This window comes from Prionailurus bengalensis, chromosome B4 (genome assembly GCF_016509475.1).
Source record: "Prionailurus bengalensis isolate Pbe53 chromosome B4, Fcat_Pben_1.1_paternal_pri, whole genome shotgun sequence".
Lineage (NCBI taxonomy): Eukaryota > Metazoa > Chordata > Mammalia > Carnivora > Felidae > Prionailurus > Prionailurus bengalensis.
The window spans coordinates 92,898,403-92,970,491 of NC_057358.1; positions in this window are offsets into that span (position 1 = coordinate 92,898,403).

The following is a 72,089-nucleotide window of genomic DNA, read 5'->3' on the forward strand; positions in this document are numbered from 1 at the left end:
AGTCAGAATAAGCCCTCAGGAATAGACATGCAGGAACTGGTGGCTGGAAGTCCAGCTTGCATGCAAGCATGCAAGGCGTAGGAGATATGGATGGGGCACCAATGGCATTTGCTATAAATAATGAGCTGCTCTTCCAGGCATAAAGGTATTGAGTTAATGGTTAAATTCCCTGCATTGGTCTCTGTAAGGAATATTTTAGAAGTACTTGAGAGACCAATTGTCTCCTTGCTAACACCAAGTCTAGGTCAAGCGAAATTTTTCCTTCTCTGATAAAAGCTCATAGATGTGCCTCAGCTAAAAGTCATTGGCTATTGCCTTCCTTTACTTAGGCTGATGATAAAATGGAAAAGGCATGTATTCAACACGACCTTTGGTTATCAGCTTGACTTACCTTGATAAAGGTAGGAAAGAAGATTGAGATTTGAGTGACAGGTGAAGAGACAATTTCATCCTTCATCTATATCCACTCTCATGTTCCCTACATACCCTTCCCATTCTGGTTTCAAGAAGGATGACCCTACTCTGTTTCTAAAGCTTAGTCATTTCTGTCTCTCCACCTCTCCCCAATACATTCATAAAACGTGATTGTCCTGTCTTATAATTGTTAGTACATACTAAAAATGAAAACATTAGGACATGCTCTACTTCACTTATGTTTTGTTGGATTTACATATTTTTGGATGTGGCATGACATATATGGTTGATAAAAACAGCACTGGACTAGAAATTTTCTGAATTCTAGTACCAAGTTTACTAACACAGGATTTGAATGATAATATGCAATTCACAAACCTTCCCTAAGGCTCAATTTTATGATGAGGAAAATTCAGGCTTTTAACTCAAAGGACCCTTCCAATTCTGAAAGACTAGTTCTTCCATTGACTTGGAGCCTGACTGCCTCTGTCAATATGAAGTCTATTTTACTGTTTGTCTTAGAGTTTTTTCCTCCTAAAAGGCTCTCTCTAGAATTAGGCTCACTAGAGAGTAAAGCAAGAAGTTAATCTCATGGTTCCATTAAGAGGAAACTAAGGGAATCTTTTCTTCAAGTTCAAATCCTACTGCCTGTCATTCCACTAAAGTTTAATTTTTCACATTGTAAAGGCTTAGCCAATTTTACTAAGTACCACATTGGAGAATTAGGCTTACTCTTTAATAAACAAATACCTTAACAGCTGACACTATAGCAGAACACAGTTGGGTGGGGACAGTGATGACAGGTAGGGGAGTAGAGGAGTATGAACACCAGGAGAAAGAAAGAAATAATGAAGCTAATAGGGAAGACAGAAGATGTGGGAAGACAAACTGCTTAATTTACTGTTATTGTTGTTGGTGGTGGTGTTGTTCTTGACATCTCTTTTATACAATGCCCAGCATAGCTCCAAGTCCTGTTTGAGTGAGTGATTTTGATGGAATAATGACATGGCACTTTAGACAATGGTGTTTATGAAGGCCAGAATTTATTTGGAAAGAACTACGAAGTTGAAGAAAAATAATGTTTTAGGCTTATTTATCTTGAGAGAGAGAAAGAGACAGAGACAGAGAGAGACAGAGACAGAGATGGGGAGCAGGAGACAAAGAATTCCAAGCAGGCTCCGTGCTGTCAGTGCAGAGCCCGACACAGGGCTTGATCCCACGAAACATGGAAGCATGACCTGAACCAAAACATCCATATTTTGGATATCTACCACCAAAAATTTAATGGTAAACAAATGAAATTATTTAAAAAATATAGCTTTCAGCAAAATTTATATATGTTTATTAGTTTTAAAGTTATTAACAAGTTGTCTCATTTCCTTATGTAACTCCTCTCCTTTGCTTCTATAACTCTGGTCATTTTATGTCTAAACCAGCTATATGTGCTTCAAAGGAGAATAGCTTGCTATTTAGAGCCTCCTAGCTATCATCACACAATCAGACTGCCACTCAGCACATTGTCAACCAGACAGAAAAGAAATGCCATCTTATCTCTGCAATTTGTCACCCAAATAGCTCTCTGAAACTCCCTTTGCTGCAGAGTGAGGGTGGAAGCTAATCCACCCAACAAGCCAGACATCATTTTCCTAAAAAGGTTAACTTGACGTGCTCCTAACAGAGGCCACAAGCATGTATGCAGCAAGCTACCAACAGTTATCTTAATATCCTTCCAGTACTGTTGCATTTGCACGTGATATAAGAAATTAGCTCAAGCATTGGTGGTATATCTGTGGGCTGACAGATTCTCCTATCTGCATTGAAAGAAACCACGAAACGTCTCTTGCATCCAAGTTCTATTTGTGCAGTTGGTATGAATTTTTAGTTGGCCTTCTGTTCCCCAACCATAGCCTGAAATCGTAGAAACATTTGCTTCAGCAGGACGGCTAACTCTTCAATGAGCACACTATTGAGGTTTATGATAATAAACATGACATTTGTTTGTCTCTACAGTATTACCCATCTGGATTCTTTACACTAATGCGGAAGGCAGGTGGAAAGAAAGGAAAGGCCCCCCAGGAGAGAAAGCCCCCCCTTTCCAATCTACCTGGGCAGGGATGGATTTACCAGGAAGCTGAAGCTTCAGCGACCCCTTACTTTTTGGAGCTTCTTATAAATATTCAGTTACATATGGTTATGTTTGTGATCTATATTTTTAATTTTTTCCAATAGAAATGATAAAAACTTGACGACCCACAAACTTGGTTTCATGTCTTTTACACTCAGCACTCTGAATGGCCTTTGTCACTACCTGATTCCTGAATTCTAATTTCCGCATTGCTGTGTAGAAACAAGAACCCATAGAGAGAAGCTGAATTGTACAATTATCTGGTGCACTTTATTAACAGTGGGAATTAATGTGGATAATTAACGATCTAGGCAATGTTTAATATTTAACAAAAAGTTCTTTGTGTGTGTATATATATATATTTCCACTTGACTTTGTCTATATAGAGGAAGCTTTCAAAGAGTAGTACCTGTGAAATTTTTAGATTATTTTATTCTATGTTATGTCCATGAAAACTTGAGAACTCAAGTTATAGAGTTTGGCAATATTTTAAAGAGATATTCATCTCCTAAGCCATTGCAAATGGGATGGGCAGTAATGATAAATTTATCACAAAACAGAGATAGTATATTAAGAAGCATTTCAAAATTACAAAATTCTAATCTATCTCTCTCACAGATTGACTGTCAAATATATCCCAACGGGGAAACTATTAGTAAAAAAAAAAAGACATAATATGCTGATTTGGGATATATTTTATATTGAGCAAGACTATTTAAAATTCTTCACATAGCATGTTCAGGCTGCATTTTAATTAAATGTCATGCAGAAGTGTTCAGCTTTTGAACCATGTGATATTCCCAGGACAATGGTAAATTTCCAGGGAAAAATTGAGCTGCTCAAAAGTCATTTCTGAAATTGTCCTTTGTTCCTTATTCTTTCAATGTAGTGACCTTGCTACTAAAAAAATATCCATTTAAAATATTTCTCCAATAAATGACCACCTTGCTTGATATCAAATGTCTTTACAGCATAACTAATATTTGCATCACATGTTATTTAAAATGATTGTTAAGTACTTTATCTCATTTAAACATCACATCAAACCTATGTTTCATTGCCCTTGGTTTTCAGATAAGAACACTGAGACTCAGTGGTTAACTATTTCTGAGTCTCAAGTCAGCATATCACAGGGCCAGAATTTTAACCCCCTTTCTAAAATTTTCTATTAAATCCTCAACTACCCTTTAATTGTATTATGATCATTTAGCATGAACCAAATTTTTAAAGTTTGCTGCCATAAGCACTGTTGACGGTTCTACAATACTTGTGTTACTTTCTTTTCATCACCTCAAAAAGCAAGGCTCAAAACAACTTTGATTTCCAACATTGATAGAGAGATACCAAATGAAAAGAATCAAAAAGTACAAACCAAGATAAATAGTATACGGCTATTAAAAATCATGTTTTCAGAGGGAAGAAGAGAGTGAAGAGTTACTGCTTAGTTGACAGAGTTTGGGTTCTACAAGATGAAGAGTTCTGGAGACGGATGCTGGAGATGATTGCACAACAGTGTGAATGTACTTAGTGCCGCTGACCTGTACACTTAAAAATGGCTAAGATGGTAAATGTTAAAAGTAATTTTTAAAAGATGAACGGATGCTCATCCTTGGAAAATTCTGAACTCTAGGAGAAATAGGACTAACTGCTAAGAGTCCTGATCCATAAAGGTATTTATGTTTGGCTTGTATAATTACAACGGAACCAATCTTTAAATGATTAGTGACATGGAAAAATGCTCATGATGCTATACTAAAGTGAGGGGAAAAAGCAAAATACAAATCTATGTAGAATAATAGCACAGTTTTTAAGAATCTGTACAGATATTCAATAGAGATAGAAAAAAAAAAGTACCAAAATGATGGTGATTACTTCTGGATCAAGGGTCAGCAAATTTTTTTCTGTAAAGAGCTAGACAGTAAATATTTTAGGCTTTGTGGGCCACATAAGGCCTCTGTTTCATGTTCCTCTATGTGAGATGGTGGTGGTTATTTATGACTCTTTAAATATGTAAAAATAATTCTTAGCTTAAGGGCAAATAGAAACAGGCCTTGATCAGGACTCAACTCTCTGGGGATTCCTCTTAAATGATGGAGTTATGCGTAATTTTTATTTACTTCTATGCTTTTCTACATTTTCAAAATATTACACTATGGGCATGTGGTAGGTTTCTATAATCGAAAAATAAAGCAGCATTATCTTATGATCTTAAAGATCTCCTCATATTCTGTATGCAGTGTTTTTCTTCTTTCTCCTGAGAAGCTCATAAAAATAGTAAGGTGTGGCTATCATCTGTTATTCTTAAGGAAATTATCCAAGGGGCGCTTGAGTGGTTCAGTCGGTAGGGCGTCCGACTTCGGCCCAGGTCATGATCTCACGGCTGTGAGTTCGAGCCCCACATTTGGCTGTGCTGACAGCTCAGAGCCTGGAACCTGCTTTGGATTCTGTGTCTCCCTCTCTCTCTGCTCCTCGCCTGCTCATGCTCTGTCTCTCTCAAAAATAAATAAACATAAAAAAAATTATCCAAGACCTGAGTGCCTCTTCTGAGAAGATGAGCCATACTGAGGGAGGAGAAAATGACAAATTCAGACAAACTCTAGTGCAAAGTCTTTTTGGAGACTGTGTTACCTTGCCTCTTGTGATTCTATTAGGAAAAGGGGGAGAGAGTGGCTAGATGTCACTTTTGAACTAGGATGGAAGCAGGAGGCATAACATCTGGCTTTAGCTTAGCATTGCTTTTATAGTAAATAAATGGTCAAGGAAATAAGCCAGAAAAACAAACAAGCAAACCCTTTGGTTGCTTTGGTCTCATGGTGTCATGGAACTCCCCTTTCATTGTGATTAGAATATGGAAAGTCAGTTTTACTTCAGACGGTGGGGGGGGCCTTCTCATTTGGGCAGTATCTTGCCAGTTAAATTTCATGCTCTCTCCGTCCTCACTTCTTTGAGGACTTCTGTACTAGACTATGGACAACTCAGGCCTAGTTTATGTTTCCTTGTCTTCCTGAATCTCTCCCATAAAATTCTGATACTCCCCCAAAACTTTGTTTCTCTATTATTTTCTATTCTCAATCTTTATGTTCTACTTTTCCTAAGTATCGCAACACAAGAGATCAGAAATTCTTGTATCCTGGAACCTTAACTATTGTGCTTGCTAATCAATTTTTCAAAGGGATGTCCCTGACGACTCAGGTTCCATGGAAAGAACATTAGACAGGAGTGAAATACTGTATCTTAGGCCCCCTGAGATCATGGAAGCACCCATCATGGCTTTGTGGTGACGCTAACCACATGGTGTCCGGACCTTCCCATGTTTCCTCTGCAGAAGCACAAGGTTTACTTACAGCAAAGAGTAAGTGAGGAGCCATCTGACTTGGAAGGTAACTCAGCATTTTACTTACAGGGTCACAGATTTTTTTTTTTTTTTGGTAATATTAATCACAAATAATAGAGAAGGTACTTACTTGGCAGAACAGCTTGTGGGGTCATGGCTTGTTAATGATTTCTCATTTTTCAAGGGAGACAGGGAGAACTGCTTGACATAGGCCCTGTGTCACCATCTCTACTATGGGCTAAATGTTTGTCCCCCTCCCCCAAATTGATATGTTGAAATCCTAGCCTCCAACACAATGATATTAGGAAGTAGGGACGTTTGGAAGATATTTAGGTCATGAGGATGGAGCCCTCATTAATGAGTTTGGTGCCTTAGGAAAGAAGCTCCAGAGAGATCTCTCACCCTTTTTCACCACATGAGATATTTGTGGCCTATTTCCACACAATGAGAGGGTACCAGCTATGAGCCAGGTCACCAGAACTTGACCATGCTGGCACCTGATCTTAGACTTCAGCCTCCAGCACTGTGAGAAATAAATTTCTGGTTTATAAGCCAACCAGTCTATGGCTTTTCATTAGAGCAGCCCAAATGGACTAAGACGACGCCCTTGTGTGCTTTGGTTGTGCAGGATCTGGATTTTTGGAAATGCAACTGTGATCAGAGATTCTGAAGAAGACTGCATTAACACAGACTGAATTAAAGCCGCTGCCAACCAAAGAGGTTCTCATATGTCTTCCTCCTTGACCATTCCTTGCCATTCTTTTAAAATCAACTCCTAATGCTTTCAAAACAGCCTGTTCCTGGACCGTTCTAAGAGAACATTCCCGCTGTCGTTGTACTTAAGAAAAGAAGGAGGTGGTATTGGAGGCTAACTTCAGCAGATGAATCAGATGTGGGCTCCAGCAGGCATGGGGGCAGGAAGGCTCCAAAGCGCACTGCCAACAGACTGAGTGTAGTCGGATGGACTGTGCTCAGGGTTTTACAGGCTCACTCACAATTTGGAAGTCACTATCTCAAGCGCAGCTCTGCTGTTGTCTCATTAAGAAGCAACCTCTTCCTCTGTATTTCTTTTTTTTTTTTTTTTTAACTGTGCTTTAAAGCTTGAAAGGGAAATCAGTTTTGTCACAGATACACCTACAGAATACCCAGTGCTTTATTGCCTCTATTTTCACTTAATCTTTGCTGCTGTGCTGGCCTAGTGGGACTGTGTTCTCTGGCCATGTTCCAGAGGACTCCAAGACTGACCCCATCTACCTGCAGTCGTTTCCTTGGTGGTTTATTTCCCTCCGTTTTCCCCTGGTGGCAGCAGCTCTATTAATTGAAGCCACCTGTTTGGTGGCACATCCCCTATTCCCCAAGAGGAGCTGCAGCTGTCTGTGTTGCTCCATTGTTAGCTCACCACTGTCTGCGTATGAATTCGATTGCACAAGAGGAGCACAGGGTCAGCCTGAATCCAAATTGATTCTGCTGGGGGTTTGCAAAACTTGCCATTGGAACAAGCGCATAGATATTGCTCTGTAATCACTAGCAGGTCTTGATTTAAACAAATTGAAGTGTGGAAAAGCATAATTTAGAAAACTGAGAAATCTGAGGTGACAATTCTTAGAAGCATAACCTCGGAGATAAAAGGAACGGAAGCCACTTAATTCGACCCTTTATTTAATGATCCCTTCTTACAAAATCTCTTATGAGTGGCTCTCAATATTTGGAGCATCCAGGGATGAGAAGCATATTCTCTCAAGTAGCAGCTCGTGCCATTTTGGGAGACAGAATGAAATTTCTCCCATATATTAAGCCAAAATCAATTCCCCTATTTATTCAGCCCATTTACTTGAATACTCACACTTGCTACTACAGATGGTCCCTGACTTATGATGGTTCCACTTACAATTTTTCAATTTTACGACGGTGCAAAAGCAATACACATTCAATAGAAACCGTACTTTGAATTTTTGAATTTTGAATTTTCTCAGGCTAGCAATATGTGTTATAATATTCTCTCATGATGCTGGGCAGTGGCAGCAATGTGGCTCCCAGTCAGCCATGTGATCGTGATGGTAAACAACCAACATTCTGTCCCCATACAACCATTCTGTTCTTCACTGTCTGTATTCAATACATTGATATATTCAACACTTCATTATATAATAGGCTTTATGTTAGATTATTTTGCCCAAATATAGGCTAATGTAAGCATGCCGAGTATGTGTGAGGGAGGCTAGGCTAAACTGTGACATTTGGTAGGTTAGGTGTATTTTTCTTTGGTAGGTTAAGTGTATTAAATGCATTTTTGACTTACAATATGTTGAACTTACAGTGGGTTTATTGGGAAGTAACCTCATCATAAGTCAGGGAAGACCTGTATAGAGGAAAATTAAAATTCTACTCCAAATTTCAAATATTTAAAGACAACTAGAATACTCCGCAAACTTTTTTTTTCTCCAGGAAAAATATTATCAGTGTTTTCAACCTTTCTTTATAATATAATGATTTGCAGATCTTTCTTTTATCATATTGGGGTATTTTTCTTCACTGACAAAATTGCCTCTCCTAAGGTGTGGGTCCCAGAACTAGACTGGTGATCTGAATGTTAGGTGTAGAAGGGAGCGTATCACGTTCCTTAACCAGAAACTATAAGACAGATAGAAAAAAATTTTTTAAATGTCAGTAATAAGTTCTTATCAACAATTACTTGAAATATAAGTTAGTTAAACTTCCCAATCAAAAGACAAAGTGTGGGGTGCCTGGGTGGCTCAGTTGATTAAAAATTCAATTCTTGGTTTCAGTTCAGGTCATGATCTCATAGTTTGTGAGATCGAGCGCCACATTGGGCTCTGTGCTGAGAGCACAGCACAATGTGTTTGGGATGCTCAAAAACAAATGTTATATGTATATTTAAAAATTATATATATATATATGACAGAGTGGCTGAATGGATGGTTTTTAAGAAGGCAAAATTATAGGTTATCCACAAGAGGCTCACTTTAGATTGAAAGACACACATAGGCTGACAGTAAAGAGTAGAAAAAGATATCCCATGCAAATACTAATCAGAAGAGAGATGAGATGGTTAGACAAAATATATTTTAAATTAAAAACTTCCACAAAAGACAAATATATAACAAAAAAGGGTCAAATCACCAGGAATATGTAACAATTATAAATATAAATACACCCAAGATCAAATATATATATATGATAAACATATATATGATAAATTTATATATATATATATATTGACAGAACTAAATATTGACAGAACTAAAGGGAGAAATAGCAGCACAATAACAGGAGATTTCAATACTCCACTTTCAATAATGGATAGAAATCCAGACAGAAGGCCAATAAGGAAACAGAGTACGTGAACAATGTAGACCAAATGGACCTAATAAACATATACAGAATGCTTCACTCAAAAGCAGCAAAATACATGTTCCAAGCATATGCAACATATTCCAGGATAGCTCACATGTCAGTTCACCAAACCAGTCTAAAAAAACTTAAAAAGGTTGAAATTATCCAAAGTATCTTTTCCAACCACAGTGGAATAAAATGGAATCAATAACAGTAGGAACACTGGAAAAAAGTCATAAATATGTGAAAATTAAACAACCTACTCTTGAACAATCGATGGGTCATAGAAGAAATCAAAAAGGAACTTGGAAAATTTCTTGAGATAAATGAAAAAGAAAACACAACATACCAAAACTTTTGGGATGCATCAAAAGAAGCACTAAAAGGAAATTGTATAGTGATACTTAAATTAGCAAAAAGGCTTTCAAATAGAACAACCCAACTCTACAGTTCAAGGAACTAGAAAAAGAATAACAAAATAAGCCTAAAGTTAGCAGAATAATAAAGATTCATTTATTTCTGCATTAAATAGAAAATAGAAAGAAACAATAAAACTAAGAGTTGTCTTTTTGAAAAGATCAACAAAATTTACAAGCCTTTAGCTAAACTAACTACAAATAAAAGAGAGAAGACAAACAAATCAAACATGAAAGAGGAGACATTACAACTGATGCCACCAAAATAAAAAAAGGATTATAAGAGACTACTATGAATAATTATATGCCAAAAAAATGGATAATTGAGAAGAAATGGATAAATACCTAGATGTATAACCTATCAAGACTTCATCATAAATTAAAAATCTGAACATATCTGCAACTAGTAAATAGATTAAATCAGTAATCAAAAACCTTCCAAAAAAGAAAAACCCCAGGACCAGATGGGTTCACTGGTGAACTGTACCAAACATTTACAGAATTAATATCAATCCTTCTTAAAGTCTTCCAAAAAAATTGAAGAGGGGGGAATGTTTCCAACTTAATTTTACAAGGCCAGCATTACTCTGATATCAAAGCCAGAAGACACTATAAACTACAGACCAATGTCCCTAATGAATATAGATGCAAAAGTCTTCAGCAAAATACAAGCAAATCAAATTCAACAGCACTTAAGAAGGATCATATACCATGACCAAGTGCGGTTTGTTCCTGGGATGCAGGTATGGTTCAACATACAAAAACTAATCAATGTGATACACCACATTAACAGAACAAAGGTTAAAAAACAGAACATAACTCAAAAGATGCAAAAATCATTTGAAATATTCAACACCTCTTCATGAAAAAAACATTAAAAAAAACTGTAAATAGCATGAAATTACCTCAGCATAAAAGTACCATGTTTAAAACAGCCCATCGCTAACATCATACCCACAAGTAAAAAATTAAAAGCTTTTTTCCAAGATTGGGTTAAAGGCAAGGATGCCCACTTCTGCCATTTCTATTCAACACAGTATTGAAAGGCCTAGGCAAAATAATTAGGCTAGAAAAAGAAATGAAACACATTTAAATTAGAAAGAAAGTAAAATTATCTCTGCATAAGACAGGATCTTATATGTAGAAAACTCTAAAAGTTGCACCAAAAAAAAAAAAAAACTATTAGAACTAATAATTTCAGCAAAGTTTCAGGATAAAAAAATTAACATACAAAAATCCATTGCATTTTGATATACTAATAAGCAATCCAGAAAAGAAATTAAGAAAATAATCCCATTTACAAGAGTATCAAAAATAAATAAATAAAATACATAGGAACAAATTTAACCAAAGAAATTAAAGACTTGTACACTGAAAACTATAAAATACTGCTAAAAAAATTAAGAGACACAAATTAATGGCAAAACATCATGTGTTCATGAATTGGAAGACTTATTGGTAAAATGGCCATGCTATTCAAAGCAATCTATAGATTGAATGCAATCTCTATTAAAATCCCAGTGGCATATTTTACAGATACAGAAAAAACACTCCTGAAATTGATATGGGACCACAAATGAACCTAAATAGTCAAAACAATCTTGAAAAGGAACAGACATAGCATCACACTTTCTGATTTCAAAACTTATTATAAAGCCATGGTAGTCAAAACAGTGTGGTTTTGGCATAAAGACAGACATATAGAACAATAAAACAGAAGAGAGAACCCCAAATAAACCCATGCGGATGATCAACTGATCCTCAACAAGAATGCCCAAGAATACACGATGGAGAATGATAGTCTCCTCAACAAACGATGCTGAGAAAATTGGACAGTCACATGCAAGAGAGTGAAACTGGACCACTATCTTACACCATACACAAAAATAAACTCAAAATGAATTAAAGACATAAACATTACACCTGAAACTGAAACTTCTAGAAGAAAATATAGGGGGAAATCTTCATGACCTTGGTCTTGGCAACGATTTCTTGGATATGACATGAAAAACAATGAAAGCAAAAATAGATAAGTGGGATTACATCAAATTGAAAATCTTTTGCACAGCAAAATAGTCAATAGAGTGAAAAGGCAATCTATAAAATGGGAGAAAATATTTGCCAACCATGTATCTGATAAGTGGTTAATCTCCAACATCTATAAGGAACTCCTACAACTGAATAGCAAAACAAAAACAAAAACACCAATAACCTGATTAAAAACTAAGCAAAGTACTTGAACTTCTCAAAAAAAAAAAAAAAAAAGGAATATAAATGGCCAACAAGTATATGAAAAGATGCCCAACATCACTAATCATCAAGGAGATGCAAACCACAATAAAATATCACCACAGCTATTAAGATGGCCACTGCTAGTAACTAAATGTTTGTGTGCTCCCCTCCCCCCCCCCCCCCCCCCCCGATTCATATGTTGAAGCCTAATCTTTGTTGTGATGCTATTTGAAGGCAGGGGTTCTGGGAAGTAATTAGGTTTGGATGAAGTCATGGAAGTAGAGCCCCCATGATAGGATTGGTGCTCTTAGGAGATGAAGAGCCCAGAGCTCTCTTTCTCTGACCTGTGGGGACACAGTGACCAGACAACTTTCTATGAATCAAGAAGTGGACTCTCACCAGACAACAAATCTGCCAGTGTCTTTGTCTTTGACATCTAAGCCTCCAAAACTGTGAGAAATAAATGTTTGTTGTTTAAGCCACCTAGTTTGTGGTATTTTTGTTAGAGCAGCCTAAAATTATCAAAACGACAACACACTAGAAAGTAACAAGTGTTGGTGAGGATATGGAGGAATTGGAACACTTGTGCACTGTTGGTGGGATGCAAAATGGTGCAGTTGCTATGGAAAACAACATGGAGGGCCCTTGTAAAATTTAAAATAGAACTACCATAATGATCCAGCAATTCCACTTCTGAGTACATAACTACAAGAATTGAAATCAGTATCTTGAAGAGATATTTGCGCTCCCATGTTTATTGCAGCATTATTCACAATAGCCAAGAGGTGGAAACAACCCAATGAACATTTATCTGCTCATTGACAGATAAATGGGTAAAGAAAACATAGTATATATGCATAATGGAATATTAGCCATAAAAAAGAAAGAAATCTTGTCATATGCTACTATATGGAGGAACATTGAAGACATTATACTAAGTGAAATAAGCCAGTCACAGAAGGACAAATATTTCATGATTCCACTTAAATGAGTTATCTAAAACAGTCAAACTCATTGAAGCAAAAAGTAGAATGCTGGTTGCCGGGGGGCTGGTGAGGGGAAACTGGGAGTTGCTATTAAATGGGCCTAAAGTTTCAGTCACGCAAAATGAAACAGTTCTAGAGATCTACTATTCTCCATCCAGTCTATGATTAACAATACTATATACTACATTTAAAAATGTATTAAGAGGGCAGATATCATATTATGTTTTTACCACAGTAACAATAATTTTTAAAAGCCTACTTGAATTTACATGCACATCAATATCCCCAGCAAAAGGAGAAAGCTGCGTGGGAAAAAAAATTAAAAAGCTATGGATTTCCACCATGCCCAGGGATACACCAGACTTTGTAAATAATCTTGCCATTTGGAAGCCCATTCTTGGTCTTTAAAGTACTTAAAGGCTTTGAAAAAGTGCTCAGAGGTGAAACAGCAGGAAGCATCTACAACCATTTCAGAGGGAGCCTTCTGCTTCCAGGAATAAAGTCACACGTTTACAGGTGCTTCCTGTTTTTTCAAACACCTTGCCCACCTTCTGCACACCAGGCTTGCATTCTGAAAAACGTCAGCCCCACAGGAAGCTGCCGGCAAATTCAGGGAGCCCTTCTGAGTCTTAACGAGGGCTTGAATATACTTTCAGAGAAATGTCAGCAAAAACTGTAGTCATTTGGGGAAGAATAAGTCTGGAAGAAAAATACACAGAGGACTAGCACCGAGAGGGTGAGAATATTTTTTTTCTGTGAAAATGCCGTCTGCAAGTTACGTATTTAAACAGATACATGTGTTTTCTTTATGTTTTGGACTGCTGTGGGTGGAATTAGGAGAACTGACTGAAAGTGGGTGGCGGTTGTCATTTCTCTGTTGTAAAGGGAGGAAGGGGAAGGAGGAAGGTGAAGTGGAGAGTGGGAAAGATGGCTGCATGTCTGGAATGCCCCAACTAAGCTCAGGGGAAGAATTACTAGAAGAGCTTTTCTAGTTCGGGATGCTCACAAGCTTGTCCTGAAATTTCAGAGCTACCATCTTGAAATGATCATGTGGAATGTTGATTAAATTGTGATAGTGTTCACAGTGAGCTTTGATTAAACCATGTTGTGACCGCGCTTAACATGGTCACAGGTAGACTTGGAATGAAAATGGCAGGCTCCGTACTCAGTTTTCAAATGGGTTCAGAGAATAAGTTGTTCAAGGTAATGAATGACAAGTCACATATTAACAGGCAAGGAATAATCTTGGGTAATAGATTGATTTTTTTTTTTGGAATTAAAATTCAAAACTGAAGAAATTAGTAATTTCTGGCAACAATATTGGTTTAGCTCCCAAGTTTTATATTTACTTTTGTTTTTTCCACTTTTTTCCCCAATCCATACTATCAAATTAAGTTGAACTGCATAAAGATTTTTGTTTATTGACTCTGATGCTCTTTTTTCCACAATGAAATTAAAATCAGTAACCCCAAAGGTAAGCTTCTTCCAGTTAATTGGCAAAAGGGTTGGAGGGGAGAAGTTTCCTCTGCTGGGATTCAAACAAGTATCTGTAACCTACACTGGACTGAATTGGTCCACATACATCCTAAAGACGGTAGCAGTAAATTAAAGGAACAAAACTAAGGCTGATTAACTTCCTTTTGCTTGCAATAACAAAGACGGAAGAACTAGAATGTATTATGCTAAGTGAAATATCAGTCAGAGAAAGATTAAATACATAATTTCACTTATGTGGGATATAAGAAACAAAACAGATGAATATAGGGAAAAGGAAGGAAAAATAAGATAAAAACAGAGAAAGGCAAACCATAAGAGATTCTTAAAATACAGAGAACAGACTAAGGGTTGCTGGGGGGTGTTGGGTGGGGGGATGGGCTAAATGGATGATGGGCATTCAGGAGGGCACTTGGGATGAGAACTGGGTGTTATATGTAACTGATGATTCACTAGGTTCTACTCCTGAAATCATTATTATACTATATGCTAACTAACTTGGATTTAAATTAATTTTTTTTAACGATGGAAACACCTGAATATCTTATATAACAAACAAAACCTTTCAAATACCTTTTGTTTGGAAAATTTCATACATCTAAGAGTTTGAAAAACAATGATTTTTTAAATTGTAAAATCTGTTCACAAGAATTTATTCCTCTTCCTGCTGTCTCATGTAGTTTGGGAAAGCATCTTGTTACTGGCGAGAGTATTTACTGAGAATTCCAACATGTAAATGCTACAGATTCAAAGAAGTCCTTGTCCTGAGGAACCTGACTTCCTCTCTGGACATACATGTGACACAGGAAAAAACAAACAAGCAAACAAACAAATGACAAAGGCAGACAGGATCCTAGTCACTCGGTTCTGTCACTAAATGTCTCTGGGTTTCAATTTTCTCATCAGCAAAATGAGAAAATTGGATGAGGTATTCTCTGAAACCTTTCCTAGCTTTAAAATGTATTGACTCTAGGGTGCCTGGGTGGCTCAGTTAAGCGTCTGACTCTTGGTTTCAGCTCAGGTCATGATCTTGCGGTTCACAGGTTCGAGCCCCGAGTCAGGCCCTGCACTCACAGTGCCACCCCAGACACCCCTGCAGCTTCCAGCTTTCAAGTAGGTCTGTATGACTCCTACTCCTTGCCCTTTGACCCCATTCTGTTCTCTCAGTCAGTTCCTTTATGATCTCTCTTGCTTCCAGGTCAACTTAGGCTATATGGCCAACTATCTCTAGTATTAGCTCCCATGATCCCATTTCTTTGCTTATCTGCCACCCAACGATCCCATTACTTGTTCTCACTAATTCTGCCCCTGAGCTACCGAGCACGGTTGTAGAAAATCAGAACTGTACCGAGTGTTTTCGATGTATTTGTTCTTTTTAACTCCAATTAGACTATCGCTGACACTCAACCATTTTTTGAAATTCTTCCATAATTACCTTCTTAAAATTTTCACCACTATTCATTTTCTTTATCCTCAGATTCTTACTGTTCTTTTACTTCTGAAGGTATCTTACATCCCGTATTCCTAAAAATGTTGATGTCACCTGATACATATTTTCTCAACCTTTCCTATCATTTCACCTCAAATTTATGCTATATCTTCACTCAGGTACCTACTTAGCTAACACTTAAAACACTTATTATGATCATTTATTGTGATCCACATGGTAATATGATACATCACTTAATCTTTTCAACAACTTTGTGAAGCAAATACCATCATCTCTATTTTACAGGTGAATAAGATGTGTGCCCAACACCACCCAGCCAACAAGGAACAAAGCCAGGATTTAAATTTAGACAGTTGCAGCTCAGAGCCTACATTCTTTCTCCTCACCCTGAAGGGAAGTGGGAGAAGGAGTGTTTGTGTTTGGGTGGGGGGTGGGATTTGAACATAGATATATATTATCTTATATCCAAGATCAATCTGTCTCTTCTTCCTCTGCCTTCTACGACATCCTTACTCATCTACTCAAGGACTTTATAACTGCTGTGTCACAAATCACCTCAAAACTTGGTGGCTTAAGACAACAATCATACAGCATTGCTCGCAACTCTAAAGGTAAGCTGGATGTTTCTGCTCGCGTGGGCCAGTGTGGCTAATTATAGCTGTATTCACTCACATGACCAGCTGGAGGCTTGCCTGGGACAGAATGGTCTAGAATAGACTTACATGTCTGGAAATCAGCCTAATGTCAGCTGGGTAACAAAAGTGGCTAGTCCATGTGTCACTCATCATCTAGAACATCCATTAGTGATTACAGGGTCCCCCAAGGGCCAAAAGGGAGCGAGCCTCTGTGTGCAAGCACTTTACATGTCTCTGTTTGCCTCACATGTGTTATTGTCCCATTCTTCAAGCACAGTCACAGTCAGGCCCAGAGTCACCAAAGGGAACCACAACTACAAAAGCCTACAGACTTTGATGAATTATATATCACCCCTTCTCTTTGATCTCTCCCATTCTACTGACGCCTTCCCTTTATCTACCAGCTTGGTATAATATACCATTTTAGAAAATTTCCCTCCAATCCCGTTATCCCCTGAGGTACTACGTAGCTGAGTCCATGAGTATTAGTGATTGAATCACTGAAAGTTCTCTGAACTGACTTCCATAGAAAACAATGATAATGAAAGGATGAGGTAGTTCAAAAATATACAATTACTACAATAATTGTAAAGAAATTAGACAAACAAAAGACTGATTCAGGGAGGAATATTGTTTAGAAATGTTAGCGTAGGGTGATAATAAGGAAGCAGAATGACTTTTAGTTGGTTACCTTTCTGTTTTTAAAGTCTCTATAGACAATGCACCCCGCGTTACCTGTGCCTGAGAAAGATGCTCCCACTGCTTGGTCCTTGCACACCAGCATACCACGTTCTTTCTCCTGAGCCTTAGTGAGGGTGCAAGACATTTAACCCTGAAGTTTCATCACCTTTTATATCTCAGTATGTTTTTCAAAATGACAAAAAACACCCTAATTTTTCTCTGGCTTTCCCTAAGCTCCATTTAAAGGCATATATACTTTCAGCTTTATGAGAGAGTACATAACTGCCCCAGCACCGTGTGAGAGTTTCCATTGCTCCACATCCTTGGCCACATTCATTTTAAACCTTTCAGTTTAACAGGTATAAAATAGTATATATTTTAATTTGCACTTCTGTGCTATAAAAGCCTTGCATGCTTCGTTGTACACAATACTGAAGTGAAGTTTTTTGTTTTTTGTGCTACATCCCTCAGCCTAATTTCTTTTAGGACTAATCTCGTTCCTTTCAGTCTGTGATCTTTCAGCTGACAAATTAGTCACCAGTTTTTTTCCGGGTAAATATACCTCAAAGCAGGTGTTTACTTCACACAGTAACAGACAAGGTAGATTGTCTGCGTAAGTAGAGGTAATATGGCTGTGCCTATTCTAAGGTTCAGAGAACGTCCCTTGATTTTGTCTACAATTTTTGTTCCCTAATGTCCTCCCACAAGCTGGTAACCACCAGGAGCAGCCAAAGCCGTGTGTAAGGTTGTATTTGTGACATATGCCACTTAGCTTAAGAAAATGAAATTGCTGTAAATCTGATAAAGATGCGTTTTTGTCACTTTCCTACCCTTGCACAGCAGTGAGAGATTTAGACATGAACAGAGCTCCACTGGACTTGAATTGCTTTGATAAATCTCAGGTAAGCATCTGAGTTCTAGGGCCTCTTTCAAAACAAGAACTTCTTTTTCTTTATGTTTTAGTTCCAGGATTTTATTGGGCAGATGAAGGCTGCTTTGTTCCTTTAGAAAACCTCCCTCTCTGTTTATGTAGCTCCTCATTGACTTTCCTCTCTTTATCAAGATTTGGAAGCACAAACTGGTGTTCAATTCAGTGAAAGCATCAAAGTATCCAGCAATGTCAGATTGAATAGAACATTATATAGTTATCAATAGACATTTTGAAGCCTTTTTAAAAAGGTCATTGAGGAAAAATGTCCATGAAATAAGGAAAGGAGTCAGTGGAAATTTGTATCTATATAGATATTTGTCAGTTATGTTTCTATCTTACAAATCTATTTATCCACCTATCTAGAGAAAGGAAATATACCAAAATATTAACAGTGAGTATCTTTGAGTGAAGAGATTATGAATTAGTAAACATTTAAACATACATTTCTGATTTCCAATAGTTCGACCATGAACATGTATTTTTGTAATCCAAAATGATTAGAACAAGAAGCACTTATATGGCAAAAGTTCTGGCAAGACATTCTTATACTATGGAAGCTTTGAGGCAGTAATTTAATATATACAATATTTTATTCTTTTGCTTTCTTTAGTTTTACATTGGTTTGAGAGAATACTAATGGAATTGTAACTTACCAGATATGTTTTGTAAACATACATTCAGTAAATTCAGACATGTACAGGCAAGTCTGGTAGCCTGCTGGGTCTTTCTGCATGAAGGAAAGAGGGTCTTGGTAATGAAAAGTTATTATTTCCTTGGAGTTGACCATTGGTTCCACAATGCCCTCCCCAAACCCCATTCACTGTGGCATCCGGGAATAGTTTAATCTCTCAGGCATTGGGTGGCATTCCAGGTGACAAAGACACACATCATTACTAGAGTTAGAGTACACAAGCTTAGTTGGGGGTGACCTTGGGAATGAAAAAGAATTCAGTTACACCCTCATACAATAACAACAAGCTTCCTACTCCTTCAGAGAACAGCCATTGCCCTCAGGAGAGGAAGCTATGAAAGATAATGAGTTAAATTAATGCTTATTAATCAGCTGATACAAAGAAAATAAGTCAAAAGTCACTCAGTTTCATTAATATCATCAAAACACCATTACATCCATCTAGAGGCCCGATAGAGAAGAGAGACAGTAGATAGGTGATGTCATGAGGCTCTCCTCCCCTTCTTGAGTTCTTATTGCATTATAAAAAATATCATAAATTCATTTCTTAGATCAACAAATTTAGAGATTTTTAAAATATGGTACTTTATTTTAACTTATTAAAACCCTATATACAGTTTCCTAAGACTAGGGGAGAATTTAAATTTTGCAAAGCAACTGAGCATGTATTTACAAAATGTGTCTAGCACTATACTACATATTGTGGAGGCTAAAGAGATAAGACATTCCCTCTAAAGAAAGATCTTAAGACCTTATTGGGAAGATAACAATACACATGTATATGGCATACAAACAATATTACATAGTCCAGGAGGTATGGTAGGGTGAATTATTGATGAAGAAAGTGGTCTATTGCAATTTTAGAATATAAACTCTGGATTTGGCTCCCCTGAAAATATAAGTTCCATTCCTTTTATTACTATTGGGCAAGATACTTAGTCTCTGTATTCCTCAGCTTCTTCATCTGTAAAATGGCAAAAAATTAAATCTGCTGCGTAAAGTAATCCATATGCCATGTATTCAGAAGAATTTCTGACACATAGATGGTACTCAATAAAAACTGGCTCTTACCACTGGCAAAGGTAAAGAAAAACAGTTCAGAGAATACATCTGATACTTGTAAAATATCAATTGCCAGGATTGGACCAGGGTTTTGACAGAAAGTGATGCCTTTTAGAAATGGCATGATCAGGGGTGCCTGGGTGGCGCAGTTGGTTAAGCGTCTGACTTCAGCCAGGTCATGATCTCGCGGTCCATGAGTTCGAGCCCCGTGTCAGGCTCTGGGCTGATGGCTCGGAGCCTGGAGCCTGTTTCCGATTCTGTGTCTCCCTCTCTCTCTGCCCCTCCCCCGTTCATGCTCTGTCTCTCTCTGTCCCCCCAAAAATAAATAAACGTTGAAAAAAAAATTAAAAAAAAAAAAAAAGAAATGGCATGATCAGATTTCAAAGAACATTTTTGGGTTTGCATTTTATAAAAGGCCAGGGATTATTCATCCCAATGACAGCTACAAATCATTCCCATACAGAAAAGTGGAAAAAATAGGTCAGGTGATTATTTTCTTAAAAAATATCTCAGATCACTTATTTGAGGTTTCTCTTGAAAGTTTGAAAAGTTTATGACCATCCACAGCTCATGATGGTGACAATCCTGAGGATATAGGAAAGTCATTTCCCCTGCAGGAAGAAAAAAAAATATCCTATAGGAGAGAGGAGTATGCCAAGAAGCCAAAAAAGGTAAGAAAATAATATCTATTCATTCACTCAGTCAACAAACATATGAAGTACCTACTATGTAAAACATGGCACTAGGATCGAGAATCTAACATTAGCCTGTACCCTCAAGAGTTTAATGACAATCCAGGGATAAAATGGAATGTAATGAAGGTTAGAACAAGTCCCTCCAGAAGGCACGCAAGGGGTATATATGGCAGGGATTCGGACAGACCTCCTGGAGAAGATGCTGTCTGGATGGGATGCAGGGGGACGAAATACTGCAGGTATTCATTATGGCTAGAGTGTCAGTGTGGGAAAGCATGGCATGGAACTGCACCTGGAGACTGAAGGAGGGGCCGTGTGAAGTTCTGCCTTTATTCAGAGACCCAGGGGAACCCACTGGAAGATTTAAAGAAGGGGGATGACATTTAACTATTTTTATTTCTGTAAGATCACACGGGTTGCACCATGGAAGCAAATTGGAAGGTGGACCAGAACTGAGCGTTTATGAATTTTATAGCCAAAAATCTTGTGTAGTTTTCTGTGCGTATGAAGTCTGTAAAATGCAGTGAAACTCACTCTCTTTTAAATCTATGTGGCTTGCTGGTCCAGTCCAGTGCTATCACCCATCAGTCAGTCCTTGTCAGACTCCCACTCAGTTCCCTATAATTAGTGATACAGCTGCCACAGTAGACAAAGAGGAGGAGAATGAGGTATGAACTTTTCTGTTTGTTTTCCTTCTCTCATCTAGTCAGTGTAAGGAATTTCACTAGTAATTTTTTTTTCTTTTGACAAAAGCATTAATATAATTTATTAACGTATCGGCTTCCCCCCTCCCAAGATCTTAACGTGGCATTATGGTCTATTTAAATATTGCATTCCTGATGTTGATCTATGTAAGAACGATCCTGCATTGTTCTTAGTTGCAATAAAACAAAAGAGACAAAAGCAACCCAAATATCAAGAGAAAATAGAGAAGTCAGCTTTTGTCAAATCACACCATAGAATTTATATATGAGCACAAGTGAAGGAAATATAGCTGCATACTTTATGAGAGATGCATCGTAGGTGTAGAATGTTAAATGAAAACCACAGGTCTCTGAGGGCCACGCACAGTATAATATCATTTTTATAACACCCAAGAACAAACAAATCTGAGTTACTTATTACTTAGCAATATATGGATATGTAGTAAAAGCAAAAATAAATAGCCAGAAAATTATAAAATAATCAAGTTAGTATATTCCTCAAAGAGGAGGAAGGTAGGAGCACTGGTAAGGAGCACACAGACAACTTCAAGACATTGACATTGGTAAAGTTGCAGTTCTTGCCTTTCGGAATGGCGTTGATTTCTTAATTTTGAAAACTGTGCTGTATTTAAGTAGAATGTTATATTTAGGGAAGCCGAATAAAAGGCTATGGAACTTTTACACTATATTTTATACAATCGTAATTTTTTGTTAATCTGAAAGGAAAAATTGAAAAAATGTATATTAAAAAGAAAGAAAAACCATTCCAACCCCCTACCATCTCTGGTTATAAGATTTTGTTTCTATTTTTTTATCTTTTAATTTTTTTAAATGTTTATTTATTTTTGAGAGCCAGAGAGACAGAGTGCGAGCAGGGGAGGGGTAGAGAGGCAGACACAGAATGGGAAGCAGGCTTCAGCCTCCCAGCTGTCAGCACAGAGCCTGAAGAGGCAGGCCTCAAACTCATGAACTGTGAGATCATGACGTGAGCCAAAGTCAGATGCTTAAACATCTGAGCCACCCAGGTGCCCCCAAAGTTTTGTTTTAAAGGGACAACTTAACACCCTCTCAAAATAAAAGGATATTTTTTTCTCAAAATAAAAATGTTAAGAACATTTTTCTTTATGAAAAGGTAAAAAATATACATAGAAAAATATTGTATATATATATATATATATATATATATATATATATATATATATATAGAAGAATTCAAGTGAAAACACAGCAAGTCCCCAGATTTTACCACCAGAGGGCATAAGACATTAAGAAATAGGGCAAACAAAGCACACTGGCTTCTGAGATTCTCCGATTTTGTGGTTTGAAATCTCTCTTTAGCTACTTCCAGAAATAAACTTATTGGGAAAACAGTAAGTCCTGAGGCCAGGACGAGATTAGGAGGAAAAATTTATTTTTTTGTTAAGGATGAAATTCTCAACCTTGTTCTCAAAAGTGCTCACCTACATCCATTTATTAATTACATTATTGATTTAGATTAAGCACTCCATTCAACACTGAAATAGGTTGGAAGTAATAAATTGTGATGTTTTCTCTCCTGGTGAGGTTTAAGAAAAACATTGGCTGGCTAATGCAATCCAATCTAGAAAATGAGGGATGAACTAGTCCAGAATCAATGAGGCCAAGGTCTTTGAGTTCAGTTTGTATGTGGACCAATGGACATGTCTCTAAATCACTCTGACCAGTAGATGCACACTGTGGGGTGCAGAGGGAATGGAGAGAGAGTCCATATACACAGGCACCAGCCCAGCCCTGAACTGGAGAACTGAATCAAAATGAGTGTTCATCTTACTGATGTTAGGCTGATGAAATCTCCTTACGTATGTATGGTATTTTAATCTTGAAGTTAGAAATTACTTGGAGTAAAAATTTAAATTTTCCTATTCCTCTTACCATCATTCCCCCAACTCTCTTATTTCTACTTCCTTTCTCGCCTAAGCCCCACCCCTTTTTTTCTTTGACTGATAAATACATGGAAAAGGTGAATGGTTTTAATTTTAATGGTTTAAAAGTTATTTCAATTCTGCCAATAGTTTTTGCTGAAACAGTCTGAATGGGCAGGTGATAGGAGGCTTGGACTTGGACCCAACTGGTCTATCTCTAACCTCTGCATGACAAGGCACCTTACTTGGGTCTTTGTACTCAGGTCATTTCCTCCACGGTGCATAAAAATATTTAGTGTTCATTTCATAGGTAAGAAATTTTGAGAGAAACTGTTTATGTTAGTTGGAATCAATAGGGTATTTCTATATCCCAAACCATCCATGTTGGTCTGAGGACGATCGTGACTAATACTGCACTTGTATAGCTGGAAATACCAGTGTACCACGTCTTCCTCCCTTGATGCTTTCAAATCGCTCTAAAAAGGTAGAAGTAAACTACAGAGCTGAGACAATTACCTTGACAATTTAGCCAAAACCTGTGTAAGTATTCTCGATATAAGGGCTCAGGGTCAGGAAGGATGGTGTGCGTTATTTGGAATACTTATTTATACCGTTCTCACATATTTGAGATCATTGCACTGTTGCTTTTTTACTTTTTCAGAGTAGTCCCAAAATGCATTGTCTAAAAAATACTAAAGTCTTTTTGTATTGTTGTTAATAGAGCTCATTATTTCATTTCTACTTTATTACCTTCAGTCATAAGGTTAAGTTTTCTTCTGTAGATATGAGAGCTGTTGAGCCCTGGCTCTAACTGATACATGAAAATCATCTTTTGAATCTGCCAATTCTGACCGTTCTTACTGCTATGATACCTTTAAGAGCCAAATTCTTCTTTAATGCAGTTGAGTGGAGTTTTCAAAAACAAAACTTGCCTTCATCACATTTTGGTTGACCCAGGACCTCAGTGTGAGCCCACGGAAATTGATCCTATTCTTTTGCTTTAAGCATCTAACTTCTGTGAGTCCATATTGGAAATGACACTGAGAAAAAGAAAACCACACCATGAGCTTAACAGAGTTCACTTTCCCAACTCCCATTACTCCTTTGTCTGCCCATGTGCCCCTCAGGATCCCAGATCACATTCCTCCTTTCCTGAACTCAGGTCAGATGGATTTCTTCCTTTCTCCAGCTTGAATGCCACCTTTGCTCCAATGCTTACAGAATTCTATTGTTTTGGGGACTTTCCAAGGCTGAGTTAGTTTTTATGTAGCAACTGTTATGTAGCAACAAGGTTTTGCTGACATCCAAGAACAAAATGTTAAATGCTGGATCTAACTGGATAGAATCTTGTCCTAAGGATCCAGACTGAGACTGAAGTTACACCCCTCACACCTGGGTAGGCTTCAATATGTCCCTCAGGTAGCAGGGCTGGAAACTCCAAATACTACCTAGACATATGAAGAATATGCAGCTCCTTTATTTTCTATCATAGATCTACACATCTTCATTAACATCACCTCACTGGGTACCAGGGGATGGAAAGCACCCCTTTAGGGTTGCCAATATTAGGTATTAGTGTCTCTTCTCTTTTAAATGGGTTCTTCTCTTTCCAACTTCCCCTTTCTTCCTCTGCTCTTTCCAAAATGGGGAGGAGGGGGCTGATATGATCACATGGCAGCAAGGTCAAGGCATGACAAAGCCCTCTAGATCCTCAGCGAACAGTTTGGTGCCCTCCCAGCTGATGGGTCACTGGGTCTAGATGGGGCTTTTGAATGTTTTCCTGGCACATACTCTGGTCCTGACCATTTGCCTCTGGGGTATCTTCTCCCACTACAGCTCTTTGTGCATCCTCGGGCCTCTGCCAATTCTCTGGTCTTCTAAGCACCAACACATCCACTCATGGAGGCCTAAAGGACCTTTTAGAACCCCAGGAGTCAAAGTTCTGCCTCATCCATCTAGCTACTTGCCAACACCACGGTTATTCTATCACTTCGTATGTTGGCAAAGAGCCTTTGCCAGAATTTCAAGCAGTGATAGGGGAAAAATTGGAGTCTTCTTTGAACCTTCTGAGCAGGATGCATATACTGAAAACCTGAGTCCCTGACTTTTCCTTTCTTGCTTAGCAGCTACAGATTGGAAGAGAAAACATCCCATTACCTATAAGGAACTTCTTTTTATATCTTCTTTGCATACCATCTTTTTATATATTTTCTGAGGTGGTATTTTGTAAGTCTCTTTTTCTAAAGGCATAGCAGTAGACAGGTTGCAGAGAGAGAAGCTAATTCATCGACAAAGAAAGATGCATCTGGAGAGATTCCAAAAATATTCTCCCTGTCACACCTAACTTGTATATAAGTTTCAGTTTCCTCAGCCAAAAAAAAAAGAAAGAAAGAAAAAAAAGGAGAAAATAATACCTGGACCCACCCTCCAAGGGTAAAGAGCTTTGTCTCCCTCTTGAAATCCATCTGGATTAAAAACTCCAGAAAATGGAATTTTATAGACATCCATTTCATAGAGGGCTTGCCCTCTCAGAAAGTCTATGCTAGCACATAATCCTACCTGCCAGATTAGCCATAAAACAGCATGTGACACAGATACACATGCACACGGAACCACTCTCCACTTATACCCTCCCTCTCTTTGGAAATGTCCTTCAACCTGCAAACAGCAAGATGCTGGTTAAAATTTCAATGTAGTTACAAGTCTAATGAGTTGACTTTTCTTAAATGATTCAAAAACCTTAAACATACAACTTACAAAGACAAGAACCTTTGAGAGACAATTACTCAATATTTTGTGAGCATCTACTATGTGACAAGTATTGTCTTGGGTTCTCGGATACATCAGTGATCAAAATAGACCCCAAACCCACAACAAAACAGAGGAGGCAGGGGGAAACTTTTGGAGATCATGTGTAAGTTTATAGCATTGATTGGGGCAATGGTTCCACAGGTGTATACTTACCTCCAAACACATCAATTTGTATACATTAAATATCTACATTTTTGGACAGTCATACATTAATATAGCAGTTTAAAAATAGGCTATGACCCTTACGCTTATATCTGACAAGAATGGAAAAAGGGTGAGAAAAAGGTAGGCAGATGATAAGCAATATATTAAAAGTATACATACATACACACACAATATTGTACATTAGGAGCAGACAAGTAGATTAACAGGAAAAGTAGAATACAGATTGTTACAATGATAGTTACTGTTGTATACTCATTTAGCATATTAAAAATTACTGGCTCACCTATTCATATTTCTCAGTTAGTCCAGACCTTCTAGTGTCAAGGTACCTTTAACCAACAGGGGAAGAAATATTGTCCCAGACGACAAATGTTACAGTTTCCAGGCTATTATCAATTAATTAATCCTGGGCCCTGGTTGAAATTTCCAGAGTGATTTAAACTTAATCCAGTAGCCATTTTTTTTTTTTTTTTTTTTGCCTTCCCTGCCTGCCTCTCTCCTTTCTAGAGTCACAGGGTACTTGTCAGTGGGTCTTTCCAAGACCACATCTTTCACACAGTTTTGGTTTCTGGCAATCTGTCATGTTTTCCTGAAATGATACGTTCTTAAAGGTTTACTTGGCCCACAAGACATACTGTTTTCCTTTCGTTATTATAAACAATTCTGGCATGATTTGTTAGCATTATAATCAACGTATGCTTGTTAGTATCTCTTGATAATTAGTCCAATCATCCAAGAGGCTTTGTTTCCTAGAAGATGAAAGACTGAGTTTACTCTAGGTATGTGACGAATCTATCTCCTTTCAACCCTCGATTTCTACACGTTTTCCTACACTTCTGTTCACAACCTTTCTTATTCTTGGTATGCTTCTTACTTTTTCATAACTCCTAGTATTACCCGTAATTCTCTTTACCTTGCCTACATACAGAAAAAGTAGAGATCTAAATTTAATAAAGGACCATATATCCAATAAAAGAAACCAAACACTCACCTATGTCAATACCACAATTCTCTTAAAATCAATAAAAATTAAGCATATCTAATTATGTTCAACCTTCTTTCACATCACGATATCTTTTGTGAACTTCACCTGTTCCCATTTTGACTATCATTATGGATTCATGGAATCATGAACTAACCTTGTTTATGACTAATTATTTTTTAATGCTCAAATGGTTTTGAGTTAGATAATGGAACTACCTCAAAATGGACTCCATTGTCCTTTCAACACTATTCTAGGTATGTTCAAAGCATCCCTGCATTCACACAAGAGTTAAACGTTTACCTAGTCTTTAAAGAGCTCTGGCTCCTTTTAGTCGAGTGTTAGAAAAGAACAAAGTCCCAGACATTAGAGAACACATTTGACATTTATTTCTCAACCTCTTTAGTGATAGAATATGTTAAGAGTCCACATGTATATTTTTAGTTTAGCTTTGATTTCCTAAGTCCATTCTATTTTCTTCTAAAGTATTTTTTCTATAACATACTTAAATCCAGAATGAGATAGGACCCTTCAGAAGGGGTTCAGATCAGTATTATCACTCATTCTACCCTCCAGCTAAACCTAGAACCCAAATCCTTTTTCTGCAACTTTTATATTTCTACTTGGAAACTGGGGAGAGCTTCACAAAAGAAATAATAACAGAGTCAGGTCTTGAAGAACCAGAGAAGATACCAGCAGATTGGTGGGGGGTGGGGGGTGGAGGGTGAGATATAAAAGGTACTCCAGATAAAACTGGCCATATATATAGGTACATCATATGCAGAGATCTGAGGCATGAGGGAAATGGAGTAAAATGATGGGATGAGAAGGCAGTGAGACGAGATCAGGGCAACACGGTAGGTTTGGTTAGTGCAGGGGGGATCTTAGTTTGCCACAGTAAGTAGTTTGATTTTTATCCAATGGGTGGCCATAGAACAAAAGTAACTAGGTTATTTTAAGGAATGTCCTGGAAAACTAGTCAAAGTAAATTTATAATAAACTCAAAGAAAGTTATTTGTTTATACCATCCACCTTCCTTCAGCGTGCAAAAAATTCTTCTGGAAAGGAGTTAAAGAGGGAAAGTTTTATGTATAAAACTTTTAACAAATGATATTTTTGTAAGCTGAGGTTGATGAATTGATTCTAATGGAGATATCATCTTGTAAGACAGTACTTATCCATCTCCTTCACCCAAAGAGGAAGGGATCAGACATTGTGCCTTTGTGGTAGGCAGAATTCTAAAATGGCCCCCCGTGATCTATGCCTTTGGTGTTACATGCACGATTCAGTTACATCTTTGATTAGGTTACATTTTACGGCAAGAGTGAAAGGATATTACAGATGTAATTAAGATCCTAAATTAGGGGCACCTAGGTGGCTCAATCCATTACATGTCTGACTCTTGATTTGGGCCCAGGTCATGATACCACAGTCATGAGATCAAGCCCTGCATGGAGCTTCATGATAAACGTGGAGCCTGCTTGGGATTCTCTCTTTCTCGCTTTCTGCCCCTCCCCCACTTGCACCCACACATGAGCCCACACACTTGTTAACTCTTTCTCTCAAAATAAACATTTTTTGGAAAAGATCCCAAATTAGTTGGCAAATTCATCAGAAAGGAGATTACCCTGAGTGAACCTGACTTAATCAGTTGGAAGCCCTTTAAAAGGATTTTGGACTTCAATGAGGTCACAAAGTGATCCTCTTCCTGGCCTTGAAGAAGCAAGCTGCCAAAATAAGTCCCACAGCTATAAAGAAATGAATCATGCCAACAATTTTGTGAGCTCAGAAGAGTAACCTGAAATTCAGATGAAACCCATGACCTGGCCAATACCTCGACTATAGGTATTGTGATACCCTAAGCAAAGACCCAGCTAAACCAAGTCTGGATGCCTGACCCGTGGAAACAGTAAGATAATAAGTGTACACTGTTTTAAGCACTAAAATTTCTGGTAATTTGTTATGAGGCAATAGGAAGCTAACATACCTGTAGAATGGAAGGAAAGGAAAATCACATAGAATCGATATTTACCTATTAAAATAGGCTGTGTGGATATAGTTAAAGGCTACATGGATTCATATCCCAACACTATCACCTACTTGCCATGTAATTTGGGCATCTTTCTTCATGCTTACATGCCTTGATGCCCTCATTACGAAAGGAGGATAAACATAGGGTTTAACCTCATAGGCTCATTTTGAGGATTAAAGGACTTAATTTATGCAAAGTCCCTACAAGGGCACCTGACATGCAGTAAGCACACTATGAAACATTAGTTATCTTTATATGATGCTTTCTACTAATTATCAATGAATCTAGATATAGCAAAGGCTTTCTTCATGCACACCACCTCTTAAGTATCATCCTATTACAAATATTCAAGGCATCTGATAAAAAGATCAAACATACCACTGCATTGAGTTTCCATAGTCAATTTCAGACAGAAAAAAAGGTTAAATAAAAGATAAAATAATATAAGGATAAACTTAACCGAAGAGGTAAAAGATCTGCACTCTGAAAACTACAGAAAGCTTATGAAAGAAATTGAAGATACAAAGAAATGGAAAAACATTCCATGCTCATGGATTAGAATAAATATTAAAATGTCAATACTACCCAAAGCAATCTACACATTCAATGCAATCCTTATCAAAATAACATCAGCATTCTTCACAGATAGAACAAACAATCCTAAAATTTTTATGTAACCACAGAGACCCCGAATAGCCACAGTAATATTGAAGAGAAAACCAAAGCTGAAGGCATCACAATTCTGGACTTTAAGCTGTATTACAAAGCTGTAATCATCGAGACAGGATGATATTGGCACAAAAACATACACATAGATCAGTGGAATAGAGAACCCAGAAATGGATCTACAAATATATGGCCAACTAATCTTCAACAAAGCAGGAAAGAGTATCCAATGGAAAAAAGAGTCTCCAGCAAATAGCGCTGGAAGAACTGGACAGCAACATGTGTTAGAATGAAACTGGGCTACTTTCTTAAACCATACACAAAAACAAATTCAAAATTGACCAAAGGCCTATATGTGAGATGGACTAAAGACCTAAATGTGAGACAGGAAACCATCAAAATCCTACTGAAGGAAACAGGCAGCAACCTCTTTGACATTGGCCACAGAAAATTTTTACTTGACAGGTCTCTGGAGTCAAGGGAAATGAAAGCAAAGAAACTATTAGGACCTCATCAAGATAAAAAGCTTCTGCACAGTGAAGGAAACAAGAAGAAAAAAAAAAAAACTAAAAGGCAACTGATGGAATGGGAGAAGATATTTGAAAATGACATGTCTGATAAAGAGTATCCAAAACCTATAAAGAACTTACCAAACTCAACACCCAAAAAACAAATAATCCAGTGAGGAAATGTGCAGAAGACATGAATAGACATTTTTCCAAAGAAGACATCGAGATGGCTAACAGACACATGAAAAGATGCTCAACATCACTTATCAGGGAAATACAAATCAAAACCACAATGAGATACCACCTCACACCCATCAGAATGGCTAAAATTAATAACTCAGGAAACCACAGATGTTGGTGAGGATGCAGAGAAAGGGGAAGCTTTTTGCACTGCTGGTGGGAATGAAAACTGGTGCAGCCACTCTGGAAAACAGTATGGAGTTTCCTCAAAAAATTAAAAATAGAACTACCCTATCACTCAGCAATTGCACTACTAGGAATTTATCTAAAGGATGCAAAAGTACTGATTCGAAGGGGCAAATGCACCTCAATGTTTATAGTAGTACTATCAACAATAGCCAAATTATGTAAAGAGCCCAAATGTCCATCAACTTCTGAATAGACAAAGATACAGCGCGTGCGCGCGCGTGCACACACACACACACACACACACTGGAATACTACTTAGTAATGAAAAAGAATGACATCTTGCCATTTACAACATGGATGAAACTAGAAGGTATTATGCTAAGCAAAATAAGTCGGAGAAAGACAGATACCATATGATTCACTCATATGTGGAATTTGAGAAACAACAGATGAACATAGGGGAAGGCAAGGAAAAATAAGATAAAAACAGGAAGGGAGACAAACCTTAAGAGACTCTTGGATACAGAGAGCAAATTGAGGGTTGCTGGAGGAGAGGTTGCTGGAGTGATGGGTTGAATGGGTGATGGGAATTTAAGAGGGCACTTTCCAGGATGAGCACTGGGTGTCATATAGTACAGATGAATCACTGGCTTCTACTCCTGAGGCCAAGACTATACTCTGTTAACTTGAATTTTAATTAAAAAAATAAAAAATAATGATAATAATATAAGCAAATGTGATCTCAATTTTAAACTACAAAAATAGCTGGGGGAGGCCTTACTATATCTTACTGATCTCCAAATTTTAAGGGAGCATTTACAGTTTCAAAGTAATCACCAAAACACATAAATAGGTACTGAGTTCTTGTGTTGTAATTGCTGTATGTTATTTGCAAGGAATTGTACAGTGCAAATAGTCTATATCTATACAATAAAATTGAAGGAAAATACTTTGAGGAAAGCTATTTAGCTATGGTAGGTAGAAAGAAACATAGGTAGGTAGGTGGATGGATGGATGGATGGATGGATGGATGGACAGAGATGGAAGGACTGAAGGAAACAGATGACCTGAAATATTGATCATGAGAAGAAACATCTTAAATTCTCTGGCTCAAATGGATTGAATTTTAAAGAAAATATCAAAAAATAAGTGAAGCTGTTTCTGAATCCGTAAAAATTGTTGGCCTATAACTTCTTTTAAAATTCAGACAAAACTGAAATTGGAAAAACCTTTCCCTAAGATATACAACTAAAAGGATTTAGCAAGGTAAGGGGGGAAAAAGGTCAGTTGTGGAATGAAGTACATAACTGTCAAAGACCAGATACATCAGAATCACTCAGGAGAATGAATTTTAAGAATTATAGATACTTAAGCTTTATCACAAAGATTCTAACCCAGGAGGTCTGGAGACCAGAAAACAGACCAGGAAACTGTATTTTTCTCTATATCTGTTGAGGTGAGGTAGGCTGTAGCAACAAACAGATTCCAAAATGTCAGCAGATTAAACACATAGAAATTCATTTCTTGCTCACAAAATGGTTTAAAGGGAGGTTGCTAGGGAGGTTCCTCTCCATACACTCATTCAGTAACCAAGACCCTTTCCATCTTGCAGGCTCCTCCACACCTTAAGGTTTCATTGTTTTTTGCTTCCATCTAACAGAGGGAGAACTAGCATGGAGGAACACACATGGGAAGTTTTAAATGGACCAGACTGAAAGGGGCATGAATTTTCCCTTTGCTCTCATTCTGTTGAGGACAAGTCAGTCACATGGCCACACCTAAGTGCAAAGGAGGAAGGAAATTACAGTGTGGCTTTTGTGCCAGTAGGAAGAAGTGGATTTCAGTGAGCAGGAAGCAGTCTCTGCCATAAGCACACCTGTGATTTGGATGTGCAACTGGTACATGGTTGAAAATTTACAGGAGAAAATATAACTTGAGTCAAAATAATCTAGTTTCTAAACTTAGCCACTTGACGGTTGTCTGATCGTAGGCAAAATATTTCCCTTCTCTGTGCCTTAATCTTACCAGTTTTGCATCTTTTAAATGAGGATTTGAAAATCCTATAATTTAAGATTCTTATGAGATTGAGACGAGGTATGTCCAAACTCATTAGAACAATTGGCATTTATTCAATAGTTATGAATATGTCATTCTTACTGTATTGTTGGTTTGGGAAGACAAGAAGCAAGATGTTCTATTATTTGAGCTAAGAAATCAAATGTATCAGCATCAGAATAATTATTCCAATTGAGTTACTGGATTGAGGAGGTTTTAAAGGTAGAATCTTCACACAATAGAAGTTTGCTTCTTGCTATTATAAAAGTTCCTGGGCAAGTGTTCACATTAGCAAGCATCTTCCTCCCATGCGATAATTCAGAGATCCAGTCTTTGTCCATCTGGTGGTTTTCCTAGTCCCTAGGTCTTTATCATCATTTTATCCAATGTGTAGAGATTAACCATGGAAGCAATAGGTGATGTGATTTGAGATAACAATTAGGTGTTTCAACAGAATATTTGAAGCTCACAGAGAGAAAAACTACTATAATTTTAAAATAAAATGAAAGCAACCTTAAAATATTAAGGAATTGAAAGTGTTGATAGTATGGCTCTAAAGCAGGAGATTCACAATAATCTAATTATCACATATTTTGATTCAGGTTTGGATATTTTTAGATTTAACTTTTGCCACATATAAATGTGTACCATCAGGGGCACCTGGGTGGCTCAGTCAGTTGGGCGTCTCACTTCGGCTCAGGTCATGGTATCACAGTTCGTGAGTTTGAGCCCCATATGGGGCTCTGTGCTGACAGTGTGGAACCTGCATGGGATTCTCTCTCCCTCTCTTTCTGCCAACGCCCCCCCCCCCAATCACTCTATCTCTCAAAAATAAACTTGAAAATTTTTTAGAAGATAAAATAAATGTATCCACATACCTAAGAAACCCCATGAACACTCAGGTCCACCATTGGACCTGAGCCAAGCACTGCTTATCCTCTGACACAAGTGACACTATCATTGATAAGCTGAATTCTGTATAATTGAAAGGAGTAATTTACAGAGTGGTTCTGAAGTCTGGATTACTGTGAAGATGCTGTCTAATCAATGCAGTTATCTATCAAGGGGCAGAGAACAGCCCTTGTTCAGCATTTCCCAAAGTTGAATTATGTACATACTTCTTTCACAGAAAACTAATTTTCACTAAGCCACAAGAATATATCCATGGTTTTCTGGTCTTCAGATTCCAATTTGAGGAATATATCTTTAATCAAAGGATGTATTGTGCTCAAAAGAGAAAAATATGGCCCTGCATGCCTCATCTTCTTGGTTTCTTCATTGTATTCCAATCTCCCTGATTTCAAATACCACTTCCTGTACCCTGTTGGCTCACTCACAGACCTTTTGTGCTGTCCTCTCCAATAAGCATCTCAGAATGCATCCCTGTCCATCCAATTGCCTTGATTCTACCCAAGTTTACCTCTTAGGTTTTGTTCTAGTTTGATGAACTTTCGCTGACCTGATAAACCTATCAGAACTTGTGCCCTGCACCCCACATACTTTATTCACTATATGGAGTCCATGTTGTCACTTCAGTACGTTTCCCTGACTCTGAGTTCTTACCTTGGCTGGACCACATATTAGGGAAGAGGGAGGAAGGTCACTCCGGATACCATCCATGTGCCAAGCCTCATGGCATCATTTATTGTCTGGTGTCCTTGGGAAATTACTGGACCCTTTCAGCTTCCTTTCCCACCTCCGAAAAATAGGGATGGTAACAATTTTCTAGGCTCAGATAATAGCCACTTGTTATTTAGGTTTTTACTATGTGCCTGGTTTTCTAGCAGGTGTTAAATGTATTATCTCATTTAATCCTTATGCCTGGCCCCATTCTTAGTATCATGCCCACATTTCTAGCTGAACAAATTGAGGCAAATAAAGGGTAAGCAGCTCAATCAATCTGGGAATAGCCCTCGGAGCCTTAGAGTTTCCAGTTGATATCAACCCAGTTCACTTACTTGCTTCTGAAAGTACAGTAACAACAGAAGCTGCTATGACTAGAAGCACACTTACAATAAATGCCATAGTCTCACTGTGTGTACTCACTGGAGCAGCACTGCTGTGGTGGTTCTTTGCCACACCAGCCCACTTTACCAAAAGTCAGGCAATGCAAACTTAAATTTGACCTAGTTTAATCAAAATGTGGGCTGTGGTTCAATTATTTGACAATTGGTTACTAAGAATTTAAAGTGTCTAACCACCACTATAAATGCAGTTTTTCTCTTGTGGTCTCTCTCAGAAACTAACATTGCCATTTCTCACTGCCATGTATACCCTGTAACTCCTCCCAAATAACCTTCAAATGCAGAGGGAGCTGCATCCTCATAGATCGCATATTTCAAGGGGTGGATTTAAAGAGGTATCATGGGATGGGTCTTGAGACGACATTCCAGCTCATCTCCAAGTCCCAAATGTTAGCATTTATGTGTATTGTCTGCAGTATACTGGCAGTAGCTTTGGATCCTTGATCTTCGTGAATAATAGTCTCTATTATTTCCTTCCTATTTAATGAGCAGTCAACCCCACGTGGAGAGGAAAGCAGACTGAACTCAGCAGTGCTAATGTCAAAAGGACAGTCAGACCACAGCAAGCTGACACCCACTGGCTGTTCCCTCCCCTACCAGTACCATGGGGCTGAAGTACGAGGATCAGAGGTGGCCTGACCTTGTGCAAGCCAAGACTCACCCCTGCCCTGTTGGCCACACCCTAGCTCAATCTACAAGGCAAGAGGAGTTTTGTTTTGAATGATAGGCAAAGATTATACACCAGATTCCAATGCAAGAGCGAGCTGTTGCTTTCCTGGTTCCTGTTTAGGTCACAGATCTCCTTCAGCTACTCTGGAAGGTTAGAACAAGCAATGAGTTTGGAGTTTGGAAAGGTCTGATGTTCCTTTATGTGGGGGTGTTCACTTTATCAGAAAAAAAAAAAAAGCCAGCCTTCTGCTGTCAGTACCGTAGTGTGGAAATGTAGCACATCCTACTCTGACATTTCTTTTTTGCCTCCTGAGCCCCACTCGTTAGATTGTGGTTTCCATGTTGTTTTGCTTTTTATTTCTTTCTAATTGGTTTTACTCTTCATGCCAAGTGTCTCAAGTCACATTAACTAAAGATGCAGTGTTTTTGAAGTAACAGGGAAAGTTGGGATCAGCCTCCTGCTGGGACTGGACAGATGGGTTTATAGATGTTTTGCCTCGTGGGAGGCCCTCTAGCTGATACTCCTGGAATGGTGGGCATTGCTAGCGTTGCCCCCTACCTCCATGGCACCCTAATCTCAGAGGGCTAAATCCATTGCCTCCTACTGATCTTTCAGGGAAAGCTGGAAACTTATCCAGACTTCCTAGACTTATCTTTTCCAACCCTTGCAGCAATGACTGTCCTGGGAGTGCCTAACATATGAGGCTTTGAAGCTTCAACAATGGTCATGTCTACTTGGCAATTACCTCTACTTGGGACCCTAAGCAGTTTGCATGACCATAAAAGGTGGGAGAGAAATTGATATTTTTTAAAATGTTAGATGTTCCATGTCAACGCTTGTTTAAAAAAAAAAAAAAAAAAAAAAGGACTTTTCTGTGTCTGTATCAGTGTTCTCAACCAAATAGCATTGCTTGACTCATTCAGCAAGTATTCATCATTTGCCTGCTCTGGATGCTTCACCACCATAAGAAAATAAGAATGCAGATCAACAGTGGCCAAGGCACTTGGATATATCTTAATGCTTCCCAACCTATTACTATTTGTATTCCCATTTTACAAGGGAGGAAACTGAGGCCAGGAGAGGTAAAGACCTTTGCCCAACATCACACAAGACTGTCTGGCTCCAGAGTCCACACCATAACCACCATACTAGGTTCGCTCCATAATCTCCCAGAGTTAGCACACTCTTGATTTTTTAACCTTTATTTTGAGTGTGTGTGTGTGTGTGTGTGTGTGTGTGTGTGTGTGTGTAAGGGGGGGGAGGTGCAGAGAGAGAGAGAGAGAGAGAGAGAGAGAGAGAGAGAGGGAGAGAGAGAATCCCAAAGCAGGCTTCGTACTGCCAGCACAGAGTCCAATGTAGGGCTCAACCTCATAAACCGGGAGATCATGACCTGAGCCAAAATACAGAGTTGGACGCTGAACCAACTGAGCCACCCAGGTGCCCCAGCACACCCTTGATTCTAAGGCAGGGCATCAATCTTGAATTGTTGCCTTTTGTTCTACACTAATGAACTATCTGGAATGACCCAGAAGGAAACATACTTTGCTTCTTGCTCCTCCTGAAAGGCCTGATCCAAAAAACTAACAAGCCACAAGACTCCTGATTCCTCCATTCAGTGCCATACTCCCAGCCTCTGGTATCAGAGAAGCCTGCTCTGTGTTGACCCTGGCACCAGCCAGCACCAGCCCTAGATCAGGGCCAAACCAGATCCCCACAGGATCTCTTCGTCTCAAAGCCTCAGGAGACTTTACCCCCCCTTCTATTATTCACAACTCTCAGCTCTCTAAACAGCATGCATCTGCACCACTGCCTTCCTAGCCTGGAGACAGAAGAGAAGGCAGTGGAAGCCAGGAGCCTGGTCTTTCTAGCCTGCTATCAAGGATGGTTTCCACCACACAGGATTTGGGTTCCAATGTCTCTACTAAAAGTCTTCTATGGCCCTTTCTTCACCTATCCTGGAGGTGGTTAGGATTAGGGAATGAAAGGCCCGTAGTGATCCTCTGAAAACAGATAGCAGTTTTAAGCCATTTAGGGTACCTACATTTTTAAAAGAAAAATAAATACCGGAGAAACAGTCTCTAATGAGAGAGGTTTTTGATTTCTGAGATGGAAGAGTTCCAAGTTGTTTGCAATGCAGTGTCTTATCACAGGAATGGGCTGCTATGGGATAGACATGGGAGCCATCAGGAACCACAGGGCTGGGTGACTCATCCTCATGATTAATGAGGCATCCAGGTCAAGAGACAGACCTGGGATGGAAGACCCTCTGCATTCAGAGGAGTCACCTAGAGTTTGATACATGACAGCCATGGGACAAGTAGAGGAAAGGCGTGTATGTGGATTGGTCCGTCTCAACAGGGAAGTTACTATTGGGGGGTGCAAGAGGCGATGCTAAACTCAAGGAAATGCTGCCTCTACTTCTCCCGAAAATAAAGGGAAGGGAAGGAATGAGAAGAGCATGTACAACTAGCTTCCTCCAGAAAGCATTTCAAAGGAAGTCATGTCAAAGCCACGGACCTAACCTGGGCCAGTGGTTAGAGGAGGTGGAAAGTCTGGATTCCCCAAGTTGGTTTAACTTTTACTAATTCAATAAAACTCAACAAGCATATGTTTATACACTACTAAAAATATCTACTGTTATCACTTCATGTACACAATGTAATTCCAGCCTGTGGGTAGTTTAATTAGGGAAGGACAACTAATGGCACATAGCACAGGGTGAGAAAGACTTTGCCATCAAGTAAAGAAGGAGGAAAGCATATATAAAGAAAACAATGAAAGCTTTGCTCTTTCTGTGGCATAACTCCGTTGCGTTCCCTGAGGTATTAAGAAACACGATGTGGCCAAAGAGGGAGGTTAAATGGTGTGGCACAGAGAAGTGAAAACAAAATGGAAAGGACTCTCAAGGGAGAAGAGGACGCTAGAACTGGAACCACCAAGCACTGTTCGGGAAAGCTCCGCCTCATCGCAACACGGACAAGTTAACGCCTTTGCCTGGGATGCATTTGAAAGCCTGTGGACAGCCGGTTGTCCTATTTTATCGGATTAGTTGGTAGCACACATCTTTCACACTTAGACAAACATTTCATTGCAATTTAGATCTTGAGAACCAAGGTTCGGGGCTTGGAATTCCAGAGAAACAGCTTCCTCCCACTGTGTTGGTAGAGGAGGCAGCTGTCAAGCGAAGCACCATGGAGTTAGGGGTGCCCTGCCTTCATTGGGCAGCAGTTACATAAAGTAAGCAATTTTCTTGACCTCAGGAATTCTCAAAGTCTTTAAAAGATGAATTCACAATATGATACTCCAAGAAGGAGACAGAGTAGGTGACACATCACATAGAATTTTAACCATCGAACTCCTTCCCTTTATTTTTCATGCCAGTCTATTAACATCTACAATAATGTTCTGTTGAATCCAGTTTGAAAAACAGTAAGCGTGGACAATTAACTTTATGTGTTAACTTGACTGGCCACAGCATCCAAATATTTAGTCAAACATTACTCTGGAAGTTTTTGTAAGGATGCGTGGAAGAGATATACATTTAAATGAGTAAACTCTGGGGTGCCTGGGTGGCTCAGTTGGTTAAGTGTCCAACTTGGGACTTCATGGTTCCTGAGGTTCAAGCCCTGCATTGGGCTCTGTGCTGACAGCTCAGAGCCTAGAGCCTGCTTCAGATTCTGTCTCTCCCTCGCTCTCTGCCTCCCTGCTCTCTCTCTCTCTATCTATCTCAAAAATAAACATTAAAAAAATAAATCAGTAGACTCTAAGTAAAACAAATTGCCTTCCACGATGTAGGTGGGCCTTGTCTAATCAGGTGAAGACCTGGATAGAACAAAAGGCTGACTTCACCTGGGCAAGAAGGAATTCTGCCAGTAGACTGCCCTTTGGACTTCATCCACAGCACTGGCTTTTCCTGGTTTGCCAGAAAGCTGCCTTTACAGTTGAACTGCAGCCTTTTCCTGAGCCTCCAGCTTGACAACATTTCCTCTCAAGATTTTCAAATCCTAAAGCCTCTACAATCACATGATCCAGTTTCTTAAAATGAATCTGTATCTAATTTCTGTATCTATACATACTGCTGGTTCTGTTTCTCTGGAGAACCCTAACACACTACATTACTATAAATTTGGAAAACAGAATGGAGTCCATTTCCAGGTCATCAGATTAATTGTTATTCCTGGTTAAAAGAGGAAGAGGAGCGTATATATTTTTAATGTGCCATACAAAGATTTTGAGATAAAGGGCAGTTAAAAACCCAGGCACTGAGACCAAACATAAAACATGTCAGCACAAAGTGAATCTTAAAAGCAAAGGCACCAATGTAAGAACTGAGGGATCAAAACATCAAATGAAAAAATAAAATACTGGATTCTTCCTGAGGTCTTATCTAAGGCAAGCCAGACAGACATAAAGCTTTGAGCTGACATGCAGGCAGAGGCTTCAGCTTGGTCTGGCTTATGTGTTCATGCTCTAAAATCAAGGCTACGGAAGGGGGATTTGGGGTCACATGCTTCTGCGTGATAGAGGCACAGCCAGAGAAAAACTGAAGAAAAGCCACCAGAAGCTTAGAATCAGTGTTACGTTTGGAAGGGAAAGGCCCAAGACAAAGTCCCAGGGTCCTTACTGATCTTGCCCAGCATGAGACAAGGATCCAGGAGGAAGTCATCCCACCCTTCTGGGCAAAGGCTTCATTCACCTTCTTACACATGCTACCTTGAAGCCTCTAGAGTTATTAGAGCTTCTATTAACAATTTCTAAGCACCCACAGCACAATTCTCCTTAACTGTGCTTATGGTCCACCTATTACCTGACACGCTGACTATATTTACTTGATTTTAATACTATGTGTTCTCCTAAAAATAATTTGATGTTTATACTAAAAACACAAGGATATACATTTAAAAGGAGTCAAAGACAAAAGTCAATAAAGGAGAAAGGGAAGATTATGTTCTAAGAGAAAAGCAATAGAAAGAATAGCTAAACTTGAAATTCAATTAAACAAGCATTTACTGTGGACTGCTCTCCAAATCTAATCTCTTGACCAGCAGAGCACAGAGGTTAAGGGGGCTGCCATTTACCTGCTGTGACCTTGGCCCCAATTATTCAACTGCTGTGCAACTCTCTTTCTCTACCCATAAAAATGGAGGGAACAGGGGAGAAAAAAAATAAAGTAAAACTTTCCCAGAAATTAGCACAACTTCAAATTACTGCCTATTTCTCCTATTCCTAACCTTGTGAAAGTTTCTGAAAGAAAAGTTGAGGAGAGAGAGAGCCAACATTTATTGTACACCAACTGACTATATGTTAGCACCTCACAAGGGATCTCATTTATCACCAAAGCTTGTGAGAAAATTTTTTTATCAATATATTAATGAAATTAAGTTTTAGAGACTCCTAAGCTTAGATCAGAAGCTGTGAGTGAGTGAGACGCCTGGGTGGCTCAGTTGGTTAAGCGTCTGACTTCAGCTCAGGTCATGATCTCATGGTTTGGGAGTTCGAGCCCCGCGCTGGGCTCTGTGCTGACAGCTCAGAGCCTGGAGCCTGCTTCAGATTCTGTGTCTCATTCTCTCTGCCCCTCCCCCACTTATGCCCTGTCTCTATCAAAAATAAATAAATGTAAAAAAAATTTTTTTTAAAGAAGCTGTGAGTGAGTGACCTAAGATCTACTGTCTTGTGAAGCATGGCATGGAGTGATGCTCCACAGAGCAGGATCCCCAGGTCAACCTGCCTTAGAATCACTTAAAATTCTTGTTCCTGGGCTCTTGAGACCTGCTTTATTTCATTGTCTTGATAGTAGCAGAATTTTAATCTCTTGGTGGTAGTGGTTTTAATAATCCACGCACTGCCATGATTCTTCTGCACACTCAAGAGCCATTGGTTTATTGGCTAGGAGCATGGACTCTGAAGTCAGGCCTGGTCCCAGTTTTGCTATATTCTAGGTAAATTACCTTGGGCATATATTATTAACCTTTCTGAGATTTTTTTACCCTTATCCAAAATGTGTGGATAATAGAAACTCACAAGTTTACTGCAGTGATTAACTAACAAATGCTAAGTGCCAAGTTCAAGGTTTGGAACATAGTAATTATTATTTCCTCCACATAACATTAACTTGATTTCCTTTTTGCTTCCTCATTCAACTTCAGGATTCATTAGTTTTGATTTCTTTCCATCACTTAACTGAGACAAGCCAGGCAAATATCATCAGAGGCCTCCTTGCTAAATGTAGTGACCTCTTTTCCAATCTCACGTAAGTTTGAATCTATTTTATTCATCACTTCTTTATTAAGATTGTATCCTGCATCTGTCCTGGGCCATACGCTGGGCCAGGTAGAAGGTACACAATGAATGAATACAGTGGGTGCAATACCTACCCACATGGAGCTTTCAAGCTTGTGCTGGGAACATAGATTTCAATAAGTAATCATATTTATGAATAGTAACAAATGGTACTATAAAAGAACAGCCTGTCCTAAAAGAAAATGACGGAAGAGATAACTCTTCGTGAAAGAGGGTCAGGGAAGGTCCGAAACCTGAGAAGGAGCCAGGTATGAAAATGATCACGGTCACAGAAGGAACAGGAGGATGTGGGAAGACCTTTAGGTAGAAAAGAGCTGGTCACACTGGAGGAAGTAAAAGAACATCCACGTGGCTGGACAAAAGGAAGGGCAATAGGAAATAAACTGGGAGAACAGGCATGGGCTCAGCCATGCAGAGCCCTGTAAGCCATGATAAAGGTTTGGACTGAAGTCCTAGGGCAACTTGAGGCCATTGGAAGACTGAGTCAGAGGATGATGTAATCGCTGTGGCTGTGATGTGGATGGATTAGATGAGGGACAGAAGACAAGTTGAGAGAACAGTTGGTTTGGATGGCTTGGATTTGGGGGCTAAAATTAGAGGTGAACACACAAATGGAAGAATTTAAGATAAATTTTTGGTGGAAAATTGAGAAAATCTGGAGACGAATTGAATACGAAAAATAAGAAGAGAAAGAGGTGCCACGAACCACTCTGAAGCTCAGGTTTGAGCAGCTGGTGGGATAGTAGAGCCATTTACCAAGAAGAGGCGGGAGATCACTCCCTAAGGGAAATGCCATGATCTGTACATTTCTAGAAATCTCCCTGGTGATTTTGATGGCTAGCTCTTGTTGAGAAGGGGCAACCTAGAGAGGTGGTATAGAGAATAATAGTCAAATTTAATGGTAACAATTGTAGCTTTCTTTGGGGTAGTTTGCCTTGTCTAAGTCTTGTCACTTACTGGCTATATTACTGGGCAAGTTGGTTTCTTCACCTCTAAAGTAAAAATAAGAACAGAACCTGCTTCATAGATGCCATAAGGTGATTGTCTTCTAAAACATTGGGAACACTTTCAAACTACCATTTTGGGATCAGTTGAATAAACTGAATAAACCAGGTGCTTTCACCTCTCTAAGGTCTTGCCCTGCTCTTTAGTTGATGGATTCTTTTTTCCACGTGATACTTTCCTATATTCTCTTCATGGATAGCTTGTCTTGACTACTCCCCTTACCACTACCAACCCCAGCCAGTCATCTGGGCCATTTCTCCTACTTGCCTGATCATAAAACTTAACACGTCACATTACAGTTAAACGTATTTGCTTACCTTCTGAATAAGACTTAGAACTCCTGGAAGTAGCTGGTCTTATCTTATATAGATTTATATCCACAGAAATTAGTCTAATGTCATGGCTCGAGGCCCAAAATGAATTTGTCAGATTTAAATGAATTTCGCTAAATTAAAAGCGAGACACCCTGAAAGAATGCATCTCACAAACTAAGTCTCTTTAATTATATGGTATCATATGGATGCAGACACAGCAAGTTATACCCAAGGGATATAAAACATTCACCCTAAATGGCTATTTAGGCCCAACCTTAAGCCTAAACCAGTCATGCCAAACATAACACCTTTCTTATCTGCCTCTCACCTCCGCTTTGTTCTTCCTGAGCAATGTGGGGCCCATGCCTTTCTGTGGAACAGAAGAAGGGGGTAGAAGGGTGAGGAGGAAGACATACACTCCTACAACTTTACAAAACTTTCCTTCACCCCTTAATGGGGGAAAGAAGGTAGAGAGAACTGGTAATAAATATATGTGCCAGAACAGGCACGCTCGAGCTGCTTTGAATGCTTTCTTACCGTGTGGTCTGGTGTAGACAGTCCAAACACTAGGAGGCAAATACCAATATTAATATTGGAGGGAGCCACCCTGGAACGAGCTTTGTAGGAGGACTTTCATGCTAATGCTTCTGGAGTTTTCAAACCCCAGGAAGTATGTGTGCCATACTGGCTGTGCCTTTTAAACCAAAATAACTTGGAAATTTCGTCTCTCTCATGCTAAGGTTGCTGGAGACTTCAATCTCCAGAAATTATGCAGAGAAGTACTAGTCATACACTTTAAAATAATGTGATAAATGGTTTGAATTCCTGAGGGAAAAGGTAGCAAAAAAATTCACTCTACCCTTTCATCTCAAGGCAAATGGGCAGAGCAGGAGGCAGTTTGACGGTATAAGCAGACAGTTTTTGGTGCCAAACAGACCTGTGTCCAAATCCTGACTCATTCACTTTTTAGTTCTGTGCTCATTAGAGTTGTTAATAAAGTAGCTAACACTTACATATGTTTACCACACCACGCTCTGTTTTATGGGATTTATACGTAGTGACTTACTTTAATCTTAAAGATAAAACCCGCGAGGAAGACACGGTCATGTTTTTAAATTTTTTTTAGTGTTTGTTTTTTAGAGAGAGAGCTGTCAACACAGAGCCTGCCACGCGGCTCCGACACACGGACCGTGTGATCATGACCTGAGCTGAAGTCAGCCGCCCAACTGACTGAGCCACCCAGGCGCCCCAACACTACTATCATGTTTTACAGTGAAGAAAACTAAGTCACAGAAAGGTTTAGTAAGTGGTACAAGCTAGTTAACAGCAGAGCCAGGATTCAAACCCAAGCAGTATAGCTCTAAATCCATGTAGTCTCCGGGCACCTATGCCTGTATCCACTGCATTTCCCTGCCCTCAGGTGCCTCAGGAGCACATCATCAGACATTCGGAATCTGAGTTTCCTTGTCTGTAAAGTGAGACTAATGAGGCCAACTGCAGTGAGGCCTAAAGGAGATAATGTAAATAGGACCCTAGACCCCAGAGGGGCACCCATACTAGGTCATGTGCCTTTGATTTTCAACTTGTATGCTCCTAACATATGATCAGAATTCTAGATAAATTCGAATCAAAGTCAGAATCTACAGGGCCTATGAACAGCAAATGTAATGAGTGGAATGGGCAAATGAGAGGCTTTAAAATGTACTTTCCCCAAACTCTCATTGATTTAGAAGGCAGTCAGTCTCTGAAGCCCACTGTCTCAACACTTCTAAACTTTGGCTTTTACTGACAGAAGCCCACCAATGGGTAACAACTAGCCAGAGGAAGGAGTCGAAAGCTTGGAGAGCCCAGATGGAGACCAATTATTTAGAGTAGGAAGGGCCAGTTAGAAAAGTCCTTGAAGCATGGTCAGGACATTTCCAGGAAGAAAGGAGAGAAGACCAATGTCGTGAAAGGAATTTTCATGATCAACTGCACTGAGGTGTGAGAACTCCCTACAGACAGTGTTAGAGAGGGTGAGCGAGCATTGAACAACAGCAAGAGTGAAGGAGGCCTGGGAAACTTGCTTGGGAAGAGGCTCTGGCAGGCCTTGAATGTCACATGACAGAATGTGGGCCTGACTCTGTGCCACAGGAGCCATCGAGGGTTTTTTTAAAGGAAAGGATATCATCAGAACTGTGCTTTAGTGAGACAAATTGTGTAGTGTTGTGTGTGAATTAAAGTGAAGAGTACAGATACCGGGGAGACCGATTCTGAGGTAGAGAGTACAAAAGAACACTTGATTTTCTTTTTTGCCAATATATTAAGATATACAGCAAAATACACCAATATCCTAAAAGCTTAAGAGAGAAGGGCCAAAAGTTAGGTCACTGGACTAAAAGTGGAAATACGGCATTACAACCACTAAGGAGGACTCAACTAAAACATGGTCATTGCTGTTGGCAAGCTGCCACACGAAATTTCAGATGTAAGAAGAAATGTAATTGTAGAATTACGCACATATTTCCACCAGAGAATGGAATCTGGACAAAGCGTGTGAACTAAGCAAAGAAGTAAACACAATGTTCAAAGCTCAAGAGGTGCCTTACTCGTCACCAAGAACGGCCAACGTTGTTTTCTTTGAATCAGCTTTCATAAGCCCTTGAAGAGAAGCAGATAGTGCTGTGGAAAACTCAGCTTTTGAAATCACGACAAAAACTGCAACTCTATATGAGGAAACTGCTATTATGTCAAAGTGACAAGTTCCTGAACTTTTGACCCACACACCCAAGAAAGTGGAGTGGAAGAATGTTTCAGAAGAATCGAGCAAGAGTAGTAGAAAACAGCACGCGACTTCCCCACCAGACACACTCGAGGTGAAGGGTGCGGGAGCTGGGTGATTTAGTGTGGTTGTCCACACTGACCAGTGATTCCCCCACATCATCCCAAACTAAATACCATTTCTTCAGGGTTCCTCTCAAGACCCTCCTTTAAGTGGTATGTCCCCTATTAAATATCTTTCCCCAGATGTACTTGTGTGGGCGATTCGTCTGTGTATTTTTCTCAAACATGGCCTTTTAACACTTCTTTAAATATTTTATGTATGCATACTTTATTTCCTCAATTTAGTTGCAAACGTTTTAAAAATGGGAGCATTTGGGACTATTCCTGTAATTTTATCATCATGCCTTACATGGCATGGAAAAATCAAAAAACAACAAAAGACTAGTAAAATAGCTGAGACTTTTTGAATGCTAACCATGCGCTCAGTGTTGTTGCAAGAGTTGTGCATGTATTAACTCACTTAGTCATTACAAGGATAGGAGGTAGAAACCATCACTGCCCCCAGCTTACACTTGAAAAAACTGAGGCATGGGAAGGCTAATTATCTTTACCACACTCACATAGCCAGTAAACATTAAGATCTCAGGCAGTCTGTCACAAGAACTGTGCTTCAAAGAACCCTTCAATATATTTTTCTTGAATTCAAATTCCAAAAGAAAAACAGAAAGAAAAAAAATGAAAATTTGAGGGCCTAGCTAGGAACTACAGATAAAATTGGGAATGGGGTAAGGTCTGGCTTTTTAAAAATGTGGGCAACAATCTTCCTATGGTCTCTGCAAGATTTTGTGGCCCATCATAGTACAGGGTCATCTTTGGCATCGACACCAAAGGAAACATGGCGTCCTGGACCTCTGCCTCTATCTTAATTTGCTGCCACTCACTGGGATCTGAAGGTAAATGTGAGTAAAGTAGATACAGTGGTGGCAAGCAGAAGAAACATCCCCAACAGTAAACAGCTCTATTCCTTACTGAAACAGTAACCTCTTCTCTCACTTTCTGGTTAAGAGCTGTGGTTGGCCTGTGAGAAAAGGGAGGAGGAAAGATTTCAATAGCCCAGGAGGTTTCAGAGCAGAGAACAGAGCATCATCAGTCTGGCACTGTTCTTTGGTACCAAGTCCCCCTGTCAACCACTACAGTAAGTGCTTGCCTGCCTTTGGGTCCTGTTAGCCCACACAGCAAACCCCACTGGAAAGTAGAGCTGAGCCGTGAGTGCTATAGGTACAGTCTCCATTCTGTCCTGGTTCTTTGAGACTTTGTTTCTACGGAGTCTACTGTTTCCACTTCGATTTCCCCAATATTGAAGATACATTGGCTTCTTCTCTCCAGCTCTCAGGTCTCAGAACGCTCTCTTTAGTTCCATCCCTACAATCACTTGCTGTCCACTTGGCCAGCTACCCATATTCTCACAAAAGGGAGAGTTTCACAATAGGTAATATCACATCAGAGTGCAAACTCTGGAATAAACTTCACCTTTATGCATTCTTACTCTTACCATACTCATCACTTACCTTGTGTATGATGCACAAGGCATATTCTGAGCAAAATTTGGGATAGGGAGTTTATTATGCATCTGAGGTCCCATTTGGTAGGCCTTCAATAATGACATGAGAAATATATCAGCCCATTGTTTGACAGTTTACAAAGATGGATACAAGAATTCTTTCAATTCTTGTGTATATACCTCTTTGCAATGAGTTTTGTCATTACTCCCATTAAGACAGTCTATTTCCCCTCCCCTAGAATATAAGCTGGCCCTGTGACTTAATTAAGCAGAAGGGGCACCAAATGACTTCAGAGTCTTGGCTTTAAAAGGCCTTTCAGCCTTTGCACTCAGGCTCTTGCTGCCCTGAGACTACCACATAAGCCTGGGCCAGCCTCCATGAGGATAAGACTCCCAGCCAACAGGGAGACCCAACCTCAACATCTGTGAGGCAGGCTCTCCACCCTTGGTTGTGCTACCATATGACTACAGCCAAATTGGGGACACCCAGGAAGACCAGCAATAGAATCGCTCAGCTGATCCCTGCCCAAACTGCTAACACACAGCAATTTATGAGCAGAAAACATATTTTTTTAAAGTAAGTTTTGGCAAGGTTTTGAAAAATAGAGACAAGAAACAATACCCCTTCTAGTACCACGATACAACATACTATCTTTTTAACAATCACCAAAGTTTTATGTTATCTAACTGCCCTTCCGCTATTACACCTCCTCCTCCTGCACACACACACACACACACACACACACACACACACTTTTCAATCTCCCACCTTTTCTGTTCATATGTTCTTTTGGGCATTTCATTTCTCAGTGTCAATATTAGTGCATTTCCAGCTCAGCGTTTTCTAATTAGCCCTGTTCCCACAGATCTAGCTCCTCTAGTCCGTGAAGAGTAACTATCACTTACTATGTGTCAGAAACTGTTCCTCATCAGTTTATCAGGAAGAATCACCATCATTCTGCTCATTTTATATGAGAACGCTGAGGTTCAGTTGATTAAATCTACTTAAAGTCACAGAGCTAATCATGAGTGAGGAGCTAGGATTTGAATCCAGGCAGGAAGGCTCAAGTCCACGCCCTTAAAAACTACACTGTGCTATACTACACTCGCTAGTGACCCCCAGGCACTCCAAACCCTACGTGTTTAAAACAAAAATCACGGTTCTTCTCTCACAAATCTCATTTTCCCTACTTGGTAAGTGATTACCATTTACTTGCATGCCCAACGAAAACTCCTGCACATGTGAGGAGAAGCCACATTCTATGGAATTGTGCTCTCTCATCCATCTCACTACCATTGCCTTATATCAGGAGATCACTGTCTTTATCTTCTACAATTTCAAGTAGGCTTGTTAGGTTAGTCTCTTTACCTGTGATCGAATGGGTCAGTCATTCTCCTTTTTCCTTTTTCTTTCCCCCCAATCCATGTCTACATCACTACTAAGATGAATATACATGGTCAGCGAGGTAGCTTACCTTGAGAGGTACAAGATAATTAGTCATAGTGGTATGATTAGGATTAGGTGTCATTGTTAGTGCCTGTGTGTAAGTGTGTGTTTGTAGAAGGTGTTACTTGAAGAGGGTAGGAAGGGTAACTCATTCCAGTTTGCCCTAAACTTTTCCTATTTTAGCACAAAAGTCCTGTATCTCAAAAAACTGCTCACTCTTTGGTCTGCAGACCCTTCATGAGGGAGATGTTTAAGTGATTGAGTGTGGGAGGTTGTGCTGACGTCCTGCCTCCACTAAAGCCAGCTGGAGTTATGGCTTTTCTCTTTTCACAAAATTAACCAGAAAGAGAGGAGATGGTCATACCACCAATTTCATAAACTCTCATTTAGGTCAACCTACCAGCAGCTTTGAAACAGATGACTGCCCATTCCTTGTTAGAATATTTTCTTCACTTAGTTTCCAACCATTACACTCGCCAGGTTTCTTCTAGCCTTAATTTTGCAATCTCCTTTAATGATTCCTCCCCCACCATCTTACTATTGGCAAGCCCCAACTTTCTGTTTGACCCTATAATTTTCTCTTGGTATCCCATCTATTAAATAGATAAGATTATCTAGTAAACCCTCAAGTCCACAATCAATTTCAGGGTAGATACAGAGTCAAAGAGATCAAAAGGTCACCTCTATTACTGGGCTTTGAAATATTTATATTGCAGAATATAAAGCAGGCAAAGCTCAATTCTAGGTCATAACCATTGCATGTGGTGGCCCTTGTCCTTCTGCCTGGAACTCTGTGGAACAATATTCCCCCTTGAGTCAGAGGGTAACCAGACTTGCTAATATCTTGCTGACTCTTATTCAATCATAGAAACATTTGGATAACCACAGGCATCTTCTAACGCAAACTGAGTCTTAAACTCACAGCAGGAAGATTAGAAAATTTATATTCTCTGAAGGCAGACATCCCAAAAAAGATAAAAGAAAATTAATGAAACTTGGTTCTTTCTCCCAAACTCAATCATTTATGTCAATCCCCCTCCTAGAAAGACATACTAAGAGACCAGTGAGAAGTCAGGACTGTAACACTGATGGAGGTTCCTCCTAGGAACACAGAAACTGGGGAATAGGTGTAAAAAGAATAAAGACAAACTACCAACATCAGGAATTAGAGAAGTGACAGTACAAATTCTACTAATATTAAAAGAAAAATAAATATTATGAACAACTTTATGCCGATAAACTCAACCACCTTAAAAAAAACGCACAACTTTATCGAATAGCATGAGCTACCACAGCTCAAATCAGGAAGGAAGGGTTAGATTTTGAATAGTCCTGTATCTATTAAGAAGTTAAATCTATTTTTAACTGCAATCTATTAAAGTAGTTGAATGAAAATACTTTCCAAAATGAAAATTCACTGGTAAATTTTACCACGCACTTAAGATAGAATATCTAAACAAACTCTTCTAGAAAACTAAAGAGGAGGGAATACTTTCCAACTCATTTTTTGAGACTAGCATGGGCCTAACACCAAAACCAGACAAAGACAGTCACAAAAACTAAAGATCAATATCCCTCAGGAGCACAGATGAAAAAAGTCTTAACAAAACTTTAGCAAGTTGAATGTGACAATATAGAAAAAGGACCACAGCCCAAGACCAGGTGGGGTTTATCCCAGAAGTGCAGGGCTGGAAGAAGAGCAAGGAGACCAGTGTGGCTGGACTGAATGAGCTGGGGAAGTGGGAAGAAATCTGAACAGTAAAGGGATGGAACATGTTCCAGATCATCTGACTTGATTGGTTCCAATGACCCTGAACTAAACAGACAATACTAATGGTGACCATTTTAAACCCTTTTATAGGGAATTTGGGGGGGGGTGGGGGGTGGAGAGTATATATCAGAATTCTCAACCTCATTGTAAGGACCTGGATTTTCAGTACCAGCAAGAGATACCTAGGAAGCCACTGCAGAGTTTTGAGCGGAGGAGTAATATACCATCATTTGACTGTGTTTTAACAGTCTATTTTGTTGAGAACATATTTTAGTAGAGCAAGGTTAGAATCAGGAATGCTAATTAGTAATGTGTAAATCAAAGCACTTGTAAAGTATAAACAAGTCAGTATTAATAATCAGTATTGCAATAAGTTGTTTTCCTAGTGTGCCATGTCTTTTATTTATTTGTTTTTGAGAGAGAGAGAGAGAGAGAGAGAGTGCGTGCGCGCACAAGCAGGGGAGGGGCAGAGAGAGGGAGAAAGAATCCCAAGCAAGCGCTACACCGACAGCACAGAGCCCAATGCAGGGCACAAACTCACAAACTGTGACATCATGACCAGAGTCGAAATCAAGAGTCGGCTGCTTAACTGACTGAGCCACCCAGGTGCCCCCCTAGTGTGCCATTTCTGATAAGCTGCTCTACAGAGACTTCTTACAAATAACAGTCTTTTGCTAAGACACATTTTGGTGGGGAGGGCTCTCAGGGGAAGGCGGGGAACCCTGCTTGGATGTGTACTGAAATACAACGGAGCTCATCATTCATGGTCAGAAACAAAATGTCATGCCAAATGCTAGGACCTTAGAATAATATGGCATTCCTTAATGTGATGTGCTTGGTCCTGACTTGATTAATACCAGAAATACATCGTGTTTAATATTTTCCCAAAGAACTGGTCTTCCTTGAACCACCCACCTGCAGTCATTGTTACTTTGACTGATGCTATCAGGGACGTTTGTAGGGTTTAATTCCTACTTGTGCCAGAGTAATCCAGAAGAAGCCCCATCCACTACTGGGCACAAATTTCCCAGGGCCTGAAGATATTGGCTATGCTATTTATCTACAATGGCCCAAGATAATTTAAACCTTTCAGCAAGTAGAGAACCAGAAAGACTGAGAAAATAGAGCTAAGGCTATGACCAGGTAAATGGAACCAAAGATCAAGTCCAAGACATGAAGCACCAGTGGATAACAAGCTCATGTCGAGGAGGGACTGGAATCAGGATTGTGTTCATGTGCAAGGTTGGGACTATGGAATACACAATAGAATTTTTTTTTTAAACAAAGGATCTGGAATACGTCTGAGGGTGGGATGGCCATTGGTACCAAGTGGTTTAAGAATGTATATAATCCAATACATGCTTAATTTAGTGCTTTACATTATAATGATTTGACTTTAACACTCTTAAAAGGACAATCCAATGGCAAGAGAATCTGGCTTCTTTGCAGGTGGACAGGGAAGATTTTCTCTTGGGGGAAGTAAATACCCCGTAGAGGTAATTACCTCCACATCCACACATCAAGTCAATTCTGCTGACACATAGATGTTTTTCATAGGTGAATGCTGCAGTTTCTATTTAGCACATGGGCCTTCCACCTGGGAAAGTCCAGTTTGGCAATGACATTTCGGTCCAGCTCACAAAGTTTACCTATTGGCTGCTTTGTGCTTTATAGTGCCATTTTCTAAAGCTAACAATTATTTGGAAAACAAAAGTGATGAGCCAACTAACCCACATATGTCATATTGAAATCTTGGGAGGAAATTCTGCCTACAAAACACATGTACACGCACACAACCAGTTTTTAATATTTGAGTTTCACCAAGTTCTATTAAATGGCTTCGGAATGTTTGAAATGTATCAAGACTTTCCGAGAAATTTTTATCTCAATATTTTTCCGATAGAAAGGTTTGTGAAACAGATGTTTTTCTTTTCTTCATTCATACGCTCATTCAGTGAACACTCATTGAAGTCTACCCTCAATACGTAGCACTCAGCTTAAAACAATGAAAACGTAAGTTCCTGCACTCAAGGACTTCACCTTAGTGAAGGACAGAAAGCATATGCGAGTAGCTACAACTCAAAGAGACAAGCTGATCAGAGAAATGAAAACAAGTCCTTGGGGTTAAAAAGAAGGAAGTGACTCACTGCCAGGGTCTTTGCAGACCAACAAAGAGTGATGTAGGACTGGGATCCTAATGGATTGGAAGCATTTTACGAAACGGAGAAGCAGAAACAATGACAGAAGAAACAAAGCCTGGAGGTAGAAAAGCACAGTAAGCCTTCTCCCACACTGAAGAAGTCTTCTGCCTTTTGGTACCCCCAGTGTCTAGCACCTAACCAATAATTGTAACCTGTTGACCTTATGATTGGACTAAAAATATGATCACTTTCTGATTATGGAATTATGATGGTGATAATAATGACAAAACAGGATCTTGCTACGGGGCCTGAGCAAAGTGTCCAGGTGGTTGTGCTAACCAGTTACTCACCATATTAATCCACCTGCTTGCATTTTCCATTTCTCAACCCTTCATTGTACTCTGATAAAGTGCTAGCATATATTATGGTTCTCTGTTGAGCCTGAGAGATTAAAGAAGGTTTTCTTCCTATGAAGATACCAGTTCTTTCAAAATAAGTTTATATATTCTAAATAATTCCTCTCAAATTTTCAATAAAACACATACACAAACTAAGTTATGCTAAAATAAATCAGGAAAGTAATAGACATTAGATAATAAAAAACTAGTACAAAAACTAAGATTGGACTAATCCTTTCAGAACCTATTATCCTACGTTCTACAGCATCTGAAATATATATGTATTACTAAGTTAAAGAAATGTACAGCTTAGAACTAGAACCTATTATATGTAGCACTCTAATATTCAATAAAGGAGACACCACTAATCAATGAGAAAGTGAAGCTTTAGCCAGTAAGTGTCATCTGATCAGTTAGCAATTTGGGAGGGGGGGGGAATCTATTTAGAACTTCATGTCACACACCAAAATAAATTTTAGATGAATTAAGAAGTAAACATGAAAAAAACAGAAATTAGTCGAAAAAAAGTAAAATGAATATTTATCAGACATGGAGAGGCAAAAGGATTTACTAAGCTTAGAAATGATGAAAGAGAAGGAAAAAAATGAAAGCTTACACTATATGAAAAGATAAAACTTCAATATATAAATTGAAAAAAATCATGAGACTAGTATCAAATTGTGAAAATGACTGCTGAAAATATTAAAAACAATAGCTTACTGTATTATGAGCCTGTATTAACTTGACCAAAACTCCACAGAAGAAAAGGGGGAAATACAAATAAATGCAAAATTCACTAAATATGAAGGGGAAGTTAAAATTGTATTTGCTAATTGTAACTAATCAATAACCATCTACAACTTCTATTGTTAGTAACAGAAACACAGTAAAACAGATGTCTTGCTGATATGAATAGGATTTTTGTAATAATATTCAACACAGATATAGAATGGTACTGTGGATAATCTTGGGTGTTTGGAAAATGGAGCTGCCATTACTTTTCTCTTCTTGGTTTTTCTTTTTAAGTGTCTCATGAGGATGTATAACTTTCGTAATTAAAAAATAGAAGTGACATATCTAGAATAATTAAGAAAAACATTTTCAGTGATCTATCGGCTCAAAATGCTTAACAAAATGGTTGTTGCTATATAGACATTTTGGGTCAAAACAGGTTTTTTGAGAAAACAAATAACTGAAATATATATATCCAGCAGAGATCTGTGCTGCAGAATTCTAGGCTGTGAACAGGGTGACTGAATTACTAGGAGCTTTGCCTAGAAGTGCTCATGTGTGTGAGGGCTTCTGAAAATTTTAGCATCTATTGCTCTTTAAAAAAAAAAAAAAAAAAAAAAAAAGTCGATGGAAGCATTTGAGTTTGTTTCAATATAGTTTTAAATACTTATAAAATCACTTCTACAGTTTGTCAGTGGTGCTCATGGCAGTGGTGGGGGTGTGCTCTGAGGGCGATTCTTAACAGCTCGGGGAAATCCACGATGTGGATAGCTAATTTTACCTAGATGGGAAATACAATGTGCTGATGGGACAGAGCAACAGAAGGGGTTAGGGCAAGAGAACGGTCATGAAGGGTCACAAAAAACTCCACATGCTAGTTCCTTGAGCTAAAAACCATTAATGAGTTTCCCCTTGTCCCACCTTGCATAAAACATGAGAAATCAAGGTCCTTCTTTTAAAATTCATTCACAAAATTGTTGAACCAGCTACACTGAATAAATTTACATTTGTCTTTTTGTAAAACCTATTTAAGAGACTACGGTCTTATAAAGCTATTTTGTAGAATATAGAACCATCAGGACCAGGCCACTATAACCCTGATTATAACCTAGGAGTCAGAAATACGGGGATAGTTGAGGCTGGCCCCCCAGGTACTTAATTGGACCATGTAAATCCATCCTATAAAATTGAAATAAACCTACCTTCCTTGGCTTCTATCCACCTGTATACACAGGGAACTTGCCAGACAGTGGGTCCTGATGCATCAGCTGCTATATTTTTCTTCCACTGACCATAGGAATTTCCAGTTCAGGAGTTTGGTGGTCATGCTGTCCTAGGCAGTGAGAGCAGGAGGACCTGATCACACAAGAGCTTATATGTTGCCTTCCTTTCCTACTTCGGAGGTTGGAAAGGTGCTTTAGGAATGGTGATTAATAAAGAAAAAGAGTGAAACTAATTTGAACCTGACTGTAGGAAGGGTTTTCATTTACTATATCCTTTCTGCATCTAACTCAGGGTTGAAGGGTTAAAAAGAAACCACAAAAATTTTCCAACAAAGCTGAAGAAGAATCAACACACACACAAAAAAAGGAAAGACAGAAATCAGAATACAAAGTTTATTAAGTGGCTTGATATAAAATATATGAAAATCAAGACTTTTCTATATGGTAGCATTAACCAGTTAGAAAATAAAAGGAGGGGCGCCTGGGTGGCGCAGTCGGTTAAGCGTCCGACTTCAGCCAGGTCACGATCTCGCGGTCCGGGAGTTCGAGCCCCGCGTCAGGCTCTGGGCTGATGGCTCAGAGCCTGGAGCCTGTTTCCGATTCTGTGTCTCCCTCTCTCTCTGCCCCTCCCCCGTTCATGCTCTGTCTCTCTCTGTCCCAAAAATAAATAAACGTTGAAAAAAAAATTTTTTTAATTTAGAAAATAAAAGGAGAAACATCCTATCCCCTCCCCCACCTCCAATAGGGAAGGATAGGAAACCTATAAAATTATACTGAGGGACAGTGAACAGAAAGACATTTTTATAAAGTTATCAGTTACGCTCAAATTCATTTTAATGAGACTTAGATCACACTAAAATATTTTTGGTTTTTTAAAAACCAGATAAAAGTTGTAAGTTAATATAAAAACAAATGTAAGAGGGGCGCCTGGGTGGCTCAGTCGGTTAAGCGGCCAGCTTCGGCTCAGGTCATGATCTCGAGGTCTGGGAGTTTGAGCCCCGCGTCCGGCTCTGTGCTGACAGCTCAGAGCCTGGAGCCTGTTTCAGATTCTGTGTCTCCCTGTCTCTCTGCCCCTCCCCCGTTCATGCTCTCTCTCTCAAAAATAAATAAACGTTAAAAATTAAAAACAAATAAATAAATGTAAGAGATTGCCTGTAAATTTTTATAAAGAAAATTGAGCCAAGTAGGGTGAGATACTTGCTATATAGCTATTAAGACTGTCTACAAAGGTGCTGTGATCAAATTACTGTGATACCATGGAAGGAAGAGACAAATTAGTAGCATCCAGAAAACGATCCAGTTATCTATGGTAACTTGATATAGGGCAAAATTAACATTTTCACTTTTGTGAGGAAAATTCAATCTGTTTAATAGTTTTAGGATTGCCGATTCATCTAAAAGAAAGCAAAGTTTAATTGTTTAATCTCTACCTCACAATACTAAATACAGAAAAATTCTATATATATCATATATATGTATATGTGTGCAAACAGTATACACATGCAATTTTTTTCATTTGCATCTTGGACTTTTTTCATCAGTATATATCTCATTCTTGTTTAATGGCCTTTGAATGTAAAAATTCTTTTAATGGACAGAAGGGTTGGTTCCACTTTTTTTTTAAGGATATATTCTTAGAAGCATAGTTACTAGGCAAAAAACATGAGCATTTAAAATATTACTAGTTATTGCTAAATTTCTGGCACAAATTTTTGAAAGACATTTTTCATGTGGTTTCTTTTTAAGGGATTATTTTCAGTTGATTTATGGATGTCTTAATTTGCCCACTGATCTACTTGATCAAGATAACAAGTATTAAGCACTTTCCTTGCTTCTGACAGTTAACTAAGGGCTGGGCCAGAAGGCATGGGATGGTCAAGGGATACTGTAGAAAGTCCTTACTCTTAAGACTGTTTTTAAAAAGTAAAGAAAATTTGGGGGATGCCTGAGTGGCTCAGTTGGTTAAGCGTCCAACTTCAGCTCAGGTCATGATCTGGTGGTTTATGGGTTTGAGCCCTGTGCTGACAGCTAGGGCCTGCTTCAGATTCTGTGTCTCCCTCTCTCTCTCTGCCCCTCCCATGCTCATGCTCTGTCTCGATCTCGATCAAAAAATAACATTTAAAAAAAAAAAAAAGTAAAGAATGTTTTTTTACAGGTGTTTAAGTACTAATTGGGTGACAGGGTCTACTATACGGGTTTTAAAAGGATCAGAGAAAATAGATTAAAAGTTTTTAAAAAGAAAATTTGGCTATTTTCTGTAAATATGTTCCCCCCCCCAAAATGATTAGGACTCCAAGTTTATTTGGATCTTAGTATTTATGGTGATTATTGATGATGTCCATGATAACGGACTAAACAAGTTCTTCTACACCATAAGAAAGTTCAAAACACGTAAATGATCCTGAGACAAAGCTAATTAACGGGAAGGAAGGAATGTACCCACCATTTGTTTAACATGTACCATGTGCCAGTTGCTTAGTCTTTTTTTTTTTTTTTTTTTAAAGCTCTGGAATGACTTGGAAGGAGGATCCTTTAGCAGTGATGATCTACAATGAGAGACCGTTCTAGGGGCAAAATATTACAAAAGAAAAGCTGGCATCTATAGATTCCCTATCTGCCTTGCACTGGGCTAGAATATCTTGAAGCACACTGCTTCTGTTTCACACACTCAATACTCTAAGGGAGGCACAAAGATACCTTCTAACTGGACACCAGAGGAGGAAGTACTAAGGATAGAATGGGGTCCTCAAGGACACAGTCGTAAGGAGTTTCCATTTGAGAAGTTAGAAGTACATGAGAATGGTCCTTGGCTGAGAGAAGTCACCTTACTTACGTACGCCTGGGAGGTTACCCGACCACCAACACAACTGTCACCTGCCCCCACCGTTCCCCATCAGCCAATGGCTGACTGCATGAAATACAGAAGATTGGTCTGCTTCAAATGATGGTAATTCTACTGTACTATTTAGGCTTCAGGGTCCACCCTTAGACCAGGAGACTTTACCTGTGAATACATCCTTGATGAGCAATTTGCTCATACTTGTTTTGCCTCCCTTTCTTGGTTACAGGTTTTTCCTGAAGAGCACTCTCTCAATAAGTCACTTGGCCTAAATTGGTCTCTGGCTTTGCTTCTAGAGAGCTCAACCTAAGACAAAGGACATTTGGGATCCTGTTAATATTTCTATTCATCATACCTAACAATTTCTAATATCTACAATGACTCTTCAAAAGTAGGTGATGTTATTCTAATTTTATAAATTAGTACATTAAGATTGGCCCACTGAGTCAGACTCAGGAAAGAGACAGCTAGATCCCAGAGTGAATAGAAATCAACTGCTTAAATAGTACCCCAAAAGACACTGCCAAAGGCTGCCTTAAATAGGAAGGTATCCAGCCATCCAACTCTAGGGTGATCCATTCTAACTTTCTACAGACTTACCCCATCAGAGGTAAATCATACACGAGAGGACACAAGAAGTACATTTTTCAATCCATGTTATAAAGTCAGTGTTCTAAATTTTTAAAGTTTCTACGCATTTCTAATCTCTGGCATGTAGAACATACTAAACATTTTTCCAATTAATGAATGTTTGAGAACTCAAGGATCTAAACAACATAATTTCCTTCGGCTTGGAGTCTCCATTATTTGTACCTGCCCTACAACTACAACTCCTAGCCCTATAGTGAGCTTGTTGTCCTGAATGCTGATAACCGATAACAGTTCTACTTCCTCTTCCAATTGGGTGGGTCAGGACCAACAATAGATTCATAAATAAGCTTGGAAATCGGACAGCTGAACTCCAAACTGAATGGTTTAGAACTTTCCGGACCAATCTTGCCTTGAGGCAAGACTTCATGTGACTAACAACTGGCAAATAGGTAAGAATGGGAAGCTATATCACACTTGACCGGGTGAAAGAACTTGATTGAGCACAAAGTAGAATTTTCAAGTTTAGATTATGTTGTGTTCTGGTCTACTGGTTGGCTGACTTTAATGAAAGGATCTACCTATTAATGTTGACAACTAAATCTGAGTTCCTCTCTATAAAGCTACCCAATTAGATTCTACTGTTTGAACTTCCTAAGCCTCAGTGACCTTTGAAGTATCGCCTCTAAATCAGACTAGGGGTCTGGGAACCCTATGCTCTATAAAAATGAGGTGTAATAGCTGGGAAGTACACTTGTGAGTGGAGTAGAAGTGTCTTTAGAGATAACCCAACACTCTACCCCAGCCCACCCTCAGAGCTGGCTCTCAGAGCATCATATTTTCCACTGATGAGCTACAGATTCATAAGTGTAGTGAAACACTGAAAACAATTGTTTCATTAAGACTTTTTGAAAGTTCCTCATGACACGACACTCATAAAACCTTGTCTTCAGCTGCTTCAACACTTCAAGTTTTCTGAGACTTTGAAGGCCTACTACGCCTTTAATTCCAGAACATGTGTATTCCCCCTGTCCGCCCCCCCCCCCGCCAGGTTATTTCCTTACAAATGTCACCATGGATCAGGGGATGTCAGAGGTGGGAGTAATTATATTGTCACAAAGATCATCACTTTTTTCTTTCAATGCTGGAAGGCAGAGCAAGGAATAGCCATGACGTTAGTCAGGAGACAGGAGATTTATAACTACAGGTTTTTAAATCTCCAGGTAGAAAATGAAGAGGCAGAAATGGCATGGCAAGTGAATGCATCTAGGGTAGATTACATGATAGAACAAGAACAATTACTATGTCTGTCACAGTAGATGGATGCAGAAATAGTTCAGTCCTCAGGGTCAATGTGATCACAGAAATGTTTTTCCCTCACAGGTCTCAAGCCTATCTTTGTTCACTTAAAAAAAAAAAAAAAAGACTTGGGAGGAATCCAAATGACCAATATTAAAAGAATATGGGAAATAATGTAAGTACTACTTAATAAATTCCAATTTCCCTGCTAAACCCATAGGCCAGTGTTGCTTGCACCAAACCTGCTTGTATCAGAATCACCCTGGAAGGCTTTTAAAACAACAAAAACAAGCAGATGAAAATCCAGTTAATCATAAGGGAATCTTCACCTAAAATCCTCTCCCCCAGTGATCTAGATTCACACTGAGGTTGAAAATGGTGATTTTGCTCTCAGCGACAGGGACTAGAAAGGCAGGAGCTTGAGAAATGGGATTTTCATCTAAGAACTCTTATTGAGTATCTTACTGCCTCTTTTGACTCTTCACTTGTTACATATCAGCAGACAGGTCAGCAGGTACATAGCTCTTATTCCAGAAAAGACCCCCTTGTGCATAAACTTGGGAAGTCACCTCCTCACTGGCATCCCCTGGCTATAGCCCTGGACCTAGAAGTTAGACAAAAACATTACCCATTTGTGTGAGGTCATTTAAGTACCTCCCATTCCCACCCACCAGACAAGGGAGCTTAAATCTGAGGTCTCTTGATGCTCAACACAGAGTGGAAAATAGGAGTAAAGCTGGAGGTCCTGTCTGGCAGGTGCCACAGTGCCGCAGGTGAGATCATAAGGGTAACTTTGTGTGAATTTCAGTGTTTTGCTTTCATTTTTCTTTCATGTTCCATAGAAAACTAGAATGCCCAGGGATAAAGAAAGGACCTGAGAATGTTGGAAACAAGTACAATTAGTGATTATGGGCTTGGGCTGGCAACTTCTTGGTCCCCATCTCCATTGCTGGTAATGGCTCTTCACTACACATGCTTTCCAGGAATTTCTGAAGATGAGCTCGAGAGGTTTCCCGGCCACGCTTCCAAAGTCTTTGCAAATGGCCAAGCACATACCCCCTACATCTATGGCCCTCTATTCAACTTGAGCAGCTTTATCTGTTTTACGTAAGAGCTTTCTGTTTCACATTGTGTTTCAAGGGTTCCACTGCCTGCACCTCATTCAAGTTTTGAAAAGCATTTAGATTCCTGAGGTCACTATTCTATTCTAAGTAACAGTGCCAAGCTGGTACCACATTTATTGGGTGACTCTGTCTAAGCCAGAGCACTAGTAGCATTTCGTCTCAGAAAACAGAACATGTGCTTTTTTTCCTTGCAGAATAAGTGTGATGGCGAATAAGATAAACACCAAAACTACTCAGAAATAAACACTGCGTATTAAGTGTTATAACCACACATCAATAGACTCCATATTAGATTGCGGTTTCAGAGTGTGCACATATTTGAACTGCATTTGCTTAGCTGGTTAATCTACCCCTTTGATAAGACTGGTTCTTCTATTTTTCCTGTGTAGAGAAGGGGTAAAGAGACAAAGGATGTGAGAGTTTTTTTGTTTTTGTTTTTGTTTTGTTTTTTTTAAGATCCTTCAGTTTACTGTGCAGAGAAAAGATTATCAGGTGGGAAAAAAACTAACAATTAGAGAAAGCAGTAAGGCAGCTAGTGCCATAATCAGACAAGAGGTAAAAACCCACACTGCAAATTTATATTTACAAGTGATGTAAATAAACAAGTCTCACATGGATGCCTAACGGATCTACTTTGCCACATCAGGAGAGAGGGGCAATAGTGCAGCAGATAGATGTAGAACAAGACTGCCTTGGTTCAAACGCCAGCTTTGGCCATTATAGGACTTTGGAAAAGCTACTTGATTCTCGCAGTTCTATTTTCTTAGGAGACTAGAAGTGGTACCCACACTTCACAAAATTGCCAGGAATAAAAGGAGTAGGTGTATACGAGACGTTTAGAATAGTTCCCACCAGGCAGTAAGTTTTTTTGCCAGGCACACGAAAGATCTAAATGGGGCCCCTAGAGGGCAGCAGAGGAAAAGGAACAAAAGGGGAAGCACAAAGTGTCAGATTCACATTCGTTGTCAAAGAAAATAAACAATCTGATAAGGAAAAAGAGAGAAGCCTTCTATGAACCATGCAACATGGACGCTGAGCTTAGGGTCATGTATAGCCTGCTATTTGTTCTTGTCGATACTTAAGGACAGCAAAATTTTAGACAAAAAGCAATGATTCAAGCAAGTCTGGTAATGAGAAGGATCTAGGCATTCATCTGGGAGCACATTTTTAAATGGCTTACTCACAGAGCCAGCAGGTTGATGCTGGCTGTTGGCTAGGAGTTCAGCTGAGGCCCACTTTTTCTGAGCTTCTCAGTGCAATCGAACATGCTTCCTATGTTTGGAAAACTGCCCACCTTCTCTGCAGCTAGGACACTGGGCTAGGACGTAGTCCCTGACAATTACACACACCTGAACAGGGTTTTGAATCAGAAGCATGAGTTGCAGAGAAACAGGTGCCATCTGGGGTCCATTCTGGGGAGAATGGCAGCAAGTAAATCAGTTTCCAAGGAGAAGGACGGTCAAGGTCACATGCCAGCAATGTGTCTGTGCCTGGCAGAGGAAACAAAGCAGTTTCTGCCAGAGCAGTTCTTCAGTGTGGTTCTGGGCATTTGTCCCTGCCAGGGCCTCCCAACCTGGTTTCAGGCCTCCTAGGAAAAATTATATTCAATGGATTCCTTTTCTGTTCGTGCTAAGTTTCAATTAGTAGTAACTGCGTAACAGGCAGGGAGTTTACTCCCAGGCTGCCCCACAGATCAGGCCTGACACCTCTGGAGAAAGGGACTGGAAGCTAGAATGGCAGAAGTGTTAAGTTTTGTGATATTCAGAGTCTGAACAGCAACGCTTTGTTCCCCAGGTGACAAAGTTCTACATGGAGCAGGAAAATGAGCCTTTGTCCACTTTTCCCTGGAACACAGCAGAGTCCTGGCCCGAGGGAGGCTCTGGGGAAATAGTCTTCAAACATCTGTTAGAAGTTCAAATTCTTCCTTAGTAGAATCAAGCTAGAAAAAGACCCCTTACGAACTAGCTAAAAGTAGACTGCTTTGGTCAAAGTGGGACTTGGAGCTCACTGGGGGCCCCAGTAGATCCCCAAGCCCACTTTGAAGTACATCTTCAGGATTCGGTGATGGTGCCTGGCAGGGAGGCTCACAGAGTCTGACACCCAGGAGACCATGGAGAATCTCCTGAGAGGGCAGGTGCATGCCAGAAAGCAAGCAGGTCCCAGGTGAGCACAATTATCTCTGAATACCTTCCCTGAGGGATCCCAAAAGCCTGGCAGGGAGGAAACTTAGCAGGGACTTCAGGTCTTGTTCCAGAAACTGGGGACAATTCATCAGAGGGATTTCAATATTACACAATTAGTGTCTTTTCTAATGCCATCTAATAATGAAAGCTGGAGAAATTTTGGTTGCACACCTTTTTATTCAGTTATATCTGATTAGTGATATATTATGCATGTTCAAGTTGCCTTAAACCTTAGTAAACTTGTTTATCAGTTTCTGTTGTCAACTCAGCCTTGTGGGAGAACAACTTAACCATGATTCCTCTCTGCCTGGGTCTCCAAGAACCCCCCCCTCCCCAACCACTGGAAGGGCCTCCTTCAGAAGGCTCCCACCAGACTGGATTAGGTAACCCTTCTCTGCACTTCTAAGCCTGATGCGGGGCTTGAACCCACGAGCTGTGAGATCATGACCAGAGCTAAAGTCAGCCGCTCAATTGACTGAGCCACCCAGGCACCCCCAATAGGCCTTTTTTAGTGTCTACTATGTGCCAGGCTCTATTCTGGGCGCCAGGAAATCAGCAGTGAAGAGTTAAAAAGCTTTTGAGAGAGAGTTTGGGCAGCTTTTGTGTATATTTTGAAATTAGAGCTTTCAGGATTTGTTAAGGAACAGGACATGGCGTATAAGAGTCAAATCTTCCCCTGAGTGAATGGGGGAGACGAGGAGAGGAGCACGTTAGAATAGATCTGTTTTGAACATGTTGAATTTGAGATACAGTTGAGACTCTCATGCAGAGTTTTAATTCAGGGGAGGATTCAAACATATGGAGATTCAGAGATTGGGGAAATACAGAGGACCAAGCAAAGGAGTCGAAGGTGGTCACTGAGGTAGAAGGAAAACCAGGAACTAACGTCTTGAAAGGACTGAAGAGAATCCAAGAAGCAACGAGTGATGGATTGTGTTAAAGGCTACTGATAGATAAATAGGATAAGGATGGAGAGAGAACCACTGAATTTGGAAAACCTGGCACTTATCAGGGACTCCTGGGGGGTGGTACAGTGGGGAGAAAGGTTTGATTGGAAAGGTTCAAGAGGGAACGGGAAGAACTGGGGCAGCGAGTATAGCCAACTCCTTTGCTAGGTTTCACATTAAAGGTCAACAAAAATTGGGGCTACAGCCAAGGAAAGAAGTGGGGTTTAAGACTTTTTTTTTTTTAAGATGGTGAAAATCTACTGCGTGCCAGAGAGAATTCACAATTAAGGAAAAAGTTGCAGACGAAGGAGCAGGACAGAGTCAGCAAGAGGGAAAGGCTTCCGAGCACAGGGAGGGTACCGGAGCACAGAAGCAGATGGGGAGGAGATGGGGTGTGGGAGCGGGTGGAAATTCACTTCCAGTGCTTCAGCTTTGCCAGTGAAAAGCAAGTTCACGGTTGAACGTGAAGCCCGAGGAGGAGGTAGTGGAGGTAACTGGAGAGAGGACAAAAGCAAACTGCCCACCCGAGAGACTGGGAGAATGCTGCTCTAGGCAAATGTAGTGTGGCCACAGGGCAGCCCTCAGATGCCTTCTGAGATTTAACCGTCACAGGGCTGTGAGTTTTTCTCCCACAGTCGGTGCTAAGGAAGGAGTGAAAGACAGGAGAACAGGATTTTAACGGGACTTGAGTTTTTCCAGTGAATATGAAAAAGGCAAGAGAGAGACAGGAGAGTCGAACGCGGATGCTAACGAGAGAGTTTACATGGCCTGCTACCCCACAGCCCATGCGCTTTTTAAAGGCTTCTGGAAGTCCAGCTGTAGTAGTTTCCTATCACTGCTGTAACAAATTACCATGAATTTAGGGGCTTAACACGACACAAATGTATGATCTTACCATTCCATAAGCTGGAAATCTGGCAGAGGTGTCCTTGGGATAACATCACTGTGTCAGCAACGTCATGTCCCTTTATGAAGGCTCAAGGCAATAATCTGTTTTCTTAACCTTTTCCAGTCTCTGGAGATCTCTTTCCTCTGTCTTCAGAACCAGCAACACAGGTAAAGCCTTCCCACGTTGTATCACTGACCTCTTCTTCTGACTCCCTCTTCTACTTTGAAGGACCCTGTGATGCCATTTGGCCCACCTGGGTAATCCAGAATCATCCCTTTAAGGTCAGCTGATTAGCAACCTTAAATCCATCTGCAACCATAATTCCCTTCTGCCCTGTAGCAGCATGTTCACAGCTGCCGGGCATTAGGATGTGGACAACTATCTGTGGGTTTAACATTCTGCCTCCCAGAATGCATAATGCCAAGGTGTCCTATAGAAGCATCACATCCAATCTAGCATGAAAAGGACTATTCACCACTACTTTGCTAGCTCTAGGCATTGTGGGGTTTTTTTTTTTTTCATTTTGCCAATTTGTCAGTGGACAATGATATCACACATGGTTTTTACTTGCACCTACTTGATTACTAATAGGTCTAAATATATAGATGAACTTTCATTCTTCTTTTGTGAAGAAAACTTGTACCCTTTGCACAATTTTTAAATGTCTTTTTTGTTAGCTTTTCTAAGAGTTAGGAGATATTAAACCTTTGTCTTGCATATATCCAGTTAAGTGGGGGGAGGGGGGGTTTCCAGGCCATTATTAAGTTCACAACTTTTTTTTTTTACTACCTAGTCAAATCTGTCCAATTCTGGGGGGTGGTGGGGGTTCTGGCCTTTGTGTTCTGTTTAGAAAAATATTCTCCACTTTGGGAAAAGAAAATTTGCCTGAATTTCTCAGTGCTTTTGTAAAAAAGTCCTAAATCTCCTAAGACGTGGAAATATGTATGGTATAAGATAGGGAGTGTTTATTTTCACTTCCCCTGCACACACCATGAGAATTAGATCTGTAACCATTTGTCTAGTAAACTGCTCTAATCCAAAAGGGCCAAATGTCTCTAGCCAGGGCTAGGTACCTAGGAGAGGCCTCAAGGGGTCAGGGAGCTCTTTCTCCCTAGGTAATTACATTTGCGGAAGGATGAAGCCCAGACTTAGAACACATATCTAGGTCATAAAAGATGCAGAAACCACCATTTCTGTGCTCTTTTGGAAGACGTATTTATATTCCAGAAGATTAGAGTCAGAGCCCAGAACACTTTCCACGCCTTCTATAAGGAGCAAAGGATTTTGTTCTCTCTCTCTCTCCTTTCTGGACAGGAGAAGGATGGCTGTCTTTCCTCCTGTACATAAATAAGAAAAATCCATTAAAGCTGACTCACTGTGTCCTGCTCTTGTAGGAGTTTGACCTGGTTTCATCACATACCCCAGGGGTAAGGGCTGGGATGAGTAAGCTTTCTCACAATATTTACTGCAAAGTAATTGTAAGAAACCTGTCTTTTGCCCAGAACACCTCATATGTGCATTCAGGTTTAAATGAATAAAGATAAATACTAAAAACCCAACAGCCACTCCAAAATTATAAAAAGATTCTATCTTCTGGTAACTTACAGTTTCATTTCATACATTTCAACACTGATCCATCTGTGTTTTATTTGGTGTATGGGTAGAATGAGATATAGATTCAGTTTTTTCCCCCCAAATGGCTTTCCGATTGCCATAAGTTCATTTCTGGAAAAAAGCAATTTTTCCTCTATGATTTGACATTTCAGGGAGGTGGGAAGCACAGAGATATTTTGTTCCAATTTTATAATTAGGAAATCCAAGGCCAAAAGGGTTAATTGATTTAAGATTACGAAGACCTGTTTGTGAAGCCAGGGCTAAATTGGTCAAAGTTCTCTCTCACTCCCTGCAAAAAAAACAAACAAAAAAAATACCCAAAAAACAAAAACCACGTTTCTGCGGTCTTTCTCTGGCAACCAATGGGTTGTTGTACCTAAGAAAAATCTATAGGGAAGAGGGATTGGAAGATGATGATATGGTGTGATACGTAGCATAAAACACCAGTCTTAGGACAAAACACAAGATCAGTAGCACTTTCTCCTCACTACAGATTCTCAGGACCAGGTCGACTTTGTGCCATTTTCCTTACCTATAAGCTCTTTCTCCCAATGATAAAAGTTTAGGAAATTTATAAATATACAAATAAACCAAAAAACCTACTTAAACATAAGATTAAGAAAGAAAACTGCTGTTAAGGTGAATTTTGAGTTCTATATATTAAAAAAAAGTAAGCAATTAAAAAAATTAACCTGTGAATTAAATTCTTATCCAAGGACCATTATTCAAAACTCCCTAGGAAAAAAGAATTTTTCCCATGACCAACTTCATACAATCACAAACAGATTATTGTCTTGTTGCTAATCCTTTAAAATGTGTTTAATAAGTCTGGTGACTTGTTTACATCCTTTCCTTAAGGATCCCTGAAGATTTCAACTGAAATGGAAAAAAAAAGCATCATGAAAATGATCCTGCCCCAAGATGAATGCTAAGTTCCGCCACCAACTGTGCAGAAACTTAAATACTTGTGTCCTTAGAAATACCACAGCCTCCGGAAGGTCACTGGCCATGTGCTTGGTGGCTATGTGAAGACCACCAACCATTTGTGCCTGTGTCCTCATGACTTAACTTTTTAACTCACAAAATGTAGGCATGCCTGGTGAGTTTTTGCTTGCTTTTTCTATTTGTTTAGACAACTTTCGAACAGCATCAAAAAATATTAAATTAAATGGAAAAATTGCACATATATCACCCTTATAACATCATGTTTTTATTCCTTTTTGTTTTTAATTCATTCAACCAATGTCATTGAACACGTTTTGTTTCATATTTATTTATGTGTATTTATTTTATATAATTGTAATTATAGACCAAATAAAATGTTTTACTCATTTTCACTTAACATTACTTTGAGCATGGCATTTTCCACATAGTTATATTTTTATTTGATAATAAATTCAGTGGCAATTAAATAGCCCATTTCACTATAAGATATAATTTGCTTAACTATTTCCCTTTTATGTTCATTTAAATTGCTCTTAGCTTTTTGCTAATGTAATAGTATAATATATAATAATATATGTCATAATATATAATAATATAATGTATGTAATGTTACAGTGCTCCTGGGTGGCTCGGTTGGTTAAGTGTCCAACTCTCGCTTTCAGCTCAGGTCATGATCTCATGGTTCCTGAGATCAAGTTCTGGGTTGGGCTCCGTGCTGAAAGTAGGGAGCCTGCTTGGGATTCTGTCTCTCCTCCCTCTCTGCCCTTCCTCACTTGCATGCGCACATAGCCACGAACAAAGTAGAATATACCCATTTCCCTGCTAAATCTCTGACTTTGGATTTTAATATAAACTCTTGAAATTTTCAAATAATCCTCCATTGTCTGAGTGAATTATTTTTAACCACTGGCAAATCTGAATGCCTTCCCAAATATTTTATTTCCAGATTTCTTCCTTTTTTTAATGTTTATTTTTGAGAGAGTGAGAGGGAGGCTGTGCACCCACACTGCGGAGGGGCAGAGAGAGGGGGACAGAGGATATAAAGCAGGCTCTGTGTTGCCAGCAGAAAGTCCAATGCAGGGCTTGAACTCACGAACCATGAGATCACGACCTGAGCTAAAGCTGGACACTTAACTGACTGAGCAACCCAGGCACTCTTCCAAACTTCTTTTTAAGTTAATTGTCCATGCCCTTTTTTCCATGTACCTATTGGAATATTGCTGCAGTTCTTGTAAAGTTGTGTGAGCTTTTCACATACCACAGAGCAGAGTTCCTCATCTTTGGCACTACTGATATTTTGGGCCAGTTTTTTTGTGGATCTGTCCTGTGATTATAGGATGGTAAGCAGGTCTCTATCAACTAGATGACAGTAGCACCACACCCCCCCAAGTTGTGACCGTCAAAAATGTCTCCACAAATTGCCACATGTCCCTTAGAGGCACAACTGCCCCAGGTAAAGGAACACTGTCATAAATCATAACAGTTAATACCTATCAATCACTAACGGTCACCATAAGTCTGACACTGTTCTAAGTGTGTATTCTATACTCCTGCATTTCACACCAACAACAATGCTACAAGTTAGATACTATGAGCCTCAAGAAGGAGAAACTGAGAGACCGATGAATTAAATACCTTGAACATGTTTACAACATGGAGTAAAGGCAGGATTTGGACCCACTGGACTGACTTCAAAGCCCCTGCCTTAACCACCCTTCCTAGACCTTCTTCCTTCCCATTATCAGTTTCCATTCTTCCATTTTATCAAATTCTCTTTTTTTTTTGGTCAGTTTTAATTTTACAAACAATCTTACCTCATCAAAATTGTCTGTATTTCCCCCATGATTTCTTCCATTGCTTTAATTCTCTCTCAAAAGCTCCTATCTCTTTGACATGTCTGGGCATTACTCTCCTACTTAAAAAAATTTTAATGTTTTCATCTCCTATGCTGTATTTTGGCACATACCTCTAACTTAATTTTTCTCCACATTACTATCTACTTATTTTAACATTTAACCAAGTTTTCTGTAGTCTAAACTTGATCATAAATCTATTGCTATAAACTAAATTGATTAGAATTTCACTAAACATTATATCTATTTCATATATATAAATATATATTTATATATAATATATTTATAATATATTATATTTCACTAAACATTTTAGATAATTAGATAATTTTAGCATTTATATTATACTATTTAACTATTACTGTTACAACATAATCTATGTGTTAGGAATCGTCCTCTCCCATTATTTTTAATTTTCTTTGAAGTATGTCTTGATGTGTTTCTTGTTTAATTTCCAATGCAATTTAAAAAACTAGTTGGTCTAATTACGAAAAGAATGTGAAAAATCTTGTTTGATGTTAAAGCTATGAACTAACTTGATAGAAAACTGTCATTTTTATAAGGTGGCATCTATTATCCAAATGTCCTGGCTAATTTTACAAAATAAATAGAATAAAATGATGGTATTTACATAATACATGAACTTAAAATAGGCATTTTTCAAGCTAGATCTGTAACATCCACAGTGAATCAATATATAAATGCCGTGACTTCACAATTCGAGTTCCGAACATTCATTTGAAAATTGATTTTTTTTAGACATCAAAATTTTTGTTCTGAGAAAACAGCATTATATAAATGTTAATTAGTGGCTTCCTGGGTAGCCCACACACAAAAAAAGAAACACACGATATAAAACAAAAACTCTCTTAACGTAAGGAAATACCTAAAGAAGGCCATTACTCTGTGCAAAGGGCACTTGGTGAAATGGGTATTATTTGGAGGTTTCCAGAAATGAAAGTCACATCTTGAGACAGGGGAGCATCTAGGGTTCAGCTTCTGTTGCCCCTGAGAACTCCATGAACACTGCCTTAACCAGACACTTTCAAGATCTCCACCCTCCAGAATCAAATCAAGGAGTAGAGTCCAATAAAGCTTCTGTTAAAACTCTTGGGCTCCATTACACTAGGGCACATAATGGGAAAGTCTGCTGGAGTTTCATAAGCTTTTTAATTGCCCCATGTTGTATTTGTTATCCTCCAACTTCTCCCTATTGTGATTAAAGTTAACCCTTAAAAGGAAGAGAGATTTTCACTGGAGCAACTATATCCCCCTTCACAGCATGGTGAGAAGAGGCTGAGGGGTGGGTGAAGAATCTCTGGAGGCTGAGTGAATGGTGGTCTCGCAAAGATGGAAAAGTTGATGTGCCTCTTGGACCCGTGGCAAGCAAGGATAATGATATCACCCACCTCCTAGGGCTGGGGTGACGATCAAACTAGTTAACATATACAAACACGTAGAACAGAGCTTGGCCCATAATTGGGGCTCCATATAGTTAGTTGAAGTTACTTAGGAGTAATTATGAGGCCTTAAGGGAAGAAATATCTTCCTGACTCTCCCCACTAAGGTAAGTAAAATTAATTTGTACTAACCTTTTATGCTGACCCGGAGGAACTGTGGCTTCTTTCGCTAGAGGAAAAGAAAGGCAAGATGAAGTCATGTGTATTAATGTGCCCAGCTCTGTAGTAGGCACCAACAGTCATTAACTCATTGATTTTCTATGGCCTTACCTCCCTAGAATGCCTCATTTTATCTGATCTCTGAAGCTTAGCAGGATTAGTCCTGCCTGATCCTTGATGGGAACTCAATCTCACAGGAAGGCTCTATGGATTAGTGGTTAAGTGCAGTTGTATGACCATCAGAAACTTGCTAAACTTCTCTGCCTCAATTTCTTCATCTGAAAGATGGGGTTAACAGTGGTCCCCACTTCATGGGGCTCTTGTCAGGAGTAAGTGAAACAATACATATGCCTCACATACAGTCTATAGCCATTGAGGGTTAGCTACTATTTTCAACATCATCATTCTTATAATTCTAGGAGCTGGAAATCATTTTTTTTCCATTTTCAGAAGACAGAATAGGCTCAGAAAAGTTAGATAAACTAATTAAGTCACATAGCCATTAGGAAGAAAAAACTCGTATTTTAGCTCCAAACTGATTTTAGAAGCCAGGTTTTGCATTTTTGTATTTTTCTTTTCTTTGCTTGATGTTTCCTTAAGGGAAGACTTGCAGGAAGATGTGAGAGTGGTTTGCAGATGTTTCAAGGGTAAGCTCACAGATGGGTGAGACTAGACTTTCTTTGTTGCCTTCAAAAACAAAACTCAATCCCATGAGCAGAAGCTGCAGAGAAGCTCTTTGGGGCTTACCATAAGGAGAAACATTTTACCAAAAGCAAAGAAATTCAAAAGCACATTTTCTCTTTAAAGGGGTAGTAAATTCTACTACCTGAACCTCTTAGCCTCTGTTGGTATGCAAACAGGTTAGAAGGCAGCTTGTTGACAATACTGCAGAAGAGATTCCTGTTAACTGTCTCCAGGGCACCCTGATGGCCTGTCCTCGGCAATATTTTGGAGACCAACCTTCTACCACACCAGAATACCCTCTTTCTTTTGTTACAAGGGCAGATGGACTAACTGACTACCATCTAGGACCAAGGATGAGTGAGGCTTCCCTGGCATCTCCAGGAAGAGATGTCTTTCTCCTTTGCGCACTTGAGATTATTTTGACAGGACCCTTCCTGTCAGCTACCCTAGCTCTGACTCTTA